Below are 63,689 nucleotides of genomic sequence, written 5' to 3'. Positions count from 1 at the left end.
TGACTGATCTTAAATGGTTAATATGCTCTATATATCTAGGTTATAGATGAAAAATAATTGGCTATATTTTAAAGTTATATTCAAATTCTTGTTTAAAAATATATATGCATATACGTTTATAAGGTCTGTAAACACATATGTTTAAAAAACTATCATATGATATGACTTTGTCATCTTTGCCACATGGTATGGGTTAAAGAAAGAAAAAAAATTATAAAGCCTCTTAGTTAACATAAATTTTGTTTTCTTTTAGACTGAAAAGACAAGTCTCATTTTAAATTGGTATTGGTAAATTGTTTGCAGTGGTAAATTTTAAAGTCTGGTTTTGACTTTTAAAATTATAAATATGCTTTATAATTTCATTCCTAAAGAGAATGCTTTGTTTTGATATTGCAAAAACAGGTTTTGAAAAATATTTAAATGTTTAAGGCTATAAAACATTTTAAAATCCATCGATAATTTTAAAATAATAACCCCTGGGCAGTATAACAAAAAACTTAAAACAGTTTCCCTTTGGGGGAAATAAAAAAACCTTAGTATTTATTTTATTAAGTTATTAATTTGCCAAATGAAACCAAGCCATGCTATTTGAGCCAACTAAGAAAACTGCAGTTATTACAATGTATCATGTCAGGATGGTAAAGATCCATGAAATTATTTAGTATATTCTGGACTACTGAAAGAAACCACAAGAAGGATTTTATTGGAAGTTTTTATGTTGTCTGAAAAGCAAGAGAGAAGGCAAAAATGCTGGAATAATAAAGAGAAGGGATGCTAAAGAAAAGAATAGCTTGTCTAAAATAAGACTGTCTGGTTAAACCAGAAGAAAAAAGCTAGGAACCTGAAGGTATATAGAATGTTACAGAAGGTCAGTATATGTATAGAAAGCCAGAGGGCATTTATGATTTGAGAAAGAACTGTAAAATATGTTGTTCTTCATTTAAAAGGCTGGTGATTCTTCAATGTAAAATGTTTGCTTATGCTCTTTTAAAAGGGAAAGAGGTGTATAGACTTCAGCATGTTTATCCTATCTTATATGTCTGTATAAGTGAGTATATACCATGTGTGTCTTTCTGCTTTTGGGATACCTCACTTAGGATGCTCTTTTCAAGTTCCCACCATTTACCTGCAAATTTCATGATTTCCTTGTTTTTAATTGCTGAGTAGTATTCCATTGTGTAAAAGTACTACAATTTCTGTATCCGTTTCTCAACTGAGGGACATCTGGGTTGTTTCCAGGTTCTAGCTATTACGAATAAAGCTGTAACAAACATGGTTGAGCAAATGTCCTTATTGTGTACTTGAGCCTCTTTTGGATATATGCCTAGGAGTGGTATAGCTGGGTCTTGAGGAAGCACTATTCCTAATTGTCTGAGACAGTGCCAGATTGATTTCCAAAGTGGTTGTACAAGTTTGCATTCCCACCAGCAGTGGAGGAGTGTTCCCCTTTCTCTACAACCTCTCCAGCATGTGTTGTCACTTGAGGTTTTGATTTTAGCCATTCTGATGGGTGTCAGGTGAAATCTCAGGGTCGTTTTGATTTGCATCTCTCTGATGGCTAAGGATGTTGAGCATTTCTTTAAGTGTTTCTCTGCCATTCTGTATTCCTCTACTGAGAATTCTCTGTACCCCATTTTTTAATCGGATTGCTTGATTTGTTGCTTTTTAACTTTACCTAAAGAAGATGAACAAGAAAGAGGTCCTGGGGTAAGATGATCAATCCTCACTTAGAAAGACAAATGGTATGGACATTGGAAGTAGGAGAAAACAAGCAACAGGACAGGAGCCTACCACAGAGGGGTTCTGAAAGACTCTACCTAGCAGTGAATCAAAGCAGATGCTGAGACTCATAACTAAACCTTTGGCAGAGTGCAGGGAATCATAAGAAAGAAGGGGGAGTTAATATGACCTGGAGAGGACAGGAGCTCCACAAGGACCAAATATATCTGGGCACAGGGGTCTTTTATGAGACTGTTTCTCCAACCAAGGACCATGTATTGTTATAACCTAGAACTTCTACTCTGATGTAGCCCATGGTAGCTCAGTATCCAAGTGGGTTACCCTAGTAAGGGGAACAGGGACTATTTCTGACATGAACTCAATGGCAGGCTCTTTGACCTCACTCCCCCACCCCCACTGAGGGAGGAGCAGCCCTACTAGGCCACAGAGGAGGACTTTGCAGCCAGTCCTGAAGATACATGATAAACCAGGGTCAGATGAAAGGGAAGGAGGTCATCCCCTATCAGTGGACTTGGAAAAGGGAGGGAGGAGATGAGGGAGGGAGGGTAGGATTGGGAGGGAATGAGGGATGGGATACAAAGTTAAATAGATAGATAGATAGATAGATAGATAGATAGATAGATAGATAGATAGGAGGGAAAAAGGACTGCAGTTCCATGTTAGCCCAGGGTTATACAGGGTTATAGTCAAATCATTGTTAACCATTATATAAAATATATGCCTGGCTGCCACTGCCTAAATAAATAAAATAATGCTATTTCTTTCTGGCCTATTGCTTTGGTATGGCCAGAACAGTCTATCTTTACTGAGGGCTACAGGCTAAGTTTAGTTCTCTGTTTAACGCTAAATGAAACTTTTGTCCATTAATTTTTTTGTTGTTACGTCTTAATGCAAATTAATAAGGTTAATAAGATTTGCTAGCCCCTTTATGAACTGTGTCTGATTAAATGTTTTGCTTTGATTTTAGTTCAAAAAGAGCAGATTTAAAGTTATGCTACCAGAATTAGAGATTATAGCATCTTGTTTTATAGAATGCAGTTTAGAGCAGATGTTAAGAATAGACAAAGAGTAACTCAGATATGCTGGCCCTCAGACTTGTCAGAAATCTGGTAAATATGGCATATTAACATATGTAAGCTTAGTATGACAGAGTCCAACCTATTGAGGTACAAAGAAACAATGGAACTAAAGGGCTAAGGTATTTTTAATGCGGGTCCCTAAACAACCTGCATCATATTCAGATAAAATTAACTAAAAATCTAATGATCCTGTATGGGTTGATAAATGACCCTTTAATTCTAAAAAATTACAGGCTGCACATGATTTGGTTAAAGAACAGCTCCAAGCAGGGAATATAGTTCCCTTTAACTCACCGTGGAACATGCCTATTTTTGTAATTAAAAAGAAATCTGACAAATTTAGATTATTACAGGATTTAAAAAAGGTAAATAAGACTATAATAATTATGGGAGCATTGGAACCAGGACTCCCATTAACTAGTGGGATTCCTCAAAACACTTACAAGATTATTTTAGATTTAAAAGATTGTTGGTTTTTTTTTTTCCATTCCTTTGTATCCTGAGGATTGCCATAGATTTGCTTTTAGTCTCCCTTCTATTAATTTCAAAGAACCTCTGAAACATTATCATTGGAGGGTGCTGGCACAGGGCATGGCAAATAGTACTATGTTATGTCAACAATTTGTAGCTAATGCTATTAGTCCAATATGGAAAAAAATGGCCTTATATTTATATCATTCATTAGGTTTTAATTTATTTCCTCTGGCTATTAAATATCAAAAAGTACAAATTAAAAAAGATAATTTAAAGACCCTTAATGACTTTCAAAAATTATTGGGAGATATAAATTGGCTTAGGCCATATCTAAAATTAACCATTGGACAATTTATGCCATTGTTTAAAGGGGATGCCGCTCCAACCCCCCCTTGAAAATTAACACCAGAGGTTCGAGATGCATTATTGTTAATAAAAAGGCTTTAGAAAATCAATTTATAACATATTGGGATCCAGAGACTCCTCTCCTATTGTATTTCAAACACAGTCAATTCCTACTGGATTGTTATGGCAATCTAACCCTCTCTTGTGGATCCGCTTGTCAACTTGTCCCAATAAAGTGATTTTGCCTTACTATGAGGATATTGCCCAAGTCATTGTGGCGGGATACACCCAGGCAAGGGCTTACTTTGGAACTGAGCCTTCCAAGATTATTATACCGTATAGTAAGGCTCAAATTAATTGGTTTTATGCCAATTCAGATAAATGGTTGCTTTCTTTGGTTGGATTAACAGGACAACTAGATAATCATTACCCTTCCAATAAGATTATTCAATTTTTTACTTTACATAGTGTTGTTTTTCCTACCATAATTAAAATTAAAATTTTAAAAAAATGCTTGCTCTGTTTTTTCTAATGGTAACGTAAAGGAAAAGCTGGTTATACTGTTAATGGACAAAAAGTTATTTTTCAAGTTCCAGGGTTATCTGCTCGACTTGCAGATTAAAATTAAAATTTATTCATGTAATTATTAATACCTGTACAGGATGTATTTTTGCTACCTTGCATTCTGGAAAAGCTGCATGCCACATCATAGATCATTGTTTGGCTGCCTTCTCTCTTCTTGGCGTGTCACACCAAATTAAAACTGACAATGGGCCAGCTTATACCAGCAAGCCCTTTCAAATTTTTTATAAAAAATTAAATATTAAGCATGTAACAGGTATTCCTTATAGTCCTATAGGCCAAGGCATGGTTGAACATGCCCTTGCCACCATTAAAATGCATTTACAAAAGACAAAAAAGGGGGAATTATGTCCTCATTTATCCAGAGCTCAATCAAATCATGTACTTTTTATTTTGAATTTTAACTCTGGACAAACATGGCAAATCTACAGCTGAACATTTTTGGCACCCTAAAACATTTTTGGTTAAATGGAGGGACCCCTTGAATAATATATGGCATGAACCCCAATGCATTTTAATTTGGGGACGGGGATATGTTTGTGGTTATTTGCAGGTTGAAGATGCTGCTTGTTGGCTGCCAGAGAGACTGGTGCAAAAAGTGGATTACATCAAGGAACAAGATCATTCCCTGAGTGACAATATTGCTGATCATGTTGCAGCTGATTCATCCAGTGAAGGCTGAATTACATCTTTGGGCCTTAGTACCCATCCTCTTGTTGCTGGTCTGGTACTATTCATCTTTGTAATTGCCAGATGTGTCCACTTAGCTTGACAGCACCAGGCTAAATTTAATGACTGTTGAACAGCGGCATGCTGTGACTCCCTCGCCCCAGGTAGTGGCTTGGCTTGCCCAGCTCAAACATCAGCTTTAACCTCTCCTTTCCTGTGTGATGGGCCAGTTAGTCAATGACGGATAAATGGGCGACTGGATAAATGTCAACCTAAGACAAGGAAGTCCCCCTAGAAGTGGGATTCTCCCATAATGGGTTAGCTATTTATTGGGAATTGCCCCGACCTAAGCCAGGCACCTTCCCTTTGTTTTAATTTGAAAGAGAGGAATTGTGACAGCCTATTTGTAGTTAATGGCAAATTGGAATGTGCATCTGAGCAGTGGAATTGCTTCTTAGTCTTGGCTATAATGTAAAGCTTGGTGTCTCAGAAATTGACCCTGGCAATTCTACAGCAGAGGGCTCTGGCCCTGAAAAGGAGACAATAAATTCCATGCAACCATGGTAACCAGACAGCAGGTTCTGTGTAACTTTGAGTGAGCCCTCATATGTTTTGGCTAAGTAAAATTTCCTCTGTGAAAAGCTGCTTGTACTTTTCTGCTATATAAGTGCTGGTTTTACTATTATGAAATTGACACCTTGATCAGAATGTAGACTCGGTGTTCTTCTTTGTGTCACCTTGCTCCCTCCCCCCCACCGCCCTCACTCAGGTATTATCCAGGTGTCACTACGGATCAGTGACATATGTGAACAAATTTACATGTGGGTCCAGGGCCACTATGCTGTGTAGAAAAGAGAATAAAAATGTTAGGAGGTGAGGAATGATTGAAAGCAGGTAATGAACATGGGGTGAAACAGGACATTACATGATTGTTTTTGTTTCTAATTCAGTCATGGATTTTGGGTTTTGGTGGTGTGTAAATGAATAAGTATATATCCAAAAGAGCATAGATACCAAGGTAAACTCCTCAGCTTCAGTTTTGAATGTCTGTCCTAACTGTGCAGAAGTTCATGAGTTACACAGTTTTGAGCTACTTTTGACATGTGTTTTTTTTAATTGTAATATTTTAAATAACAGGGTTTGAAATAAAAAAGAAAGAGCCAGACAGTAGTGGCATATACCTTTAACCCCAGCAATTTGGAGGCAGAAGCAAGGAGATCTCTGAGCTTTGAGACCACCCTGGCCTACACAGTGATATACAAGAGAGCCAGGACTACGCAGATACTATACCAAAAACAAACAAACAAACAAACAAAAAACCCCATACTATTCTGTTTGCTCCTGACAGGACATGTCTGAGATATACTATTCACTTTGAGCTATTCATATGAGCTGTTCCTAAACAGTCTATACCTCAGATAAACTGTTCCTTTGAAAAATTGTTCCTTGTAGAAAACATGTTTATCCATAAAGGGTGTATCCATTTGTAAGGAAATGTCCTTTCTGATACCAGGAATAAAATGTTAGCTACATCTCCAGAGACTCCAAACAGGAAGAAAACATTGGCCCAAATACAGAGCAATCTGGGTCTTTCTTCAAGGTGCCTTGCTGGCCACATACTAGCCATTTTTTTTTAAACAGAACCTTTTAACACACCAGCCTCGTTTTGATAATGATAGGATTTACGCTTGACGCTGAGGCTCTTTCTTTGCAATCTACTCTAGAAATTTATTCATTTCTTCATATATCATTAATACATACATGAGGTATACATGTTAATAAGCTTTGTTTTTAGTAAACTGACTATACAAGCTATGTGACATGTTATCTTTGTAGCTCCTTACTCACCAAGTTCATTTGACTGGTAGACTCCTTGTCTAACTTTAATAATGATGGATAACAAGGAACCAAAGCAGCTGTGACACGTGTGTCAGATATAGGAGGGAGGCCAGGGAGGATGAAGAGGACACTGCTCATCCTTCTTCTGTTGTACTGATAGTAAAGCCGAGTGGAAGATATAGGGTGAGGCTGGCTGCAGCTTGTCTCTGGGGAGCAATCTTATTTTTCTTCCTTGATGTCCCACTGATGCAGGACTCCTTAGTCCTCAGCATCTGAGCCATCTGGGAATCTTCTCTTGCTCCCTCATGATGAAGGCTTCCAGGAATGATGCTGGCCCTTTGTAAATTTTATGACACCAGAGTGCAGGAACCACTGCTAGAACAGGTCAAGTTTGGATATGTCCAAAACCAACAATATGTGTTTGTTTGGTTTTTGTCGTTGTTGTTTTGCCAGTACGTGATAACTTTATTTCCATTTGGCTGGTTCCTCTGTGGAAGAGATGGGTGCTGATGGCAGCTTGGACCCCATGCGCCCTCTGGTGGGCCTCAGGGGCAGTGGCCACAGTTGGCCACACAGAACATGGGTCAATAGTAATGCTCACTTAGGTCTGTACCCCAGACCCAATTTTAGGGAGCTGGGTTTGATGGAAGGAAGCCCTGAACCTCTGTTTTGGTGCCCGGTTTTGACACCCGCCATGTTCTGCCGAGCCTTCATCTGCCTCAAAGGGTCCTTCTCCACTTCCTGCTTGGTGAGGACGAAGAGGACAGGGGAAGCCGATGGCCCAGGCTACTCCCACAGCTTTCTTGGGGTTCTTGCCCCTCTTTCTGGGAATGTGCTCCAGCTCAGGGGAGACGGGCTCAGGCTGCTCCTTGCAGTCCTGTGAGCTGTGGCTCTGCACTGCTCTGTCCTTTTCTGAGAAGCCTTCGCTGTGGCTCCAGAGAGGATCCCCCTGAGTACTCGGGAATTCTCTGCTGTTGGGCGCTGCAGCAGCTACCACCCCGTCATGTTCAGGTGCCACGCCCCCCACCCCCCAATATATTTTAATTGATATCTTTGGAGTCTAATACCGTTTAGTATCTGAATTGTGCTTTATTCAACTCTCTCCCCATTTTACTGCACACCCTTAACACCACTCTTCCCTTCCAATTTTGTGGGTGTTTTCTTCTCTTTTTATGACACCAAGTGCACTCGCTGCCTCCTCTATGTTTAGAACAAGTGGCCGGAACGGGAAAGCCTCTCCAACTGTCTGTCTTCCCCGAAAGCCATGAGTTGATAATTCCTGCTCCACTGAAGGTTAGACACAATGAGACCCTCACACAATTAGGCATGTTGAATGCTGGTTTTAGCTTGTGCAAGTATTTCCTGAATAGTTGGCAGTCACAGTGTGGTCATGCATGCAACAGTCCTGACATTTCCAGCAAATAGTGCTTCAGCAGACATCCACCTCATCTGGCAACTGCAACCTTTCTACATTGTCTCCTGTGATCCCTGAGGCTAAGAGTTGCCACCCAGGTGTTCATTTGGACCAGTGCCTCACAGGCTATTATTCTCCACATTTTGATCTACTGTGAGTGTTTATCACTTCACTCCCATGGTACCATACGTAGAATGTACCACAACTGTGAATGCCCTCCAGTAGAGAGAGATGCCCTTCAGAATCTGTGAATGAAGTAACCCATGAGGAAAGGGACAAGTCACCATGATTATTGCCTCATTTAAGAGCAGCTGACCGAGCTTGGGCTGCTTCCTCACTAGGGCTCTTAGGAAGCAAAGGAAGGTAGAGTTTGCAAAGACAAAAAGCCACACATGATGCACACTGTGGAGTTAACTGTTTGTATTTTGTTTTTTATTGTGGGTCCAGGTCCTCCCCCAGCATGAATGGAGGAACTCCTTTTCAGAAGTCAGGAGATACCATTTACTTGCCTGAGAGGCATGAGGTACTGTGTCAGGATAACCTGATCTTGCCTTAATCTCTTCATTCTCCACTTCTTTTAGTCCCTTTCAAATCTTTGATTTTGAGGAAAGAAGAGGAACTGGCCCCTGGAGCCATTGAGCCCGAGGTGGCCTGTCAACTGAGTTTAACCACCAGTTAATTAAGCAGGGCCTGACCACTAGACCAGATGTGGTAGTTAGTAAGCCTTCAATTCGAGGCCAGTCCTAAGGAGCTGTTGTGATGAGCCCTGTAGGAAGCATTTCCCCCCAATACTGCCCTGTGCTGGAAGGACGAAGGGCAAGTGACCCCTATCTGCAGTTGCCCCATTCATTGCCTCAAGCTGCTGTCAGGTGCACACGTGGCCTCCAGGGTTGTGAGGAGGGCTGAAGAGCAGCTTCCATATTCTCTGGAAGGCGATTCTGAGCATTGGCTTTGATGGGCTTTCACAGTCTAGGTTTTCTCCCCCTCAGACAGTGCTGCTTTCTTAGCTGTGCGTGTTCATTCTGCTGGATAGCACCTACTGTTGTTTAAATGTGTGCCATTGTTCAGCCTGCTGTGCTTCCTGGACTTGTGGGTAAACCTCTCTCTGTTAGGTAAACTATTCCGAGTCTCCATACAGTATCATGCATTAACCTATCATCCTCGACTTGGCTTTGCTAGGAGGAGGAAAACTGAAAGTCAGGGTAAGCACATGGGCAATTCAGCTGTGGTACAGGTCCTGGCCCAGTTGGGTGGCATGTAAGATACAAAGATCTCCTATTCACAGCATCCTCATATTTCACCAAGGGAGCCTTTGAAAGCAGAATAATGTGTATGTGCTTGTCTGTATGCTGAGAAATTTAGGATGTCTGCCAGACTTCTCCATTGGGCAAGTGAATCCATCCCACTATCATGTGAGACATGAGGAGAAATTCACCTTCCCTTTGGATAAGGATGAAGTTCTCCTGGTCAGGCCTACAAGCAGGAGGGAGACAGGAGCAGCAGGTTTTCAGCAAGTCTTTTCTCCCAACACATCCTTATCCTTATCCTTTAATGTGTTTCATACTAAACTGTTTACTTTAAGCTTGTTTTGAGGTACATGTCAGGATATACTTTAATTACATATTTACAATACTACATAGAATGAGATATAAATTGGTTTCTCCTCTCAATATTGTCTCTGTAAATAAATTTCATTTGTACTACAAATAACCATGAATATATTTATGGGGGCACATTAGAGACATTTACCCACTTATGAAGTAACTGATTATTAAAAATGTTTTAATTGCCCTTGTTTTAACAGCTCACAATGTTAGTAAATTGAGTTTGATATGCCTTTTGGGCATATGCATCAATAGTAAAGTAAGAACCTCATATACAGTGCTTTATACCAGTTGATGAGGTATCTGACAATCATGTCCCTCCTCTCTGCTCACTGGGTGCATGTGGCTTTCTCGTCTTTACACTATGGGTCCTTGTTTTCTATGACAATGATGATGGCATTGATATAAAAACCCTGTTCTGAACATAAAGGGAAACAGATTTTTTATTCTGAAACCAAATGAGTGACACTGTTTTTTGCTTTTTTGAGGAAAGACACCCCCAGAGCTGTCACAAATCACTGACAGATTTGTCATGGAGAAAACATAATGAACAGTAAAAATAAAAAGGTAAATAAAAAAAATCAGGAAAAAATTAATGAACTAGAGATTTGAAGAACATCCATAATTATCCATTTGGTTCTTTAAATGGTTAAAAAATTTCTTCAACTAGTGCAACTACCAAAAGAGAAGAGACTCACACAGAGATGGAGAGTGTGATCATGAGAGTGAAAAGGTGCCAAGATAGACACATGGAGAGAACCTAAAACCAAAGTGAGCAAAACGGAGTTGTTACAGTAAACTCCAAGGATACTCCAGAATACCTTATGGAAATATTTTTGTAAATGTATAATCAAAGAAACTGGAAACTTTTTATGAAATGGGTATTCTTCTAAATATATACATGAGAGAACAAAAAAAACAGCAAAAAGTTAAAACAACACTGGACAGACCTATAACAGTAAGGAGATTAAATCAGTAATTAAAATACAAAGTAAAGATTTGGACCAGATGGGTTTAGTGCTAACTTTTAAAAAACATAAAAGGAAGATCTAATACCAACACTTTTCAATCTCTTCCACAAGACTGAAAGTGAAAGGTGATAACAATCCCTAATATCAAAGCTAGAGAAACACATACATACATATACCCCAACCCAATACTCCTAATGAAGTTTTAAATACTCCTAATAAAGATTTAAAGACTAGGCTGGCTTCTACAACACATAGAAATCAAGAAAATACAACAAACACAAGTTTATAAGAAAATAACAAATTGGATCTTTCAGATAGTGCTGGGCTGTGTGATGTGGACATCTACAGCTGATGAGGACATCTGTACCTGCAGGTTTCTCACCTACGGCAATTCTTTGGTGTTGATGAAGACTTGAAGTATAATTCAAGGCTCAGGCACGGCTCATATGTGTACAGAGTCCCTCTGCAGTATGAAGTCTCTGCAGATACCTAAGGTGTGAAGAACAGGTAGAGAGCTTGCCACCTTGATTGCTTTTGTAGGCCTCCTCATCAGGATGTATTCTCTGATGCTTACATAGACATGAGGCATAGCTCAACTCTGGTCCTTTTCTGCACAAGTAGGGTTTCTCTCAAGTGCAGATTACCGAGGTTGAACTAGGACTGAATGATAAATGAAAGCTTCACCACATCCTTCACATTACAGCTCTGATGTTCAGGATATAGACTTGTTATTTAAGATATGAGGAAACACTAAAACCCTGTCACTTCCTTCACATTTGACTGACTGGTAAAGCACTTGCCATTCTCCCCACATGCATGGCTTCTCTACTCCCTACATTCACTTGCGCTGTGTAAGATCAGCACAAGCTTTATCATATTGCACACACTTGTTGAGCTTCTATTCAGAATGAGTTCCTTGATGTCTTTTAGGTGCTGAAGAAGTACAAACTTTGTAGGAACTTCACAAAACTCTCTACAATATGAACTGCCTTGTGACATGAAGCAATGATTAACAGAAATTTGCCATATTTCATAGGCTTTTAGGCCTTCTCTTTAGAATGAATTATTTGATGTCTTTTAAGGAGTGAAGATGAGGAATAGCCTTTGCCACACTCCTCACACTTGTGCTGTTTCTCTCCAGTATGAACCAACTTGTGCTGGCTAAGTGTATACAGCATAGTAAAGGTTCTGTCACATTCCTCACACTTGTAGGGACTCTCTTTAGAGTGAATTATTTGATGTCTTCTAAGGAATGAAGAAGAGGAAAATCCTTTGCCACACGCTTCACACTTATAGGGTTTCTCTCCAGTGTGAGCTATCTTGTGTTTGGTGAGAACAGAAGGGTTAGTAAATCCTTTTCCACACAGGTCACATTTGTGTGGTTTCTCTCCAGTATGAACTAGCTTGTGTTGAGAAAGGTTATATTGATTAACAAAAACTTTGCCACATTCCCCACACTTGAAGGCCTTCTCTTCAGAATGAATTGTTTTATGTAACTTAAGATATGAAGGACTAGAAAATCCTTTGCCACACTCTTCACACTTGTATGGTGTCTCTCCAGTATGAACAAACTTGTGCTGAGTAAATACACGAAGTTTGGTAAAGGCTTTGCCACATTCCCCACACTTGTAGGGATTGTCTTCACAGTGAATTCTTTGATGTGCTTTATAGTCTGAAGCATAGGAAAACCTTTTGCCACACTCTTCACACTTGTAGGGTTTCTCTCCAGTATGAACTGTCTTGTGTCTCTTAAGGGTTGTACGTGTACTAAAAGTTTTGTGACACTCTTCACACTTGTATGGCTTCTCTCCAGTATGTGTTTTTTTGTGTTTTTTAAGGTCTGAAGTAGAGTAAAACATTTTGCCACACTCGTCACATTGATAGGATTTCTCCGCAGAATGACGTAATTTGTGCAGAGTAAGGTATGAGAGAATAGAAAATGTTTTTCCACATTCTTCACATTTGTGTGGTTTCTCACTCACATGAGTTCTCTTGTGTATAGTAAGTTTTGTGTGAGTACGAAAATCCTTGCCACATACTTCACATTTAAAGGGTTTCTCTTGACAATGAATTCTTTTATGTCTCTTCAGTTTTGAGGTACAGGCAAACATTTTGCCACACTCTTCACATTTGTGGCATTTCTCTCCAGTATGAACTATTTTGTGCTGAATCAGGGAAGAATTAGTAGAAAAGGTTTTTCCACAGACTTCACACTTGTACAGTTTTTCTTGACAGTTTAGTCTTCTATGTTTCTTCAGTTTTGAAGTAGAATAAAACATCTTCCCACATTCTTCACATCGATAAGACTTCACTCCATTATGACTTAATTTGTGCTGAATCAAGGAAGAATTATAAGAAAAGGCTTTCCCACATTCTCCACACTTGTAAGGTTTCTCTCTGGAATGGACAAGTTTGTGCTGACTAAGGGAATAAAGCATGGCAAAGGCTCTACCACATTCCTCACACTTGTAGGGTTTGTCTTCAGAATGGATTAATTGGTGTTTTCCATGTGCTGAAGAAGAAGAAAAACATCTGCCACACTGTTCACACTTACATGTTTTTTCTCGAGTGTGAGCTATTTTGTGCTCAGGAAGAACAGAGGGCTTAGTAAATCCTTTTCCACACATGTCACTCTTGTAGGGTTTCGCTTTAGAATGAATTCGGTTATGTTTCTTAAGGCTTAAAGCAGAGGAAAATACTTTGCCACATTCTTCACATTTGTATGATTTCAGTCTACAATAAATTCTTTGATGTCGCTTAAGGAATGAAGGATCATAAAAAGCTTTTCCACATCTTTCACACTTGTAGGGTTTGTCTCCAGAATGAATTCTTTGATGTTGCTTCAGCATTGAAGGATAGTAAAATGATCTGCCACAGTCTACACACTTGCAGGTTTTTTCACCAGTATGATTTTTCTGATGTACAAAGAGTGATGAGCTAGTACTAAAGGCCTTATGACATTCTTTACACTTGTAGGGTTTTTCTCCAGTATGAAGTCTCTGGTGTCTAGAGAGTGTTTTATGAGAACTAAGGGCCTTTCCACATTCTTCACATTTGTAGGGTTTCTCCCCTTTACGAATTCTCTGGCGTTGAATACATACAGAGTTAAAATGAATGGCTTTGCTGTGTTCATTACAATCATTATGTCTTGTTCCTGTTAGACAAAGGTTGAGATATGATCAAAAACTAAGCAATATTTCCATACTTCTAATGCTTATTTTGAAAATAAATACATTTACTCATATGTGCTTAACCATAAATAAGAAAGTCCAGTATATTTCAACAGTTATATACAGTGAACATAATTTACAAAATACAGTAGGTGGAAATAACCTATACATTTTCTCGAAGAGCAAAACCAAGTAGAACACAGACATCTTGGCATATAATTCAAAGTCAAATAGCTAAGGATGTTATAGCTTAATAATATATAGTTAATATGATATTATAACCACATTAACATTAATTAATATAGTTAAGTAAGTAAATAGCTAAGGGCATTTTATCAACAGATATAAGCCTATCAAACAATATAGATATTATATAGCTGGACTGAATAAAATTATGAAGTTGCCAAGCCTGGAAAACAAAGTTAATTTTGTGTGAGATAGTGTGAGATTGGACTAAAATAGAAATATACAGTTTTTATCCTACATAGTTTTATTTTATGACTTACAAAAGATATGCTGCATAATAAGCACTGTCCATAATAAGATTCAATAATATAGCTCAAGGATGCAGCATAGTATTTTATGGTTTATTTTGGTGACAACGAAATATATATCTGATAGGTATCTAGTGATGATTAAAAAAAAAAACTTTAGGTTACCTTTTTCTTTTTCTTTTTTTCTTTTTTGTTTTTGGTTACGTTGGTGGTTTTTGTTTCATTTTTTTGTTTTTTTGAGACAGGATTTCTCTGTGTAGCTGTTGTGGTTCTAGAACCAGCAGGCTAGACTTGACTCAGAAATCTGCCTGTCTCTGCCTCCTAAGTTCTAGGATTAATGCTGTGAGCTACCATACCTAGGTGAAAAATGACACACTTGTAAGATTTATTCATTTCTAAGATTTAACAACTATTGACCATTAAATGGAGACAATGAATCAGACATGAAAACTGGAGACTCCTATTTGTTCAGGAAGTCAAAATCACAGAAGCAGAGCTTATAGATATTTGGATCTTACAGTGTCTTCATGTATTTTATCAATGTGTTTTATCCATCCACTGAAATACACTGGGTATTTATAACAAATGATTATAGGCAACACAAATTTTCAAATAACAACAAAGAATATCAAATTGCAAAGTTAAAAAAAATCTTGAATCTACAATATTCTGAAAGCTTACTGATGAGCTATTAAATGCATTTTCCTAGTTGTGAACAGTTTTAATCTTTGAATATATATTCCAGAAGGGCATGGATTTTAAATCCTTATTACTGAGTATGTGATAAGAAAACATTTTAGAAGAAATCTTCATCATTCACAAAGAACCCTGATGGGATGACTTCTACTAACATGAGTGTAACAAGATTTGAAAGTTCATGTGTGAAGTTACTGTTTTTTTTTTTTACAATAGTTTCACATCTTCATCTTTAGAAAGCTGTTCAATTTTCTGAGGTGTAGAAACAATAGAATGACTGTTACTGAAATGCCCAATGTGACTCCATTTTCCCCAAATTTTATCCAACTGCTCCCTCAGCTAACCAATCCTGCTGAGAAAATGTGTTGGGGGTTGGTCTGGTGCTATGTATTCAAATGCTAAATACTAGCCCCTAAGATCTGGTTGCTATCCTGGCACCAAGCGATGTATAAACCGTGCTTCCCAATTTAAAGTTGGTTGGTTAATAAAATAGCTAAGAGCCTGTAACTGGGCAGAAGAAAAGTAGGCAAAGCTTAGGTTCCCGGGCTTGGGGTCAGATAGAGGCCATAGGGAGTCGGGTATGGTGGGAGGAAGAAGCAGAAGAGGAAGCCTGAGAATAGGAAGTCGCCAGGGGTAGTATGGACAATGAGCATGCGGATGTGATGGGCTGGCCTGATGGAACAGAAGCAGCCCAGACAGAAACAATTATGGCAACTAACTTGGGGTGTGTAGCTGGAAAATAGCAAAATAGCTCAGAGGGTTGATGTCTGCCCAGTTATTGTGCCTTAAAGCTTTTATAAAACTAAAAAGTCTCTGTCTCAATTATTTGAGAACTAGGTGGGGTAGAGAAGCCCTCTAGAGTCTAATTATCCCTCCACAACAAAAATGCTCTCATTTAGCCTTGGAAGATCCACAGTTTTGCAACATAAATCAACTGATGAAACTGATGGAACTGAAACTTTTGAAATTTTAGGCCTGGGCATGCCTCTGGTATTATGTAATTGTGGGTTTGGCTCTATAAATCCATTCAAATCAGGGCCAGAAAGTACCGAAACATCCAGTGTGTTTCCTGACACCAAAACCCAACTGGTTGTCCAAAGAAGTAGATGAAGATATTCTTCTGTTAAGTGGAGAAATTCCTGAAAGGGACACTTTCCCTAGGTCTCCTAAGAGTAAACACATTGATGTATAAACATATTGATGTATAAAAAATTTCAGTTAAATCCTTGTCTTATACCATTTCTGTGGATGCTGAATGAATAAATGAATAATACATTTAATGTGTGCTGTCTCAGCATTTACCCTGTTCTTTCTATATCTTTGCCTGGCTTTCATCATGGAACAGAGGTTTAGGCTACTCTCTGAGCTCACTTTGGCTTCAAGGTGACTGGAAGTTCTGTCTTCTTGCCTATGGTCCATCAGCGGTGTCAACCTTCTTTTTTGAGGTTATATTAGTGGGTCTGAGAAACTCTACATCTATTCCTCTTCAACTCCCACATCCCAGGCACTGAGATGGTCTTGTGACAAGACCCCGTTATGGTCTTCTCAAGAGCCCAAACCTAGTCAACTCCCAGCCACACCCCTCCAAGGGGCCCTTAAGGCCAAGGAGATTGGCAATCAACTCACTGACTCACCATACACAATAAGGACCCAACAGAGGCAGAAACTCCTCTAGTGCAAACTCAAGGTGGCTGCAAGATTTACAGAACCAGGGACTGTGGTGTTGGCAGGAGCAGGGCCTCCAGGCATTCATGGGCTTAGCTAGCCTGTGGGTCCAGGACTCAAAGTGGCCAAGGAATTGTAGCAGGTGTTTCCATGGGAGTCCCTTAGCTGCACTGCTTGTGTAGGAGACTGCAGACAGAAGTTATGTTGAACCCTTTCTAGTATCCCCCCAAGTCTGCTCCCTCTGAGACAGGACATTCCATCAATTCTTGGAACTCATTTGTACAAAGTTTGAGATAGGTCTTTGATCTGCTCCATCAAGCCTGGAATTTTTGCTTTCATTTCCAGCACTTTCTGGGTTCCTTAGATGTCTCATTTTTAAGATTTTTCTTTAATTGTTCCTAGATAACAGGTTTTATGTGTTTAAAACTTAGAGGTCTGACCTACAACGGGGCAATAGATCCTAACCTCATAGAATAGTTATCCTAGACACTGATATCTGTATGAGACAGAAAATGGATACTGACCTTTTAAGATTTTCTGCCCCTGTCTGCAGACACACAAACCAGTTGTGAATGCGTACATCACTGGGTTCAGCCTTACAAATGCCTTTTGAATACAGATAACTTTTATAAATTGTTGTGGGCTGTCTTAGCCCACTGAAAAGATGGCCTGGAGATAGGATTTGTTCTACCCACTTCAAAACCAAGCCAATTTGCCTCAAAGGTTTTGCCAAAGCCCCTGTCCAGGGTTTGTGAGTTCAAGGCCAGCCTGTTCTATAGAGTGAGTTCCAGGACAGTCAGGACTATACAGGAAAACCCTATCTTAAAAATCAAAAACAAACAAACAAACAAAAATCTCTTAATACTAACTGCAAAATCATGGTCAACTGAAATCTGTTAGATGCAGTTAACATCAATGCATTGATGATCATGATAAGTCTACATGCTATCTAAGTCATAAAGACTGTCTTCTGTTTTCTATATTGTTTACTTGAATACTTTCAGAGCATAATGGTCCAAGAGTATGCGTACAGTAACGTCAATGCAGTGTACTTTGCCTTCAGCCTTTTATTTAGCTGATGTTCTAAGCTGAACAACTACCATCTCCAAAACTCTAGCTGTGTCTGCTAACAGCTGGGCTTGTTAAACGTTAACATTCCTTCAAAAAAGGATTTAGGCAAGGTCCCTGAACCCTCACCTGAGTATCCAGTTACCCCTCCCAGATAAGTGCATGGAATGAGGCATTAATTGCATGAAGTTTTGAGATTTTCTGCAAACACCTGGTATATAAGCCAGAAGAACTAAACCTGGGTGAGGAAAGCCCACCCCTACAGTTATGAGAAAGCTGTTATACATAGTGATGTTTTGCTTATGTGTGAGGATGTCTGCTCCTTTGAAGTGAGAGAGTTGGGAGTTACTATGTCGCTGCTGGGTATTGAACCTGGCTTCTTAGGAAGAACGGCCCATGGTCTTAACCACTAAACCATGTATCAGTGCTTTGGGAGGCAGAGGCAGTAGGATCGCTGAGTTCCAGGGCAGCCTAGTCTACAGTGTGTTGTGTGTAGTGGGTACAGACCTCACTGATGTAGATATTGTCTAATGTACCTTCTGTTTAGGAAATTTTCTTATAACAAAAGGTAAATTTACTTCTTAATGCTATTACGTCTCATTTGAAATTGCTTAATGAAGAGGTTCTGCTGCTTGGTCCAAAGGGAGTGAGGTGTCTCAACTAATTCTTCTGTCAGTTACAGACTGAACTTCTGTTCTACTCTCCCAAATCTTGATTGTTCACAAAAACTGTTCTCCCATTCAAGTTTACTGACCTTTCTAAACTTTTTGCTGACATGTAAATATTCTCTGTATGGATCAGTGAAATCATTTAAAAAGATACAAAAGATATATACTTGACAATATATCTGTAATAAAAGGATTTAATTATTTAAGATAGATAAATTATATAATTAAAGAGGCAAGAAAAATCTTAAATGCTTAAGGTAAGCAATAGTAATTCTTCTTGTGTTATACAGGCCTTATGGAGGATGAGACTTAAAGATCATATACTTAATTGTCAAAATTGTTAAAGTTCCTCAGGTTCTGAAGGTCTACTCATGGTAACAAAAACTGCCCTACTCTCTGCCCAAGGTTTGGTTATAAGTCTGAGCATCTGCTTTGATACACTGCTAGGTAGAGTCTTTCAGAGGCCCTCTATGGTAGTCTCCTGTCCTGTTTCTTGTTTTCTCCTACTTCCAATGTCCATCCATTTGTCTTTCTAAGTGAGGACTGATCATCTTACTCTGGGTTCTCTTTCTGTTTAGCTTCTTTAGGTGTACAGATTTTAGTATGTTTATCCTATCTTTTAGGTCTACTATCCACTTATAAGTGAGTATATACCGTGTGTGTCTTTCTGCTTCTGGGATCTTTTCTAGATCCCACCATTTGCCTGCAAATTTCACGATTTCCTTGCACCATATAAAGAAGGGGGAGTTAGTCCTGGAGAGGACAGGAGCTCCACAAAGACCACAAATATATCTGGGCACAGGGGTCATTTCTGAGACCGATTTTCCAACCAAGGGCCATGTTTAGTTATAACCTAGAACCTCTGCTCAGACGTAGCCCATGGCAGCTCAGTATCCAAGTGGATTCCCTAGTAAGGGGAGCGGAGACTGTCTCTGACATGAACTCAGTGGCTGGCTCCTTGACCCCCCCCAGGGGGGGGAGGAACAGCCTTGCTAGGCCACAGAGGAGGACATTGCAGCCAGTCCTGATGAAACCTGATAAACTAGGGTCAGATGGAAGGGAAGTAGGACCTCCTCTATCAATGGACTTAGAAAGGGGCAGAGAGGAAAGGAGGGAGGGAAGGTGGGATTGGAAGGGAATGAGGGAGGGGGCTACAGCTGGGATACAAAGTAAATTAACTGTAATTAATATAAAAAAATTAAAAAAAACTGCCCTAAATACATCTATTTAGTCACTGATGTCTTTGCTAACTTTGTGAAACTTTAGCTATTTGGAGAAACTGAGTCATGACAAGAACTATGATGATAATTAATTGTACACCTTTTCATTCTTCTAGGTGTCTCTTTAACCTCACTAGTCTCTCCTCTGTATCCTTTCTGATGAAACAAGCTACTTAGTGTAGAAGATCTGTAGGACTGATTTAGATTTTATAAAAATGCACTAAGGAGATGAGATGAGTGATGTTCCCAGTTCTTGCACAGACTGTATTTACGTTTAATGATTATTTTGAAATGAAAGAACTTCAGTTTCAAAACTGAACTTTTAACAAGCATAAAGCATTTTCATTTATTAAGTCACAAACTTATTGGGGGTTGGTCTGATGCTTGTATTTGATGCTAATTACTGGCCCTCAAGATCTGGTTACTGCTTGGATACACCTATCCTTGTGTAAAGCTACCTAAGACATTATTTCTCATTGGTTGATTAAAAGGCCTAAAACCTGGGCAGGGCAGAATGGAGTAGGCCAGGGTAGGGTTCCCAGGCTTTGGGGACAGGAGGATCATGGGAAAAACAGAGGAGACAGGTGGGAAGAGAGAAGGAAGAAGGAGAGCACAAAGAGTTAGGGTGGAGTTGCAGTGGAGAAGGAACCACATAGGCCAGGAGAAAGGACTCCAAGGATGGTGTGGATGGACAAAATACCAAGATGGAAAATATAAGTATTTACAAGACTATCGATGAAAGGTAGCCCAGATAAGAATGGTTAAGCTGGATGGCATTAGATGGGGGCTTGGAGTTGGATGATAAGGTTATTGAGATAGCATAGGTGTAAATATCTGCCCAGCCCAAGGTAAATAGGGCAATTATAAAATCTAACCAGGGGCTGGAGAGATGGCTCAGCTGTGAAAGGCTAGGCTCACAAGAAAAATAAGATCTAACAAGGAAAATAAAGTCTAACCGGTATCTGTGTCTTAATGAGATAGCAGGTTCAATAATACTGCTGTAACAATTATAGGGCTGATAATAAACATTCCTGAGCTCAATACCATTTTTATTTCCAGCAACACAAACTTATGACTAATTTGTTGTATTTGTGACAACAAAATTAAGACATAATAGTTAATGATGAGTCACAATATTAATGACTAAATATATCTACTGTGCCAAATATTGTATTTGTAATCATGCTAAATACAAATGTAATTCATTTACAAAGACAATGTTAGAGGGAAAGACTATATTATCCATTATACAGTCCTCTGTGCATCTTATTATCCTTAACCATAAAGCAGAAAACTCAAATTTTAGGACAACTTAAAGTTTCCTTAATATGGAAACGTTCCTTAATCTGAAATATTAAAACTCAGGTGAACTTAAAAAACTGGTTACTGAAAAAGAAAGCTTGAGTAAAAAGGATTAAAAGCTACACTACAGTTTCATGGCAGGACACACCTAGGATCAAATAGCACACATTGGAGGGTAGCCCCAATGGGACACAGACCTATCAGGGTAACTGCCATGCTAGCTCATCATAGGATAAGGAAGCAGGGGAACAGGACTTGCTAGCATCTACTGCTTCTGTCTTTCTAGCTTGTAAGACAAACTAGGAACTCCTAGTCCTTAACTTTAGGAAAAAAACGAATTACTCCTCATGTCTCTCAAGGCAGAGGGGTGGATTCTCTCTGCTGAGGAGGATCTTACACTCTGCACACACAGCCTAAATGTCTCAAGCAATTGCAATCACTCTATATTCCACGACCCCTGAACTTACAGCTGTGGATGATGCAAACAGGGGAACCTTGTACCTGAGCCTGCCACCCAAATGGTACAGGAACTACATGCTAGTTCAAATGGCCATGCCTGTCCACTGGCTTTGACTTCTCCTCCTCTTAACAATGCTAATCCCTGAGCTGAGATGTCAAAGCCTGATTCTCTAAGCAGTCCTCAGCAAAGTGTGAGACCCTGTCACAGGACCAGTCAGCATAGCAGGCTGAACTATGAGCACTCATTTCAACTAAGCTGCACGTGCCACCTGTGGACCCACCACAGCCAGGAACAGAAAGCAATAAAGCCTGGGGAGGAGATGTCGACTATGAAAGGTCACTGAGCGCAGTCTTTCTGAGTCTACTTCCAAGGACAACAGGGATGTTCTTCAGCCTGGTTCCCATTACAAACCAGGAAGCCAATGAACCTTGACACACATGGAGGAAGTTTGCAGAATTCAACAGGAGACCTTGAGAAGAAGGGACCATGAGATCTCTTCCTCCCACTGGACTCATGTAATATAGCGTGAATGTTTCCTATGGGGCTAGCCGAACTGGCTACCCATGACTAGATTTCCTTAAGAAAGATGAAGAGCCTTTGTGAAATTTGTCTACTTAATGGCCCAATACATACCTTTATAACATAAGTGAATGTTTTGATTCCTTGTTAAAACCAATAAGAAATCAACTTCCCAAATTGACTCTGGTTTGTCTCACTTTTATCCAACTGCTCCCCACTGCTAATCTTCTAATCAACAGAACAGAAACTTCTGCTCCTGTCTGCCTCTGTGTGATGGAATTGTGGGTTTGGCTTTATAAACCCAGTCATGTGCACCTCGCTGTACAGATCTTTCTGGCATGAGCTGAACCTGCTCTCAACTCCAACAAATAAATGACTCTCAAGTCTGACCAGCACTGAGTTGCATTTCCCTGAGTCTTCCTTTACAATGGAGACCCAATAAACAGAAAAACAAAACCATCAAACCTTGGAAGTCACTGAATATAACTACAGTTCACCACTTAGAAAATACGAAGCCTAAGAGACTTAAATGATCATAAAAGTCTGAGAGACTCTTTTGCTTCTTTGACAATATAGACAAGATGCAGAGACCTGAAGAATGACAACATCATGTTTCAATGCATGTGGGAAAGCCTGCTTTTCTGTTTGGACTTCAACTCTGTCCTCTGACCTCCTCTTTCCTACCCACCCGGATGCACGGTAGCTGCTGCTTGTCTCTTCACATCCAGAGGCCCTTGTCTTTGCTCCAGAAATGTCACGAGGTGTGGCTTAGAGGCAGCAAGACCTGTTTGTAGGAAAAGAGAACAAGACTGTTCACGGGTTCTTCTTCTGGGAATTGACATGTCCCTTCCAGTACAATATGTATATGGAAAAAGATAATGCAATAAATGATTGCAGACAATTAGTTCCTGACATGTTTTCTGACCAGAATATTATAACATGTGAAGAAATTTATATGGTCCAGATTCTGAGTTTCAATTACAGGGACAAAAACATTAAAACAGAATTGTGAAAATTATTCATTAACATGCGAGCTCCATGCCTCATGCCGTTGAATTGCTAACAGTCCCACAAGAGTGAAAGATTCATGCGCCCAACAGACAGGGTAAACTCACAAACTAAGGAACAATGAAATGCTTTTTAGCTATACAGCAACCTGCCTCATTTTTTCTAAAATGAAGAATATGAAGCTCGTTGTTGAAAGCACAATCTCTGATGAGATATTGTAGAACGTGGGGAAGCTACATGTTTAGGGTGAAATAAAACTTCACTATAGAATCAGTCCTCACCCAGGAACACAAGGTTGCTGTAGTTCTCCAACATCACGTCCCTGTACAAATTCCACTGAGCAGGCTCCAGGCATTCCTTCTCTTCTGGAGAGAAATCAATGGCCACATCCCAGAAGGACAGCACTTCCTGAAATAAACACTAGTGAATGAAATCACACTTTTAGTTAATTTAACGACTAATAATCACAGAAATACCAAGAAGCACTGGGCTTTATATTTCTCCTGTCAACTTGACACTAGCTAGGGTCATTTGAGAAGAGAGAAGCAAATTGATAAAATGTCTCCAGGAGACTGTCCTGTAGTTAAGCCTGCGGGGCATTTTCTAAATTAGTGACTGATATAAGATATTACAGTATATTATGGGTGGTGCCGGCCCTAGACAGGTGGTTCTATGTGGTATAGGATAGAAGGCTGAGCAAGCCATGGAAAGCAAGCCAGTACGAAGTGTTCCTCTGTGGCCCCTGCCCTGTTCCTGCCTCCATGTTGCTGCCTTGACTACCTCAGAGATGAACTGTTACCTCAAGTTGCCAGCTGAAATGAACCCTTTCTCCTCCAAGTTGCCTTTCCTCATGGTCTGTATCACAGCAGAAGGAACCCTAACACAGGCAACATTTGGTTGTGGATACAAATCTAGATTTGCCAGCATGAAAGAGAGCTAGAAGTGTTTCTGACATCAGTGAGTAATATTTCTCAGACAAATGAAAGGAGCTCACACAATCTCACACTGGACCCATCTTCAAGGAAGACAAGGAAAAAGTTCCTATACCACCATGTGGACACTATACATTGAGACAGATGAAATGTAAAATGAACACATCCACAGAGGAATACACATTTAATGCTATATGCTTGTATTACACACCAAGCATATGCACATTTCTCACAGGACAAAGTCATCATGAGGGACAAGGTACCTGTCCACACTTAATGTGCACAATCATAAGTGAGAAGTGAACTGAAATACAGATTCTGATGCAGTGGCTCTGGCTGTCATCTGGGTTTCTAGATTTGTACAGAGGTCAGTAGTGACACAAAGGACAGTGACAAGGGACAGCAGATGAAACAGGCAAGGAGTACAACAATTATGGAAGAACTCACAGAGAAAATATCATTTAAGTATCTAAACAAATCAAAAACTCAGCAAATAAAGTACTAACAACAATGTTTTATTTAAATTTAAACGCTGTAATTTAAAATACAAAATACAACAGCCATTAGCTCTGGTCTTTTTATCATTTCCATATTTCATGCTTCCTCTGACCTATTTATTGAAACTTGGATACTCCTAAAGCATGTTTTACACATATGACACTCAAGTAATGGCCTGAATGCTTCAAGGCAGCAAGTAGAATATAGTTTACCAGGAAATGGAAAAAAACAAGAACAAAATACCCAATTCACTCTTTTTTCCTATGAGATTGTCAACAGCAGGAGAAATGTGGAAAATGGCAAGAGCCCAGTGCAGAGTGAAGATGGAAAGATTATTCTGAGAGAACCTGACAGAAGTAGCCATAGGTAATTCAGGACATCACAGAGAGAGTGGGGATTGAGAAATCACAGGTTAAAAGAAAGAGACAGAAAACTTAGGATACTTTCGCAAAGACTATCAGTCAGTACTGAAAGCACCAAGTTTAATCCATAGGTCCTTTTTAAAGACAAAGCAAAACAATTCACCTTGGTACAAGGACGGTCAAACTTGTCTGCAAAGACCACAGTCCTGTATGGCAGACATGGCCCAAGGTCTCACAGACAAGTTAAAGAAACTTGGCAAATTTCTGTCTCAGGGTAAAGGCTAAAACATGTTTTTCACTGAATACTCTATAACAAAGCACCTTGCCCAGCAAGCAACTGTTCACAAGCTTGAGAAAGAACTTTTGTTCCCCACAAGAATTAGGGCAGGTCAACAATGGAGAATTAACTGCAAGAATTGCTCTCTGTGTTGCCAAGCACAGGGTACCACTGCTCGGCATGGGGAAGTGAGTCTACTCTCTTGGGGTCAATCTCCTTGAGATGCTGTGGGTGGTGGGTGGTAGGTCTGTGAACAGAGTATCCTCTGGTAGGGACTTAAGCCAATACAATTACTGGAAAACATTTCATGGGAACCTGAGACTAGACAATTGACTTTCTATGGAGAAGAAATGCAAATAAGCTCGTCGTGAGGCAGGCAAAGTGCCACTCATTAGTAATTGGCACATATGCTTATTGTAATTGGGAGGTGGATATCTGTACTTGACAAGAATGGAGGCTGGTCCCAGAGGCAAGCCTAGAGCAACAGAATGGACAGGAAAGAAGTTAAAAGACATCTTGCATCTTCTGTCAGTGTCCCTCAGGGATATCTTTTCAAAGTGTCAGACAAAATTGAAAGTTAGCAGGCGATTGGTGTGCATCAAAGCACCCAAAGTGAAGTGTGTGCAAAAAAATCTCATCCATCTGATTTAATTGTTTTATAGATACAGGAAAGAAGAAAAAAATGGAAGGTAGATTTTGAACAGCTGGCCAAGCAACAAGATACACCTTTCAACAAAAAATGTTACCTTATTTGAGTAACTATGGAGGAAACTCTTATAACCTGAAATGACAATGTAATGAGAATCTGTGCTGCTCAGGTTTATTCCTTGCATATGTGTTTGACTACTGATCAAGTCTTTTGAATTTCCCTGTATGGCCTGTGACATACTCACAAACATCAGCAGGAATTGAATGTCATCACCCCGCTCACCCCCTCTCCAGAGTTCAAGATCAAACATGGCTAACCTTGCAAGGATCATGCCTGAGACGTAAAGACAAGTAACTGCTCCCCTTATATTAACACTAGAATTCAATGAAGAAGCTGGGAGCAAAGAGAGGACCATATACCACAGGGAACTGGACACACACCTGTGCAAGAGGAAGGAATCCCACACTAGCAGTTTGCTTTACTGAGTGGAGATGGCAGTACCATGTGAGAAACAGTGGGGGAAGTGGTTTTGTCCTGGCAAAGGGTAAGAATCGTCTGCTCACAGCTGAACAGGGACAGGGAAGGCATCCCAAATGCAGCTGCAAACAGACACACCAAGTATGTGGACCACAGTGGCCTGCACTAGTCTGCAGAAAGGGAATGAAGAAATAATAGAGATAGTTCTTAGATATGAAAGGAGCAAACTGGAAGAATTCAGTGAAGACCAAAAGAAAGCATCATGAGGTCATGAAAAGAATAATACGTATGACTATTCAAAAGTAATGAATATTCGGTTGAAGTACTTCACGCAAGGGAAAGAGAATTCTTCCTCATACAGCAATCCAAACAAGTATCTAATAAACAGAATTTAATGTCTTAACACAGCATGTTAATGTTTAAATTACACAAGGAATGGGACAACAAAAGTTAAGAACACATAGATTATAAGTCAGCAAATTACTGATAGCATGAAATTGTCTTATGCTCACTATAAGAAACATGAAATGACCCACAGAAAGTATTTCTCATGTCCATCAAGTATGTTCAAGTGTTTTCTGACACAGACTCTGGTAGCCTCAGATGCCCTTCAATTGCTGTGAGGCAGGGAAGGACCAGGTGGTCCAGTCTCCCCCTCACAAATTCAGAGATAACAGAGATGTTCCTCAGAGTAGGCTGCAGTTTCTATCACAGCTCGGGTTACATTAAATCACGTGACCACACACAGGCCTGTGAGCTTCTCCTCATCCTGCTGACCTGACACAAAAGCCCCGCACCCTCAAAAATACCATGTGAGCACTTCACCTGCTCCTAGGGCCCTGCTCACGGACCAGCTCAACAATTTCAAGGCCAGATCAAGACCAAATGACACTCCTTGGGTGGTGCATGCCTCCAATTCCTGCACTGGGGAGGCAGAGGCAGGAGCTTCTCTGTGAGTTCCAGGCCAGCCCTGTCTACCAAGCAAGTTCCAGGACAGCAAAGAGAAATCCTGTGTCCAAAAAACATAAAAAGAAAAATATATGCTGACACACCTAAAGGGCACCAACCAGACATTCTTCTTTACAATTACTCAACTCTAAATTAAGGAGAGAGGCCTTTTCTAAGGTGAAGCTGGGTTCACATTCCCCAGCAGAGGGCCTCGGTGTGTATGGGCTCCAAGTATGTTGTCCCCTAACACAGCAGTTAAGTGAGCTCCCAGCCCCTCCTCAGGAGCAGGCAGTCATGTGACCGTCATTAGCTGGCAATCCCGGACCTGGCACTGTTATCTACTCCTGCACTACCAGGCAGCTCTGCTGTCCAGAAGCCCAAGGCGGGCTCGAGCTGCCCGCGGCGTCAGAGGAAACGGTCACTCAGGGAACAATCCCAACCGCCCGGTTCCCAGCCCTGACCTGCCCTCTCAGGTGTCCAAGTCAGTTCAGCCCAGCACCCCAGCAGCTTCTTCCGCCCGCCCACCCGGCCCAGGTCCGCTCCCTCCAAGACCGACCCCGCACCCCGCACAGTGCCTCAGGCTGCGCTGCTCCCTGGACCGACCTCCATGTCAGAGACGCGACGGGAAAGTACAGCAGCACAGGACTACAGGACTCTTGTCCAACTTTCGGGAAGACGCACGTGTGTAGACCGAAGCCGGATAGGGATTTCCTGGACAACTGTGACGTCACAATAGCCCGACTACATTTCCCAGAAGTCAGTGCGAAGAAATTCTCCTAACCCTGAGGGAGTTCCATTGTTCCGGGATTTGACCCTGGCAACAGGCTGTAGATTCTGGCAGGAGTAAACCTAGGCTGCAGGAATCACCATGGGGAGTCAGACTGCTTTTTACCTCCACATCCACAACAGCAGATGAAGGAGTATGAGTCGACACCCTGAAAGAAATATTAGGCTGACGAGTAATTTCTGGTCCCTATGTTGTGATGTTATCTTACTTCAGCCCGAAAAAGGACGCTGACTCACTTGTCCTTTAAGGAATAATCCACTGATGTGGGAATGAAAATTATCTTAAGATTCATTAATGTCTTCCATGTCCCAGTGTCTCTTGATGCCTCCTTGCTCCTCGTGCTCACTCAGAATGTCCTTCTTGAGGTGGCATCAAAACCTTGACACAATCACAAAATATTTGTCCAGCACCATAGCTAGCGGCCTTTCAACTTTAGCACACTTGACAACGTTTTGAAATCATTGTCCATCTGTCATCCCAACAACAGCTCCGATTGTTGAGGAACACCCAGTATGTTCTGGTTTCTCTCACTTGTACTGAGGAGGTCACGAGGATTTGCTGGGTGTTTCCTAAGTGTCCAGTTACCTTAAAGAACCCAGTGCAAGGTGAGCACACTGGAAGTGTGCTGCTTTCTTGGGCTCACATCCTGAGGTAAGGGAGGCAGGACATGTGTCCATGTCCTGTTTTGGCTGCAAGAGCCTCCTGAGCAAGACCCTCAGGGTTGGCAAGAGCAGAGCTTCCAGCCTGCACTTGTTTGCCTTTCTGAGACCTCAGACACCAGGAAACCTAATCAGCTATGGAGGCCAGGGCCCAGCCTCACTGTGGTCAGAGGGTGTGAGTCCACATTTTCCTCCTTAGAGGCCCTTACCAGTGTGACTGTCAAGTTACAGAAGCTTTACTGGGTCCTAGTGCCTGCTCTCTCTGTTAGGTATCTAGGCCTGTTTCCTGTATGATAGAACATTCTCTCTGTCCCTGAGATTCCTTTGCCTTTTATGATCTGCCTTATTTCTGCTCCAACAAGCCTGTATACAGGTTAAATGGCATGTATGTAAGGGTGCTAATTTATTAAATTACCCTCCATGTGTAATTTGGATTCAACCATCTTTTAGCATAATGCTTTATAATATCTTCATCACAAAACAAGTGCCATCTTCAAACTCCAGCCGTGTCCACTCATATGTTCACAGCAGAACTTGCCTAATGTTAACATGCCATCAGTAAAGATGGACACAGTCATTGGATGGCCACCAGTGTATCCATTCACTCCTCCAGCTAGGATTATTAAGTTCAGACCTAACTGCATGAGTCTGACTATATCCAGAGGCTGTGGGACCATGTTTTCCCCATTTTAGGGCACTATTGTAAATAACAAAAAGAGAGTGTGGGGCTATTATTTGTGGTGGTATTATTTAACCTGCTATCACAATCACAAGACAAGACACCTGTTAGATTTTATAATTGTCTTATTACCTTGGCCGGGCAGATAGTTCTATCTCTGCTGTCTCCATAATACCCCCATCCATTTCTCCCAGCCCCCATCCAATATCATCTGCCTTAACTGTCCTCATCTGGTTTGTCTTTCTTAATCCCAAGATATTTGCTTATATTTTTCATCTTGGTGTTTTCTCATCCCAGCCCATGTGGTTTCTTCTTCATGCTAAGCCATCCTGGCATTCTTCTGCCTCTCCGTCAGTCTTCTCCCAGTGATTCTTCTGTCCTCAAAAGCCCTGGAACCTTAGCCACCCCTACCCCATTCTGCCCTGCCCAGGTATAGGCTGTTTAATCAACCAGTCAGGTAGGTTTATACAAGGATAGGTGTGCCCAGATGTTGAGGGCCAGTGACAAGCATGTGACAACCTCCAACAGGGCACCTTACCTGTGTGGCTTTCAAGCTAGAGAAACTTTACTGGGTCCTAATGCCTACTCTCTCTCTCTGTATGTATATATGTAAATGAAACATTCCCAATGTTCATCTCAACATAGTATTTCAATAAACATAAAAAATTAAGATGAATGTTACCAAATGAAACGGATTTTTTTTAAAGGAGATATAATAACAAATGAATGTGTATCCTAGTATGTTCACTCTGGTACCAGTAATTTAAAACGAATTCCAGGAAACTATTAAATAATATTAAACACTATTAGAAGCACATAATTAGTAAAATAAACCTTACCTCATGTACTTTTATAACCAATGTATTATGTGATGCATGACTAACAATAATATTAGAATTAGCATCAAATGATTGAAAAGCAACCATTTATTAGAGAAATGAGCCCTAAATGTGTGTGTTAGGATGTTTTGTTGACCGATTGATAATGATACGTCAATTATTTTGAAATTACCTTCTATTTCAGCAATCCCCTTTTATTCTCAAATTTCTTCTGAAAACATGTTGCAAGAATTCTTTCAGAGATAAAGTTCATGATATACTTCAGCCAATGTCAATGACTACCAAAGTGTGTGCACTATAAGGCTGTAGAGTTTCTGTAGGAAATTATTGTTAGAATTTGACATAAAATAAAAAACTCAAAAGGGCATAACTTTATTTCTATAAAACAGAAGATATAAAAGTAAAAATGATAAGTAGATGAATAATTATGAAACATAAAAGATAATATATTATAAATTACCTGAAGCACGTTAACATTAGGACAGACTAACTATCCCACTAATCCCCAACAGTGTATAATTAAAATGTTAGCTAGATCCTTTGTGGTCTGGTTTGATTCTCTGTTGCTTTGATAAACCCCATGACCAAAAATCAACGTGGGGAAGAAAGAGTGTATTTCATCTTACACATTATACCCCACCACTGAAGGAATCCAAGGCAGGAACTGAAGGCAGGAACCTGAGCAATGTCATGGAGGCTTGCTGTTTACTGGCTTATTCCCAGTCTCATTTCCAGTTACCTTCTTATATGGTCCTGGGCCACAGCCTAGGGATGGTACTGTCCACAGGGGCCTGGACACTTCTACATTAATTTTTCTAAAAAATATGTAACCGTCATATTTTCTAGGCCAATCTGATAGAGCTGATTCTTCAGGTGAGGTTCCCTCTTCCTAGATGTGTCAGATGGACAGCGAAGATTAGCCTCCACACCTTACTAAGGTAGATATTTTAATGTCTGTGGCAGAACTTAATTATATACAGAGCAGTGACAAAGCATTAAGAACTGCTTATTGTTATTTACAAAAGTCACTAAACTTCATATTCCAATAATGTATTCTATGGTCTCTGGAAAAAAATAGACTCTGACATCTCAGGACACACTCCCTGTTCTTCTGATGAAATCATTAGTAGTTGTATTCTTTTCACTTTTCAAAATTAAACTTATGTTCTAATTTCAATTTATAACGTATTGATGTTTTCACAGACTTGAGTTATCTGCATGATTCCAAAGTCTGTAATGATTTTCTTCTCTCACACCAAACAGTATGCTATGAATTATAAGCATCATTTGATGCTTTGCTAAATAGTGTACTGTTCATGGAACTTGTCTCATGATAATTCCCTTATGTCTCTTAAGGTCTACATGACAAGCAAAGACTTGCCACACCAATTACAGAGTGCTTTTTACTATAACAGATTACTTTTCTCTGTTTTATATGTGGCAGAGTCATCGTGTCTGTATAAAGTTCAATTGGAATTCACTCATGATTAAAAAGGATCTCTCACATTACTTGCATTTGTACAGTTTCTCTAAAATGCACAAATTTTTGATGTTGTACAAGTATAGGCTGCTGAACACAGTCATCTTTTTCACCATTATTAGACCTCTCGAGTATGTAATGGTGGATGTTGGATAAGGGTTGAACTGTTATTAAAGATCTTCCCTATTCCTTTCATTTCTAAGGTTTCTCTCACATATGAATTCCTTAGTGTTTAATTATCAAAAAACAATTATTACAGACTTCGTAACTTTGTCTGTACTAATCTGGATTTTCTCTAGTATGAATTCTGTAGTGTCTAGTAAAGCCTGAACAATTTTTAAAGGCTTTGCCACATTGTTCACATTTGTATGGCTTCTCTCCAGTATGGAGTCTCCAATGATGTTTAAGATTTGAAGAAGAATTAAAGGCCTTGCCGCATTCTTCACATTTGTAGGGTTTCTCTCCAGTGTGAATTCTTTCATGTTGAGCAAGACTTGAAGTATAATTGAAGGCTTTGCCACAGTCTTTGCATTTGTAGGGTTTTTCTCCAGTATGAATTCTTTGGTGTTGAATTAGATTATAACAATTATTAAAGGCTTTTTCACATTCTTTGCATTTATAGGGTTTTTCTCCACTATGTATTCGCTGGTGTTTCATAAATGTTGAGCAAATGCTAAAGGCTTTCCCACACTCATCACACTTATATGGTTTCTCTCCAGTATGAATTCTCTGGTGGTAAATAAGGTTTACAGAACAGTAAAAGGCCTTGCCACATTCCTTGCATTTGTAGGGTTTCATGCCAGTATGGATTCGCCGATGCTTATACAGATAAGAAGAACAGCTAAAGGCCTGCCCACAGTCATCGCATTTATAGAGTTTCTCTCCTCTATGAATTTGTTGATGTTGATGAAGGCTGGAAGAACAGTTAAAAGCTTTGCCACATTCTTTGCATTTGTAGGGTTTCTCTCCAGTGTGGATCCTCTGGTGCTTAGAAAGAATGCAGCGGACATTAAAGGCCATGCCGCATTCTTCACACTTGTACGGTTTCTCTCCAGTGTGGATTCTCTGGTGTTTAGAGAGTGTTGAGTGAACATTAAAAGTCTTTCCACATTCATCACATTTGTATGGTTTCTCTCCAGTATGGATTCTTTGATGTTTAGAGAGTGTTGTACGGACAGTAAAGGCCTTGCCACATACTTCACATTTGTAGGGTTTCTCTCCAGTATGAACTCTCCGGTGAACAATAAGGCCTGAACAATTAGTAAAAGGTTTGCCACACTCTTCACATCTGTAGCGCTTCTCCCCAGTATGGATTCTTTGGTGCTTACCCAGATAGGAAGAACAGTTAAAAGCTTTGCCACACATTTCACATTTGTAGGGTTTCTCTCCAGTGTGAATTCTTTGGTGCTGTTTAAGGCTGGAAGAATAGTTAAAAGATTTGCCACATTCTTCACATGCATAGGGTCTCTCTCCAGTATGAATTCTTTGATGTTGAATAAGGACTGAGTTCCTATCAAAGGCCTTCCCACAGTCTTTACATTTATGGGGTTTTGATCCTGTTGAAAAAGCATTGAAGCAAAGAACTATACTTTATACTGCTCATTTTAAATATGAATACTTAAAAATCGTGACTAGATGTTGACACATCAATGAGCATCAATCACGTAAATGTGAAACTATAGACATTTGCACACGAACTTTCCCAGAGTCTCATTCAGGGAACACAGGTATAAACAACATAACCCACTGAGAGTATAAAGACAGTGGACAAATAATGGAAAGCTACTAACGTCAAATGGCTAAACGTGATATGTAACACCTAATTTAAAAATTCTGAAAGAGCATTGTAGTAAATGAAATAAGCTCATTATTTAAAGATTGGATTGCTGGGCTTACAGGAAAACTCAAAGTTGGAAAACATGTCAAACATGGAGCAAATGGTGATTATGATACATTGGGTGGAGGTAGAAACACAAAATTTTTTTGAGTATAAAGTTTCAGTTTTCAAAGCTATAAAATTTTGTAAAGACATGCTATATAACACTTTTAAAGAGTATACATGAAACCTTTTAAGACAGTGTTATGTTTTACCAACAATAATACCTTAAAAAATCAAATTATACAACTTTCTAGTTTACCTAGAAGTGGAATAAGTTCTAAAGGGAACATCTCTGTTAGTAAACAGAAGTTACACAATTTCCAGGAACACACATTTAGAAGGTTACAACTACTGAGTAACCAATGAAAAAGAAAATACACATGGCTTTAAATTAGAAATAATATTTTTATAGGCAAATGATATCACTACCAATAGATTTATGGTATAGATATCTTAATGTCTTACATTGTCCTTAAAGAATACAGTAATTAATAGTGTCACCTAGAAAAATATATTGGGTACAGCTAAGCATATTATCATAAATATAAGAGTCAGCTGAGTGTGGTGGTATACACCTGTAATCCCAGTACTCAGGCGGATCTTTGTGAGTTCAAGGCCAACCTGGCCTACAAAGTGAGTCCAGGACAGTCAAGTCTACACACAGAAATTCCTGTCTCAAACAAACATATATATATATATATATATATATAGAGAGAGAGAGAGAGAGAGAGTCTAGACTTAAAAAAAACATCAAATATAGAAAACAAGGTTGCAAAATAAGAAAAGAGAGACATGAATTTGGGACCCATAAAATTTTAAAAGACTATTGAAGATCTACTAAACAAAACTTATCAATATGTGTTGGGGCAACTTTTTTTTTACATTGTCTGAAGGAATATCTCTGTATTTTCAGTTAATTCTGTACCAGCAGAGAGCTAAGTGCTGGCAGTATTTTGATTATAGCCCATCACTGGCTTTAAGTTTGTAAATATTTGTTCTTCCATGCATGCTCAAATACTTGAAAGTCAGGCGGCTTCTCACTGATTGGTTGTAATAAAGAGCTGATGGCCAGTAGCTAGTGCAGGAAGTAGAAGGTAAACCTTTTGGGAGAGAAAGGACTAATGGGAAAAGAAAGCAATCCCAGGAGATTCTGAGGCAGACAAGGGAAGGGGACACAGGAGAGAGATGTAAAAGAGCTAGCCAAGTGACAGGTCACAGATAGAGCAGTCGGGTAAAGTGTAGATGGTAAGTGGGAATCATCCCAGCTAAAGGCCTAAGCTTTAAATTATATAAGAGTCTCTGTATCATTATTTAAACTGCTGGCAGGTCTGAGAAAGTCTCGCTATGAAGATGTGTAGTTTTCAGCTATGACTACACACTTATAAAAGCATAGGATTTTGAATTACTTGTGTGTGACAAGAAAATAAAAATAAACCCAGTCCTCATAAGAATACATTATAGGGCCAGCAAGATGCCTCAGAAGGTAAGGGGCATTGACCCTAAGCCTGACCATCTCCTCTGCATCCCTCGACCGACATGGTAGAAGGAGAAAATCAACCCTTGAATTTTGCCATCTGCTCTCAAAAGGAGCAGTGTCATGTGCACACAATGAGAGCTCTGATGAAACTGGGTCAGCTATTGAGCATATAAATGCAATTAGAGGTGCTCATCTGTGGGGTACTGTGTCCCTAAGGCTGTTAGAAATATGTACATGTTTTCTAAGTCATAGAAAGTAAAGACAAGTCTGTTATAATCTAGACCCTCCCAGGAAAAATAAAAGGACTGGGACCAGGGAGACAGCTCAGCAGTTAACATGCCTGCCACACAAGAATGAGGACTGGAGTTTGGATACCCAGAACCTTTGTAAATGCAGTGTGAGCATGGTAGCTAGCTTATCATCCCCAGCTTGGAAGACAGGGAAATCACTAGAGCATACTGGCTGAGGAGACTAGCTCTGAGACCCTGAGTGAGACCCTGACCCTGCCTCAATGAATAAGGGAGAAGAGCCATCAAGGAAGATTTGCAACATCAATATCAGTCCTCCATAAGCACATACATACATGTGAACTTGTATGCACACATGCACCCATACACAGGCAAACATACATGTGCAAATATGAATAGAGACAAGAACAGTGTATATACAGATACAAGAAAACAAGCTAACTAAAAGACTTTGGAAGTCACTGTAAACACACACAAAGCTCTCTGGAGAGAAAGGAAGAGGATTATCATGGTAAATATCATGGAGGAAAAGCCATTTAATAGGAATTTCCACCAAAACATAAATATCAACATTTTACAAATTTACTCGTCATTTGTGACCTCTGCTCATTCATTCCTACACACCTGAATGGATAGCAGCTGCTGCTTTTCTCTTCACACTCCAAGGCTCTGCACTTTGCTCCAGAAATGTGACCAAGTATGGCTTAGAGAGAGCAAGACCTGTTTGGAAAAGGGAACAAGATGCTTGGCTGTTTTCTCCTGGAAATTAACATTTGAACCCATTTCTGTGCTTAGAAGAAAAGATAAAAAAGATGATAAATGATTCTGGAAAATTCTGTCTCTAAATATTTCCTGAACGACAAGATGTTTAGGAGTCATTTACAACCTGTAGATCCTGAGCCTCATTACAAAGAAAAGTATTAAAGCTAATGATATTTTCTTTAAAACACATGTTCTGTGCCTCATGCCACGGAGCTTCTGACATTGTCACTACAGGACAAATACTTTGAAAACAAATCTGTTAAAAACACAAAAGAAAAAGTGATTCTTGAGTATATCAACATTTCCCCTAAGTTTCCCTTTAAAAATAGGCATATAAAACTAATCAGTCAGCTGGGCAGTGCAGTGGTGGTACATGTCCTTAATTCCAGAACTTGGGAGGCAGAAGGCAGGCAGATCTCTGAGGTTGAGGCCAGCCTGGTCTACAGATCATGTTCCAGGACAACCAGTGCTACACAAAGAAACCTTGTCTGGAAAACAAATAACAACAAAAGCAAAACAAACAAAAAAATTAAGAGAAAGAATCACAATCAAAAGCACAAGCTCCCATAGGATATTCTATATAGGCAGGGAGGGAGTCACATATTGACTGTGAAATAAGAGCTCATGACAGAAGTGATCCTCACCCAGGAACACAAGGTTATTGTAATTCTCCAGCATCACTTCCTTATACAAGTTCCACTGAGCAGAGTCCAAGCATTCACACTCATCTGCAGAGAAATCAATGGCTACATCTGTGAATGACAGAAGTTCCTGAAATAAAATAAATGAATAGCAAAAAATAATTAAACAGGACAATTAATAATATAAATACCAAAATCAGCAAGTTTTTGTCACAATTCTAAATTTTGCCAAAGGTGAAGCGAGAGCTTGAAATGCTTCTGAAATTGGTATGTAATGTTAATTAGATTCTTCAAAATGAAGTCTTACTATCTCTACTTAAAAGAGAATGACATGAGGGCTAATGAAGATATGAATGTAATTTTATGAAATATAAAGTGTAAACTTTAGGCTTCTACAAATAAATACATTTTCTGTGGTATGCTTCCATTATACGCCAGACATTATGACATTCTCACAGGGGAAAGACCCGGTAATAAGGAACCTGTCAACACTTGGTCCACACTACCCTGAAGGTGAAATGTAGTGAATGCAGGCCTTGATGCAGCAGCTCCAGGCTGACGTTTCTGAGTACACAATCACTTCACTGGGAAGCAAGGATAAGTGCACCAAGGGACATGGCTTTGAGCAGACAAGCAGAGAACAAAGGAAGAATTCAGAGATAAAATGCAAGTGCAAGAATTTTACACATTTACACATTTTAAAAAGAGCAAAAAAATAGCATTTTGAACATCTCAACACTAAATGTGAGTCTAACCTCGGTGGCAGTGGAGACCCCATGAGCCATGGAAGCCCAATTCAAGAAAACGTCAATAAGATAATATACCATGACCAGGCTGCTTTTATCCTGGAAATTTAGGGTTGTTGCAATCTTATATTTGACAAAGAGGCAAAGAACATACACTGGAGAAACAATAATACTTTCGTAAATGATATGTGGAAAACTAGATGGCCACATGCAGAAGAATGAAACTAGAACTGTATCACCCAGCACAAAGTTAGATCCAAACGGATCAAAACCCTCAATCTGAAATCTGAAACACTAAACTGGTGGCAGAAAATATAAGCAATACCCTTCCAAACTGGGTGGAAGAAAGGACTTTTTAAATAGGACTCCATTTGCCCCAAAATTAAAGCCAACAATTAACAGATGGGACTTCACAAAACTAACAACTTTGGTACAGCTAAGGAGAAAAACCACGGGATGGGAGAGAACCTTTGCCATCTACACATTAATGTAGTGGATTAATACCTAAAATATACCAAGAACTCAAAAAATAAACATTCAAGGAAACAAATGAAACATAAAAAATGAGCTAGAGATTTAAAGAAAGTTCTCAATAGAAGAAACAAAAATGGCTAAGAAATACCTCAAAAAGTGTTCATCATCCTTTGCTATTAGGGAAATCAAAACAAAAACAACTTTGAGATTTCATCTTACCACAGTTAGAAAGGCTAAGATCAACAAAACTATGGACTAAAGATGCTGGTAAGGAATGGAGATAAAGGAACCCTCATTCACTGTTGGTAGGATTGCAAACTGGTATAGCAACTCTGGACATCAGTACAGTGAATCCACAAAAGAGCTAAAAACAAATCTACCATACGATTCAACATACACTCAAAGGATTCTACACCTACCCACAAATACTAGCTCAACCATATTCTATTCACAATAACTAGGAAAAAGAAACAATCTAAATTTCCTTTAACCAAGAAATGAATAATGAAAATATCATACATTAAGGATATTATTCAACTGTAAATAAAAAGGACAAATGATCTTTGCAAATAAATTTGTGGACTTAGAAAAGACTATGTTGACCCAGAATGACAAACGCCACATGTTCTCTTTCATCTGTGCTCCAAATCTTCAGATGTGAGTAACAATAGAAGCTGGGAAAGTATGATGAGACCGTTGAGAAGTGTGAGAGAGAGGAATAGCAGAACACAGGTGCTCTGAAGTGGGAAAGGGAAAACCTGGAGGGAGCTTCAACTCCGGAGAGGGCGGGCAATAGAGATGAAGAAGGGAGGGATAAGGACAAACAACAGCAAGGTTACTCGATAAGACCTCACAAAGTCATATTTTAAACCAAAATTTATACAGTGTACATTATATGCGTACATAGACACAGCCACAATGCTCCAGGCCTCATGACATTTATTTTTAAAGTTATTTATTTATTTGTTTGTTTGTGCATAAGTGTTTCCCAGTATGTGGATGTTCCTAGAGGCCAGAAGAAAGTACTGGTTCCCCTGCAATTACAGACAATTGTGAGCCACCATGTATGTGCTGAGGACTGAACAATGTTCCTCTGCTAGAGAAACAAGTGCCTTTTTTTGTTTGCTTGTTTTTGTTTTTAATTTTTTTTGATAACCTCATGTAGCACACCTGGTCTTGAATTTGCTATGAACCACTGATCTCCTCCTCCACCTCCAAAATACAGAAATGACAGGATACAGCACAGAACACACTGGCATTTTCTTTCTAATCATAGGTTTTTTGATAAATATATTAAGTATTATGTGTGCATGTATATATATTAAATGTACATGTGTCTGACCTATAATATAAGTGAGCATTTCTGTGTCACCTCTACATTGGAAGAAGCAAGATTTGAGGTAAAAGAAAATGTACTTTTCACACCTTCAACGGTGTAGAATGGCATATTATTAATTTCCTGCAGACAGTGACATTAACTAGGAATTGTCTGCGTTGTTTTAATTAAAGTTAGATAAGACATAGAAAATATTGATATTTATGATAATGTGGGTTGAAGCCATGCTTCTTAGGAGTGCACTTCAATGCTCTAAGTCAGCCAGCACACAAATCAATTTGACTGAAGTATGACAACATATAGCTCAGCACTAAGTGCAGGGTGAGCAGCCCACGGTACCCGTCCCAGGACCCTGGGTGAGCCACAGCTCTTCACCCGCATCTTTCCATCCCTCTGGCACCAATAAATACTTGGACACTCTGTCCTTCCCCACAATAACTGTACAAGGGACAGCGGGGAGCCCAGCAAGTTTCCAGATACTGGAAGGATGGAAGAAAAGTTTGTGATTACAGAGCAGTGTAGAGAGCCTGTCAGGAATGCAAGACTCCCTCCTCCCTTCCAGTAACAATCCTCACACTAATCTCTCCTTTCAGAAAAAGAGCCCAAATTTCTGACATCGCAGTCTCTGGTGGAATAGGGTGTGGTAGTATTTTCTAGTATGTTTCACTCTGAGTGTAGGATGGCTCGGGTGATGCACAGTTTAGAGTGTCCGCATTATGAGATTTTTCTGCCTCACGTGCGTGTGTGGGTATGAAGATTCCGGTCACAGCGAGTATACATGAGAGCTGTGAGCCGCCCTGAAAATCAACAATTTATTCCAAGAAAAAAAAAATGGGACTAATATCCCATACACCAAACTTCCCCGCAGGACGGTCAGTCCTGGAAACTGCGTGCTACATGAACTCAAAACCAGAGTCCTAGGCCGGCCCCGGAGTACAGGAGGAACCAAGAAAACCCATTTGCTCTAGACGTCCTGAGAAATCTGATGACAGCAGTGTGAGAGCTGATAACAGCAAGCTTCCCCAGCCAGGGTGGAGTGTGAGCTCCCATCACCGCCCGGGCTCAGTCAGCCCAGCCAACCTGCTCTAACAATCCCAGACCCTCCCCGCTCGCCATCCATTCTCGCACTAGCAGGCCAGCTCTCCAGTCCCTGAAAACAAGACTGTCTCAGTCAGCCGCCAGATCCTAACGGAGCATTCACGCCCCGCCATCAGCACGCCTTCTCCCCAGCCCAAAGGGAGTCGCAGCACTTAGGCTAAGCCTAGTTCAAGCACTGCACGCCCTGGTCGGCTTCTCCCCGCCTCCCGCCCGCCCCTCCTCCGCTCCCTCCAGGACGGCCGGTCCACCCCGCACACTCCCTGAGCCCTGCAAGGCTGGGCTGCACCCTGACCCACCTCCATGTCGAGCGCGGAGCACAAGCCACACCGTGGCAACTTACAGAAAGCCGCAGTTTGGAAAAACACAAACGCTAAATGGACCCGGAAGCATATACCGGAGTCCTGTCTAGTGACGTCATGACGAAAAAGAGACTACATTTCCCACAAATCCAGCCTTAAACACCAGTGTGTATTAGGCTTACTTCTTACTATGATCAATATGCTGTGACTTAAAAAGCTCAGGTTTTGTTTTTGTTTTTGTTTTGGTTTTTTTTTTTTTTTGTTGTTGTTGTTTTTAATAAGTAGCCCCCTGGTTCCAGTGCTCTGTTGAATACAGGCACTTGATCCTTGGTGTCAGCTTTGTATCACGAGCGGAATGACCTGATTTCTAGGCCTTGGGCTTGAATTGGCCCCAAATAGGGTCCCTGGCAAGTGGAGTGAAGGCTTTTTGTCTAAAGATGACAAGGGTCAGCTCAGGGGTTGGGGAGGAGACGCTTTCATCTTCCCCATTGTCATTTGAGGTTTTGAACTCTGGGTAAAGAGGCTGTTTATCTTTGTAAACACAAAACATTTTTGCTATCTCTGGCTTTATGTTAATGGTGAAAGAATGGAAACGAATAAAGTTTTGCTGACTTTTTTTTTGGGGGGGGAAGCTCAGGTATACCTCGAATCTTAATGGCAGGAGGAAAAATTCACACTAACTCAATTTTACTTTAAAATAATGGAGTAAGAAGCTATATTGGGACACACCACAAACTCTAGGATTGTTTTTGAAATGACATTTCCTGGAAATTTTCTGAAATCTCAGCTACTCCGGGGTTTGAGACAGAAGAATAAATCCATGTCCCTGTTAGATTATAAAAAGATGAGGCTGTCAACCGATCTTATATGCAGGAGGTTTACTAGGTGGATATTAAGAGAAGGGGAGAGAGAGAGAGAAAGGGGTAGGGGGGTGCCGAGAGAGAGAGAGAAAGGGGTAGGGGGGTGCCGAGAGAGAGAGAGAGAGAGAGAGAGCGCCCACGTCGTGTTGGGTCGTCCCTTTAAGGAGCAAGGTAACCATGCCTTCCAGGTGTGGCCAACTGGCTGGCCACACATGATGGCATCATAAATTGCTAGGTAACCCAGAAGCAGGTTTTGTTCCAAAATACTAACAGTCCCAAAATACAAAGTACCAGAAGAGATTGGGGCTACTCCCCGGCCAAGCACCTGCATGAAGTGGAGTAGGCCTCGCTCGGTTTAATTACCATTATTCCAAATAATCAATGAGGGAAAAAGCGAGCAGTTTAAATGTGGACAAAGGAATCCACCGTTTGGGGCATGGGCAAGGGACACAGATGTCTCTTATTACCTGTAGATAAGCCCTAGAATTCCTTTGATACTCATGTATCCACAGTCCCTTGTCCACACTTTCATCCATTAATCTGCGTAAACAATTTAATTTTGTGAGAGCTGTTACAGGGCCTCACCCACTTCTCTCTGGTTGCTCACAAACTCAGGCAAGGATTCGCCACCAGGTGTTCTCTGAGTTCCCTGCTCCTCTCCCAAAGGGAGGAAAACTGGCCTTGGGATCAGTATAGCATGGTGTGTGCACTGACTCCCAACACACCATTCATCATAGGATTTGACTTCATATTAGGTCGGACCTGCCCTATTCAACTTCTCTACCTTTTTCTACTCCTGGCATTCCTCCTGTGTGGCAGTTTTAAAGGGTATGTTTTTACTTGAGCTTCACTGCCCCATCTCAGAACACAGAAATTATTCTTCCTTTGATACAAAGGCATCAAAATGTTTCTGTTAATATAAAATGAGCTCATTGCAATAAAGAGGCTAGATTAACACCATGGAGTAACGGGACTCCCCATCTCAGGTGTGCTTATTCCTGTACTGGTAATGTCTGAGACCCAACTACAAACCCCAGAAGAGGAGAGAGTTCATTTTCATGCCGTCGACACTGATCCACAATGAAATTATTTCTAGGCTGAGCCAGCAGAAGGGCATGATTGTTTTATCCCTAGAAAAAAAACTCACTGTGCTGGGTTTCATGTCAGCTTGACGCAAGCTAAAGTCCGCGGAGAGAAGTTTGCCTCAAGTGAGAAAATGCCTCCATAAGATGGGCATGTAGGCAAGCCTGTAGGACTTAGTTATTTTCTCAATGACTAATTAATGTGGAATGGCCCACGACCTTGTGGGTGGTGATACCCCTGGGATGGTGTTACTGGGTTCTCTCAAGAAAGCTGCTCCAAGTAAGCAGCACCCCTCCATGGCCCCTGCATCAGCTCCTGCTTCCGGGTTCCCACCCTTTTTAATTACTGCCTTCTGTAAAGGGACTTTCTTTGGAGAGCCAGATCCTTAATAATAACATGGAGACTTTTATTAATTAGGAGAGCTTGGCCTTACCTTCGGCTTGTTTCTGAAGTTAAGGTTTTAACTTAACCCGTTTATACTAATCTACATTCTGCCTCGTGGCTTGTTACCTCTCCTCAGTCTCTTAGTACCGGCATCTGTTTTTTCCTCCATATCTGGCTGGCGAATTTCTTGTGCCTCAAAACCTTTCCCAGGGTTCCTTTCTCTGTCAGAAGTCCTGTCTACCCTCTCCTGTCTCAGCTTTTGGCTGTTCAGCTCTTTATTAACTAGTCAAAATGAAAGACTCCCAGGAGCCTATCTAGACGGGGAGACCCCGCTTCCCGAGGAACAGCGAGACCAGCCTTCGGATGCAAGCCGCAAGAGGTTTATTTTGATACACGGGTACCCGGGGCGACCAAGCCTATCGGAGGACTTGCGCGCCTCTTGGTTGGGGTGACGGGTTTTTAGGGCTCGGGAGCAGGAGGCGTGGTTACAGAAGCGAGAAGCATAGTTACAGGGATCTGATTGGGTGGTTTGAACAAAGCCATAGTTAAGTCACGTACCCAGAACAGGGAAGGCGGGAAGGCAGATTGTGAGCCCAGTCACGTACCCACCCGGAACCGGAAGGCGGGAAAGAATGCAGCGAGGTAGCTCTTGCTATACCACGCCTACTCTACATAGTGTTAACAATCGCTGCTTATCTTTTGGTCTTTCATTTCCCCCTTTCCTATGATCATTTGAAGATCCAATCTTGGGTCTTCCAGATATGACCCCTTGTATCTTATAGATTTATTTTTTATAATGGGATCTAGGGTTCCTTCAGGGTGGATATAGGGGTAGTAAGCCAAGGAGAACTATTACAGGATCTCTCTAGGCTTTTAGCCCAGTTGCTGCAATATTAGTGTCCATTTCAGCTAAGCAGATGTCCAAGACAATAGCTAATGCCAGGGAGCCCCTTTTGACTTAGCATTTCAGCCTGCTAGGGGGGATTTGGGCGTAGATCCGTCTTTTGGAGCTTCTTCGAGCTGACCATTGGACCGTAGGCATCAGGGGCTAGGAAGGCTGAAATGCCAGTCAAAGGCTGGGCAATGGGGAAGTCCCAAGCATCTGGTTCGTTGATCCACCCGAAGAGGCAGGGAGCAATCATGTCAGTTTCCAGGAAGTCCAGATCTCAGCTTGCAGTCCACAGCTGATCCCCGACAGAGTTAAACAGGTGAAGATCTGCTGAGACAAATTCAGACTGGAGACAGAAGTTAAAATTTGTCTATTAAATGGGAAAGATCAGGGAAAATCTCATCTGCGATCCTTTTGAGCTATGCCAGATCCAGGTCACATCCCTGAAACTCATATGAAATTTTAGTACACAAAAGGAAATATACATAATTTTAAATACTCAGAAAAGTAACATATCAGCAAATCAAACATTTTGAGAGGAACAGGTAAAACTGCATCCCACTGAATGAGTATCAGTTAGCTGTTTGTTTTATAACCTTTATACACAACCTAAGTGTGTCCACAGTAACACATTTTTTTTTTTTTTGTGGGCATAGCTGTTTGTAATTAGTCACGAATGAAGCTTGGCCATTTTTATACACTCAGCATATACTTTTAGTTTTCACTTTTACTTTTATGTTTACACTGGAAAGTTAGGCAGAAATACATTACTGGCTTTTAGTGCTAAACCCTGGATGCTTGGACTTTCCTTAACAAAGCAACTAGAAGGAATAGGTTTAGGATATTTCTGTGTCAAAATCTACCCCAGAAATGGCAGATATTAAGAATACCATACTAAAAGCTATGACTTTTGGGTCAGATACACACATTAAACAGATGTTTTTAAAATAACGAGAAGCACCTTTAGTCTATCTTCAGAAGCCAACAAAGGAAATTAAAATCTTAACCTGGTGACTGAATAATAAGCAGTTATTGCTCCATCAACTTATCAGAACTCTATTGATCAATGTCAACACTCTGAACTTTTAAAATTTTATAACATAAGCACAACAGTAGCAAAGAGGGGGGAGAAATTTAAAATATTTCCCATTTTTAATCAGCTTTAAAATATTTTTTCTCCTTATAATTTATAATTATATACCTAAAAAAAACTAGACTCTCCAATCTTTTGTATTTATCAACCCTGAAACATTTTTTTTAAACTAAATAATAACACTCTAGATTTTTACAACCTAAACTCCTATATTCTCAGACCCTATATAAGCTCTACTTATTTATCTTAAGACATGAGTCCTGTGAGCAAGGCAAACCTGTCTTTTTTTTTTCTAAATAAGGTATCTAGTACTCTGTGGTTCTAACTAATGAGCTGATCAATGAGCTAATAGTCGATCTAATTGTCTTTTCTCTAGCTGCAAAGCTACCGTAAGCTTAGCATAGCCGTCAAGGTGTTCAGAGACCTGAGAAGGATAAATTATAAGCTAAATAAATACCAATCCATGTGCCAATCAAAATGACAGGGATGACTAGTTAGCCCATTACCTAGGCAGTGTCCCTGGCTCCTGTGTTTCAGCATCCTGAACAGACGCAGTTCTGCCAGGCACATAAGATGAGAGACTGTTTCTGTGGAGAAAGAAACGAGAGAATGGCCTCACCTCGCCCTTAGCAACGTGAAACATTGACTCCAGGTGTCCACAGTTTTGGCTGGGCCTTAGCAGTGGGCCAATTGAGGCAATATTGCCCAGTGGTTAGCATACCACAATCCAGAGTAGCATTCATCTGTCGTTGTGCCCAAATCTTCTCGGAGACCTTGGGGGACCTACTGCCAGGATTGCGGGACTTCCTGTCACAATAAGCTTACACATGTTAAAATGCCTAATTCAGATTTCTGACAAGCTTGAGGGCCAGCATATCCGAGTTACTCTGTTTTTATCATCTGCTCTAAACTGTGTCCTATAAAACAGAATGCTATGATCTCTGATTCTAGCATATTTTCGAGATGCATGTCCTAGAAGTATATATTTTAAGACAAATAGACAAGAGACTAGGTAAGGCTCAACTGCAGTATTTAGCATAACTTTAAATCTGTTCTTTCTGAACTAAAATCAAAGCAAACCTTTTAATCGGATACAGTTCATAGAGAGGCTAGCTAATCTTGCTGCTCCTACCACTTGCATTAAAATTGAACATTAAAAAGCTTTGCATTTAGCACTAATGACTAAACATATCTCCGGACCAGCATGGCGGCTGGCCACGTGTAACCGAACTGAGCTGGAATCCTTAAACAAACATGGCAGCCAAACTACAGCTTCACGCGCTCTCTATTGCTGAACCATCATGGCGGCTGGCCACGTGTAACTGAACTCAGCTGGAAGTCTTAAACAAATATGGCAGCCAAACTACAGCTTTACGAGCTCTCCATTGCTGAACCATCATGGCGGCTGGCCATGTGCTAGCATTAGCACAGGCTGTGACTGACAATACCAAACATGGCCATTAGGTGCTGATGATACAGCAAACACTTCGGAGCTTCCATAATCCCCCACAACCAAAAGTTCCCAGTAATCGAATAAGCTTTAGAACCAACTGCATAACAGAACAATTTTAAACTGTAATTATTTTAGCCATACCAAACCTATCAGCTAGAATTTTTTCCTTAAAAGAGCATAAAAAAACATTTTGTAATGAGGAATCACCAGCCTTTTAAATGAAGTATAACATTTTAAAATACAGTTTTTCTTTAAATCATATTAACTCTCTGGCTTTTTATAACACATCCACTAACCTTCTGCAACATGCTATATACATTCAGATTTCTAGCTTTTCTTTTCTGGCTTAACCAGACATGCTTACTTTTTTGCTCTCTTTCTTGCTTTTCAGACAACATAAAAACTCTCACTAAAATCCTTTCCATTCTGACATGATCCTGCTGAAGCCCAGAGTCTACGTACGATTTGCTTTTTATAGGCAAAGCAAAAGCAAGTTACATTACTATAAAGAGGAGTTCTGAAACTGCCAAATTTTTTTTTAATAACTTTCCTGCATCTGATAACATAAAGGTAACAACCAAACTCTAAGGAACTTAGAACAAGCTTTAAGGAACTTGGTGAAACTTCCCCTTTTCTTTGTCTCAAGATAAAGAAGAGGGTGTAAACATGTTTTTTATAAACAAAGCAGCTTATCAAACAAACAGCTCTCCATAAGATACATTTCAAAAACTGCAATTTTCTCAGTCATAGTCATACCCAAATGTCTGATAAACTTTTTTTTTAAAACCCATTTTTGCAATATTAAAACAAAGTACCCCTTTTGTAGAAGTCACAAGGCATAAACATAATCTTTAAAATTAAAACCAGATTTTAAAACCAGAATTTACCAGTGCAAGCAATTTAATTTTTAAAACCAATACCAATTTAAAATAAGCTATCCTTTTAACCTAGAAGGAAATGAGAATTATTTGACCAAGGTTTTTCTTTTTTTTTTTTTTTTTTTTTATCCATACCAAGATGGCGGTTACATTATAAAATCACATGGTGAAGTCAAGATGGCGGCGAGACACTGAGACACTTTAGACCACGTGGCAGCCTATACAATATGCGCTTATGGATCTAATAAAGCGCATAGGCACACATTTTAAGCAAATTTCGTGAGGCCTTTCAGAACAGAAAACAAAAGGTAGACAGACAAACAACACTCACTACACTTATGACAAAAATCAGGCAGACAGAAGACAACACAAACTGCGCGGTACGAGATCGGCGCCAAAGCGAACACAAGAATTCAGATGGAGACCGTGTCGGAGGTCCGGTTCCTCTGTCTCCCAGATGAAGCACGTAGCCTTCTCTCAGGGTCATCGCCCCAAAGAGTCCCACTCGGCTCGTGTTTCCAGACAGGAGGGAACCCAAGAAGGGTTACCTTTCAGACGGGGAAGCAAATGATTCCCCTACCAGGCACTCCTGAGACGTCTCCCAGGAGGCATGGAATAGAAGTACGAGCCCGTCGGCTCCTTCTAGTTTCCGTCTGATACAGATGACCTGGCCAAGTCCAGACCACAGGGGGACTCGAACCCCCTGGAAACGAACTCACACAAGGACCTCCAAATGAAAGACTCCCAGGAGCCTATCTAGACGGGGAGACCCCGCTTCCCGAGGAACAGCGAGACCAGCCTTCGGATGCAAGCCGCAAGAGGTTTATTTTGATACACGGGTACCCGGGGCGACCAAGCCTATCGGAGGACTTGCGCGCCTCTTGGTTGGGGTGACGGGTTTTTATAGGGCTCGGGAGCAGGAGGCGCGGTTACAGAAGCGAGAAGCATAGTTACAGGGGTCTGATTGGGTGGTTTGAACAAAGCCATAGTTAAGTCACGTACCCAGAACAGGGAAGGCGGGAAGGCAGATTGTGAGCCCAGTCACGTACCCACCCGGAACCGGAAGGCGGGAAAGAATGCAGCGAGGTAGCTCTTGCTATACCACGCCTACTCTACATAGTGTTAACAATCGCTGCTTATCTTTTGGTCTTTCAAAAAGGTGAGAGAGGAAGTATTTACAAAATATGACGCAGGTGCTAAACAGTTAGAAAAACAAAACCAAAGTCTGGACAATTCTCAGCTATCTGGTGGTACAGAATTAAAAACTGAATATACAAAGACAACCTTTGCACAGCGCACGAAACAATCACCGGAATGGCCTTGGCTTCCTCCAGTTGACATTACACCAGGATATGTAAAGCAAGTAAACCCCTTTGTCCTTGTGATTGCTATTCTTGGTACTTGATACCTCTAGAATTAACTGGAATCCAGAAATGGAGGGCACACCTGTGAGACATTTTTTGCTTGGTGTGAAGAGAGTGGATCCACTTCTACTCCAGACTTTTGAGGTAGAAAGTTTACACCTACCTTTGATCCCAATCTTGATACACCTTTAATCTGGACTGCACCTCCTACTAGAAGCCTATATAGCAGTAGTTTTCAACCTGTGGGTTGCAACTCCTTGGGGGTCGAACAACCCTTTCACAGCGGCTGCTTAAGACCATCTGCATATCACATATTTACAGTATGAGTCATAACATCAAAATTAGTTATGAACTAGCAACAAAAATAATTTTATGGTTGGGTCACCACAAAATGTGGAACTGTATTAACGAACTGCAGTATTAGGAAGATTGAGAACCACTGCCATATAAAGACATGAAAGATGAAGCTTTTGCTGTTGGCCTGCTTGGCCACCTTGCTGGCAAGGCCACTTGGCATTAGAGGTACAGCTTTGGGATTCCAGCATACATTCAGCCTTGTGGACTGAGCAGCTACTGGATTCCTGGATTTTCCATTCGCTGCTAGCAATCTTGAGATTAGCTGTACTGCAGTCTGTAAGTCTGTTTAAATAAATCCCCTTTCTATATATATAGAATCATGATGTAAATTGTTACTCTAGAGAATACCAATATGCTCCCAAACTTGCTTCTGATCATGACGTTTCATCATAGAAATAGTAATCCTAAGTAGGACAGAGGACTGTGAGGTACTGATCAGACAGACCTGACCGTGTTGCTTTGGGGAGGATTGTGGAAGACTTTGAAGATTTGGCCTAGAAAAGCCATTGAGTGTTCAAAATTTGGCATGCTGCTCTACAGGAGCCTGGAAGACAAGAATCTCAAAAGAAACGCAGAAGATGCAGGTGATGTTCAGGGGGAAGTTTGAGAGTCACCCAAGGATTCTATGGGGGCTGTTGCATATTTTGAGTTAAGAATCTGTGGCTCTTAGCTGGGGCTAAAGAATCTGCTGTGATTAACAAGACACCAGAAGCAATGAAGTGAAACCTTTGCCTTACTGGAATGATTGATGCTGGAGAGTGTTACAGAGTTCATGACCACACACATGCACACGCACACGGACACGCATACATGAGCATGTGCACACATACACAAGAAGACTCCCAGATTCAACTCAGATTATAATTAAAGTTTATTAAATTTAAGTTTATTAAAGCTGCTAGCAAGGACACAGTCTCTAATCCTAATGCACCCAGAGATAGGTGAAGGAAGAACTTTTAAAGGCAAAAGTCCACAAGAGCTGTTCTGCTTTGCCAAGACTGAATGGTCAAGGTGACCTTAAAATAGACTTTGAATAACTGCATAAGCAAGTTACAGAAATCAAATCAGCAGTTAGTCATGTCATTACAGTCATGGATGCATATTTCTGAGTGGAGATCAAGGGTTCTTAGAGTTGCTAAGAACTTATCTTCCAAAACTTGAATCAGAGACAAACTGCTCTTCAGTACCCAGATGGATACCTAGCACAAAATGGGTTTCTTTACTCATCATATCCCCAATGGCTCTAGATTATTTTAGCCAAATTATAGATTCACGAAGTACAGCTTGGTTCTGAGACTGTAGTGATAACATTGTAACAGAACTGATTTTTTTTTAATATTAAAAAATCCATTTTAGTAGGCATAAACTACTTTTTTTTCCTTTTTCTGATTTAAATTTATTTTTTTAATTTATTCACCTTACATCCTGATTGTAGCCTGATTGTTAGTAATCAACTTAAAATGGAATGCCAAGGGATAGTAAAAGAATAGGTTCAGATATGGCAGATAACAGGATGGTAAGCCATGGGGACCAAAATAAAAGACTGGTTACAATTAGAGTGGTGTTGGCTTGTCCCTGTAGGACAGCACCTGGTCCTAAACAGAATGTAAGGAGCAGCTCACTTTCTGCACTGAATTTAGTTAATATTTCTTTAATAATCCTGTTAGCTCTTTTTATCTGCCCTGAGACACAATGTAAGTTCCAATGTATTCCTAGAGTTTAAGCCTCTTTCTGGGATACTTTGGCAGTAAACATTGGGCCACTGTCAGACCCCAGAGAGTAGAGAAGACCAAATATGGAGCAATCTCCATCAGTAACTTCTTACTCACTGCATTAGACATTTCTGATCTGGTGGAAATAGCTTCCACCCATTCTAAAACATAGCTGTAAAAAGCTAGTAAATATCAGTAGCCAAACTTGTCAGAGTAACTTCAGTGAGTGATGTCCAGGTCCCAGTGTTTGCCAGTCAGCAGGGTCTGGTCATAGGTGTCTAGTGCACCCTTACCTTGATCATGGTTGGGATCCAGATTGATAAAGTTGAGGGCAATATACACTCAATCTATCTTTCTGCATCTACCCTGGTTACTCCGAGACCCACTACCAACTTCTTGGCTTCAGTCATGGTTTGATCCCTTAACTAAGGGAGGACTGAGATGTAGCACATGATCAGCCCAGGCTGAAAAGCAGTTCCCAACAGGCCTGAGGCTTCTCAGAGAAAAAAGCATCCTGGTTGTTCCAGATCGCTGGTCAAAAGAAGAATCATTAACTAGAAAAGAAAGTCTTGGCCTCTGCTCATCAGCCCCTTGCACTAATGGGGGCCCAGTAGGCTTGGGTGGGGCTGAGTTGATGCAGAGCATAATCCAGCCCACTTCTCTGTGAAGGTGAGGTAGGACAGGAGAGATTCGTGGGATTGTAGATGCTTGTTGATCCCTTTAGACACAGGTCCAGGACTGGTTCTATGTAAGAACTGTAAGGCAGGGGAATATACTCTTCTAGAGGGGCCAGAACAGAGAATCTAGGTATCTTTCTTAGGTTTTTATTCAGCCTCTGACTCACTGACTTGGTAACTAAAAAGAGGAACCTTGTTTAAGGCCACAGGATTTCAACCAAGTAGGGGGGTTGAAATGAGGGAGACCCAGCAGTCCAAACAGCCTGGTATCTACTGTGTTGGCTAGTGTTATGTGAACTTGACATGAGCTAGAGTCATCTGAAAGGAAGGAACCTTAATTGAGAAAATGCCTCCATAAGATCCAACTATAGAGCATGTTCTTAATTAGTGATTAATGGGGAGGGCCCAGCCCATCATACTTGGTGCCATTCCTGGGCTGCTGGTGGTCTTGGGTTCCATAAGAAACAGGAAGAGCAAGACATATTGAGCAAGCCAGTAAGCAGCACCCCTCCATGGTTTCTGCATCAGCTTCTGCCTCCAGGTTCCTGCCCTGTTTGAGTTCCTGCCCTGACTTCCTTTGATGAACAAATCATAGGAAATTATGAGCCTTTCTATAACACCTTTCTTCCCCAACTTGCTTTATGGTCATGGAATTTCATCACAGCAATGGTAACCCTAAGAGAGAGTTGGTACCAGGAGTGTGGTGTATTGCTGTGACAGACATGACTACATTGTTTGGGAGGAAGGACTGTGAAAGGGCTTTGGAAGTTTGGCCTAGAAGAGCCACTGAGTGTTCAGAGCTCAGTGGACTGTTCTGGGATTTAAAGATAAGAATGTTGAAAGCATTACATATGATAGAGGCATGGCTTGTGAAGGAATCAAACATTGTGAAGGAAGGAAACAACAATTCTACCATGAAGAACCTGAAGTGTCAGGTCAGCTGGAGCTGAAGAATCAGCTGTGATTAACAAAAAGTCCAGAACCGCTAAAGTGGAACCTTTCTTTTACTAAGACAATTAGTGACAGTCAGCTGGAGCTGAGAAATTAGCAGAGATTAAGAAGAGACCAGCATTAGTGAGGTGAAATCTTCTAGTTCTTCCTGAGTCAGCATTTATAAACTGTGGTCAGTTTGTAGCTCACGCTGGGAGCTGAACCCGGCAGTGTAAGAGTCACCCAAGGTGGTGCTGGTTTTGAAGGCATGAAGGCATGAAGGGGGCCTGGAGAGCATCTGAGGCTTAGCACTGTGAGAGGCAAGGAGAGCTGTGGCCTCAGTAGCTGTTGAAGCCTCAGACTGAAAGAGTCGTGGAGAGAAGTTGAGGCTTGAAATCATGAAGACAGCATAGATGCTATTGGTGAAAGCGCAGCCCAGCTGCAGCACCCCAGAAGTTTGGAGATGGCAGGACCATAGGATGACCACCAAAGACAGGAGTGGAGCTGTCTGAGCCTGGGAAACAAACTGTGTGTGTTGCAGAGTGTGAAGCGCGAGAAGTGACACAGGCCCTTTGGAAGAACCCAGAAGATTGTGAGTGAAACCAAGATAATTGGACATTGAGTTATTTACACTTTTGTAGTTTGGTTTTGCTTTGTTAAGACTGTGGCTGTGTCCTGGTTCTTCCCTCTTGATGGAAGAAAGCATTTAACTTGTTTTTTATTTTATAGGAGCCCATAGTTGAGTGAATAAATTTTAAAAAATTTTATTTTTATTTTTTGTGCACTCGTGTTTTGTATGTCTGCTTGAGGGTGTCGACCGCCTGAACCTGGAATTACAGATAGTGTGGGCTGCCATGTTGGTACTGGGAATATAACCCAGGCCCTCTGGAAGAGCAACCACTGCTCTTAACCGCAAGGCTATTGCTCCAACCCCTGACTATGAGACTTTTTAAATTTATAAAAATGTATCATATTGGACTGAAGAGATGGCTCAGAGGTTAAAAACACTTGCTGCTCTTCCACCAGTCCTGAGTTCAATTCCCAGCAACCACATGGTGGCTTGCAACTATCTATTGTGAGATCTGGTACCCTCTTCTGGCATGCAGGTGTACAGACAGAACTTTGTATACATAATAAATTAAAAAATGTTTCATATTATAATGTTGATGTTAATGTATGATCCTGGGAATGAACAAGAAAGAAATGGTTATGGCTTAACAGTGGTATGTTGACCAGAGGGCACTTGTCCTGGGTAGTTTTATGTTAACTTCACACAAGCTAGACTCATCTGAGTGGAGAGAATCGCAATTGAAAAAATGCCTCCATAATGCCCAGCTGTAGGGCTTTTCCTTAACCAGTGATTAATGGGAAAGGGCCCAGCCCCATGTGGGTAGTGATATCCCTGGGGTGGTGGTCCTAGGTTCTGAGCAAGCCATGATGCGTAGACCAGTAAACAGCACCCCTCCATGGCCTCTGCATCAGCTCCTGACTCCAGGTACTTGCCCTGTTTGAATTTCTGTCCTAGTTTCCTTCAGTGATGGACTACAGGGTATGCCTTTCCTTCACAACTTGCTTTATGGTCATCACAGCAACGGCAACTCTAACTAGGACACCAATCATATAACTCAGCTATACCAATTGTTAGTAAATGTCCAAAGGACTCTTAATCCTATTTCACAGATACTTGCTCAGCCATGTTCACTGCTGCTCTATTCACAATAGCTAATAAATGTTAACAACCAAAGTGCACTTCAACTGATAAATGGATAATGAAAATGTGGTACATATACATGATGGAATGGTATTCAGCAGAAAAGGAAATATAAATAATGAAATTTGTGGGTAACTAGACCTAGAAAAGATGGTATTGAGCGAGGTAACCTAGACCCAGAAAGACAAATATCATATGTCCTCTCTGTAGTTCCTAGTTCCAGATAGATGCTCAGATGTGAGGACTTAGTGCAGAAATCAGGAAAGTAAAAATGGACCATTCTCAGGGTTGAGGAGTAGCAGGAGACAACAGAGAGAAGAATAGCAGGATACAAGTATATGGTAGGAAAAATGGAGAAATGGACTATGGGGGGGGTGAGTAGATAAGTGCAAAAGGAAGGAGGTAGGTAAGATAATAGTAAGAGTGTCTGAAAAAGTCATAAAGCATCACATTATTAACTATCCACATTAAAATACCTATAATGCACTCACGGTGATGCATAAATCACATTTATAGTTTAAAGGACTTTTTCCATCTGGGTTAATACTATTTCCAAAAGCCAAAGATATCTCCAAAAACCCCTGCACACCAGGGATAGAAAGTCCTCTTTTGGCTTATTGGTCAGGGTTGTACAAGAGATCCTCAAACACTACAGGTTCTGATTGTTCCTGGTAAGGTAAGTCCCTATTGCAGAAGAAGACATGCACTGAAATTCACAAGGCCAAGAGGCCTCTGACATAGAACTGACCTGAATGCCTCCTCTCTTGGGATTAGCTTTCATGATAACAGAAGGCACAATGCAAGCTTCCAAAAAGGAGAAGCAACCAATAGTCATAGTAGGTACAATGTCTATGGACCACAGCAATGAACAGCAAGCAAAATAACCCTAAGTATGTAGTAGTGGCACTGACAATTTGGTGGTAATCAACAATTTCCCTAATTAGACTTAAAACTTCAACAGGAGGGAAATTGTGCCTGATAATGGTAATGTAGCCAACTATCCAAAGAAATCATGGATCTTGGAGGAGAACCTACAACCACCACTTTTCTAACCCACCCAATCTCTAACTACATTCTATGTATTTGTCCCTAGGTGCACAGGAGGTGGTCCTCGCCCTCATCAAGGAAACTTCTCTTTGCAACAGACAGAAAACCACTGACAATCAACATAGAATTGTGTATCTCAGTCCCAATGGTTATATTTTAAAAAACACTCCCATACCTAAGGCTATCATTACAGAAGAAATGGCAGAAAGATTTTTAAGAGCCAAAGGAACATGGACTTTGCTGTGAGACCCTGTGTCCTAGGTTTGTCTGATTCTATAGCACAAAGTCTCAACAACGTGACTGAACATGATTGGAACAAGGACATGGTAACATGGATAGAAAAACACTCAGGAGACCATAACCCTGCAGAAATAACTAAACGAAACTATGCAATGCTGAGAGGGAAAGGTATAGTCTTTCTCAGGGATGAATACACTAACTGGTTATCCAATACCAAATGGTGAGCCCTGAAAACAAAACACACAATAGCTTATATTCAATACATTTATATAGAATATATAAATACAAATATAAATAATATATGTAAGAAATAGAATACCAACTTAGAAGGTTGGATTATGTATTTAGGAATGTATGTATGTATGTATGCATGTATGAAAGAGTGGTCATCAGTTTGAAAGAAAACAAGGAGGGATATATGACAAGGTTTGGAAGGAGAAACAGGAGATAAGAAATACTATGATTACACTATTATCTCAAAAGATTAAAGAAATGCTATTTTTTAAGAGGAACATAGAAAAAAAATCCAGTTGTAATAGTGCTCATTGTTAGGTTATGCTAAAGAGATGGGAACACAAAGATCGGGAGTCAAGGCCAGCCTGGGCTACACATTTAAGAAGGTAGTGAGGTGGACCAGTGGTCAAGAGCACTGACTATTTTTCCAGAAGACCCAGGTTCTATTCTCAGCACTAACATGGTAGTTAACTCCAGTTCCTGTGGGTCCAAAGCCCACTCTTGTCTTCTACAGGCAATACATGTACATAATGCACAGACACATATGCAAGCAAAATAACCTTCCACATAACATTAAGATAAATCTTTAATAAAAAGTATAAACACACGACACCCCTATCACCTTATGTACAACTCCCTTAGGTAATTGCCAGTATAGTCCAATGTACATGTTGCACATAAACTCCTTTCTTTACATATAAATAAAGATACCATTCATGAGGGAGATCATATTCTATAGAGATTGGAGCTGCGAAAAGCTATGAGAAAACATACTCAATGCTGAGTAACTCAGTACATAATACTATTAACTGTTGAAAATTATAACCTACTTTCTGATCTGAGGCTGAGCATTACACTGCAGAAATTGACCTCATGTTCCCTGTGTAGCTGAAGAGGACCTCACTTCCAGCCCCTAGTCTTCTATGTCCTAAGTGCTGGGACTAAAAGCCAACTCCACCATCCCTAGCTACGAGAGAATTCTGCTGTTTGTGATGTTTCTTGTTGCTTTGATATCTGACAAGCCATAAACTGAAGAAGAGGTTTGAGGGTTCAGTCCACCATGACAGGAGATGCACAGGATGGGAATGAGGTGACACTGTGACTGAATGAAATAAGCAAGTAGAGAAACAGGAATGCCAGTGCTTGCCATACTGTTCTCTTGCTTTTCATTCAGTGTAGGGTCTAGTGCAACTAACCTTTCACTTTCACTTCTTCATGCAGTGATGACGTAGAGACATTTTAGTACCTCTGAACCTGTCATAAATGGCCTGGACAGATTAACTGTCTCTAACAGTGGTGCAAAGCTCTAACTTTTTCACTGCTGTACCTCCATTGCTCAGCATTGGCTGGTTGTTTTTATTGGCAACACAGAGAACAAATGGTGGCATGTTTACACTAACTTGAGGCAGATGATGCTTAGAATAAGCATCACAATGTAAGGCTCTGATTAAACCAGACAGTGGGGTAGAGAAATCAGTGTTTGAATGAACAACTGTAAATTGTATACATTCCACAACAGCAACCTTCAGAAAATGGAAAACAACACTCCGGCATGAGACTAGGGTTCCTAATATCTCTTTTTCAATACTGTACTCAAATTCTTAATTAAAGAATGAAAAAATATAAAGCTAGGCAAAGGAAAAAATTAGAAAAAAAGAAATTCAACTATGCTAGTTTACAGATGATATGAGGTATACTAAAAGACCTGTGTACTCTACAAAAAAGTTCTAAATATGATAGTTCTGCCTAGTTTTATGTCATCATGCCAAAAGCAAAATCTCATATAAGAAAATGCCTCTGGGCAAGCCTGTGAGGCATTTTCTTGACTGATGGCTCAGGCTGGAAAGTCCAATTCACTGTGAGCAGTGCCACAACTGGTTTGGAGGTCCTGGATGCCATAAGAAAGCATGCTGAGGGGCTAGAGAGAGGGCTCCACAGTAAAGGGCTGGCTGCTCTTCCAAAAGACCAGGGTTCAATTTCCAGGACCCACATGGCAGTTCACAACTGTCTATAACTCTAGTTCCAGGGATTTTGATATCCTCCCATAGACATATGTGCAGGCAAAACTCCAATGCACATAAAAAATTTTTTAAGAATAAGAATATTAAAAGAGAAAGAAAGGAGGGAAGGGAGGAAGAAAGGAGGAAAGGAAGGGAAGAAGGAAGGAAGGAAGGATGCTAAACAAGCCATGTGGAGGAAGGCAGTAAGCAGCATTCCTCCAAGGGCTCTCTACGGCTCCTGCCTCCAACTTCTGGCCCTTCCTGATTTCCTACCCCGAGTACACTAAGTGATGGATTGTTATCTGGAAGCATATAATAAAATGAATCATTTTCTTCCCAACTTGCTTTTGGTGATGTGTTTTCTACTGCAATAGAAACCCCAACTAAGACAATGATAAACTGTAAAGGAATTTTAATCTATCAACATGAATCAGATCCAAAGATCTATATGATCTGGATAGAATACACCCTTAGTAATCTTTTAATCCTACACAATGAAGATAAAGTTAGCTAACACAAGGAAGCCATGTTTAAAAGTGAAGTCTAATTGAGAGGCAGAAAAAGTGATTTGACAGAATGTGTCAGCAATGGGTTATGCCCAACTTTCATAAGAACAGAACAGGAAAGAGAGGCTACTTAAGAGCAGGGTAGGGTGAGAGAAGGGAGGTTTTTACCAGAGGGTTTTTTTTTTCCTGAGATAGTTTTACAGAGACAGGTTGCAGAGAGAACAAGCTAGACACAGGTGAAAAGAGAACAAGCCAGAGAATGAGAAGAAACCACAAGATTAAAACATGCTGCTAGAATGAGTTTGAGGCCTGAAAGAGCAATTGAGTCAGAAGCCAAGAGAAGCCAGTTTGAATCAGGCAGGTAGGAGAGGAGTTAAGGCAATAAAAGCAGAGTTGAACCAGCCAGTGAGAGTTCATAAAGAGCTAGAAAGGCTTGGGAATGGCATTCATCTCATCACTTCATCTGAGGAATAAAAACATTTACAATAAACACTGTCAACAAAAATAGCTGTTCTCAAAATCAATGTCAAATATCATTAGCCTTTATAAACATCAAAAAGATACTTGCAGGGAAAGTAATTATAGAAAATAGCACCTAGTCACCATAATCTTAAAAAAATTTTTTTAAAGGAGACATATCCAGGGATGGCCCTAATGAAAGGGGTGAAAGTCTTCTGTAAACATTTGAAAATATCAAAATGCATCACTTACAGGAAGACATTATAAGACAGAAAGGCATGTTCTGGGATTTGCAGAGCTCATTTTGTAATAAAAGCAAATCTATACATTCAATGCAATCCACAGCAAAATTTCAATGACAACGAACTAGGAAAAAACACACATCAAGGGTGTCAGGACAGCCTTTTCAATAAATACTGCTGGCTAAATAAGATGTATAGTTTCTCAACAAATTCTCCGATGTATGAAGAATAAACAACTTCTCTTAACATTTGGACTTGCAGGGTTTCTCTTATATACAAATTTAAAATGCTGTAGATTAGAACTGTTCAATACTTATCCAGTATCTTTAGTCTCACAAAGTTCCTCTCTAGTATGAGTTATTCAGTGTTTAATTAAGTGCAATTAAAAAACTTTTTGTCATATTCTTTGAATAAATTGGGCTATTCTCCAATGTGAATGCTCTGGTGTCCAGTGAAAATTTAACAAATCTCAAGGTTTTGTGTCCTTACGTCCCATATAGAGTCTGATGACAAGTATAAGGAAGAGTGTAAATCCTTCACACATTCAGTGCTGTCTTTGATTTCTGTTTCCATGACCCCAAATGCTATGGCCCCAAACAATTTAGAGGAAGGGGTCAACTTAGAGAAACTATATTAAGGGGACACAGCATTAGGAAAGTTGAGAACCACTACCGTAAAGGAAAGCTATGTATTTCTTTGCTTCCTCCATCGTACCTGAATATGCTCTATCACCAAGAATTCGAGTTTTTTTTTTAAATTATTTATTATGTATACAATGTTCTGTCTGCATGTATGCCTGCACACCAGAAGAGGGCACCAGATCTCATTGTAGATGGTTGGCAGCCACCATTTGGTTGCTGGGAATTGAACACAGGACCTCTGAAAGAACAGTTAGTGATCTTAACCTCTGAGCCATCTTTCCAGCCCCCAAGAATTCTTATATAACCCATGAACACTTGCCCTGGGATGGCATGCCTTACGCTTGGGTGGACTAATGTACATGACTTAGCAATCAAGAAAATCCCTCCTAAATATTTCTATAGACTAATCTGATGGAGTAAAAAACATAGTTGAGAGTCCATCACATAATATGGGGCTGTGTGATACGGACATCTAGAGCTGATGAGGACATCTGCACCTGCAGGTTTCTCACCTACGGCAATTCTTTGGTGTTGATGAAGACGAAGTGTTATTTAAGGCTGAGGCACAGCTTTTATGTGTAGAGAGTGCCTCTGCAGTATGAAGTCTTTGTAGATACCTAATGTGTGAAGAACAGGTAGAGAGCTTGCCACCTTGATTGCTTTTGTAGGCCTTCTCATCAGGATGTATTCTCTGATGCTTACATGGACATGAGGCATAGCTCAACCATGGTCCCTTTCTGCATGAGTAGGGTTTCTCTCAAGTGCAGATTACCGAGGTTGAACCAGAACTGAATGATTACTGAAACCTTGACCATATCCAGAGACTGTTGTTATTTAAAATATGAGGAAACACTAAAACCCTGTCACTTCCTTCACGTTTGACTGACTGGTAAAGCACTTGCCATTCTCCCCACATGCATGGCTTCTCTACTCCCTACATTCACTTGCGCTGTTTAAGATCTGAGTGATCAGCACAGGCTCTACCACATTGCACACACTTGTGGAGCTTCTATTCAGAATGAGTTCCTTGATGTCTTTTAAGTCCTGAGGATGTACAAACTTTTTTATGTCCTTTGTAGGATTTCTCTCCAATATGAACTGTCTTGTGTCGAGAAAGGGTATAATAATTAACAAAGGCTTTGCCACATTCCCCACACTTGAAGGCCTTCTCTTCAGAATGAATTGTTTTATGTACCTTAACATATGAAGAACACGAAAATCTTTTGCCACATTCTTCACACTTGTACGGTTTCTCTCCAGTATGAACAAGCTTGTGCTGAGTAAGTGTATAAAGCTTACTAAACGCTTTGCCACATTCCCCACACTTGTAAGGATTATCTTCAGAGTGAATTCTTTGATGTGTTTTAAAGTCTGAAGAATAGGAAAACCTTTTACCACACTCTTCACACTTGTAGGGTTTCTCTCCAGTGTGAGCTATCTTGTGCTCACTAAGCACAGAGGGCTTAATAAATCCCTTTCCACACAGGTCACACTTGTAGGGTTTCTCTCCAGTGTGAACTGTCTTGTGTCTCTTAAGGGTTGTACGTGTACTAAAAGTTTTGTGACACTCTTCACACTTGTATGGTTTCTCTCCAGTATGAATTTTTTGGTGTTTTTTAAGGTCTAAAGTAGAGTAAAACATTTTGCCACACTCGTCACATTGATAGGATTTCTCCCCAGTATGATGTAATTTGTGCAGAGTAAAGTATGAGAGAGTAGAAAAGGCTTTTCCACATTCTTCACATTTGTGTGGTTTCGCACTCATGTGAGTTCTCTTGTGTATAGAAAGTTCTGGGAAAGTACGAAAATCCTTGCCACATACTTCACATTTAAAGGGTTTCTCTTGACAATGAATTCTTTTATGTCTCTTCAGTTTTGAGGTACAGGCAAACATTTTGCCACACTCTTCACATCTGTGGCATTTCTCTCCAGTATGAACTATTTTGTGTTGAATCAGGGAAGAATTAGTAGAAAAGGCTTTTCCACAGACTTCACACTTGTACAGTTTCTCTTGACAATGAAGTCTTTTATGTTTCTTCAGTTTTGAAGTAGAATAAAACATCTTCCCACATTCTTCACATCGATAAGACTTCACTCCATTATGAATTAACTTGTGCTGAATCAAGGAAAAATTATAAGAAAAGGCTTTCCCACATTCTCCACACTTGTAAGGTTTCTCTCTAGAATGGACACGCTTGTGCTGAGTAAGAGAATAAAGTGTAGAAAAGGCTCTGCCACATTCCTCACACTTGTAGGGATTGTCTTCAGAATGGATTAATTGGTGTCTTTTAAGGGATGAAGAGGAGGAAAAACATCTGCCACACTGTTCACACTTATAGGGTTTCTCTCCAGTGTGAGCTATTTTGTGCTCAGTAAGAACAGAAGGCTTAGTAAATCCTTTTCCACACAGGTCACACTTGTAGGGTTTCTCTCCAGTGTGAGCTAGCTTGTGCTCAGTAAGTTCTGAGGTCTTAGTAAATCCTTTTCCACAAAGCTCACACTTGTAGGGTATCTTTCCATTATGAACTGCCCTGTGTCTTCTAAGGGCTGAGTGATTACGAAAAGCTTTGTGACATTCTTCACAGTTATATGGTTTTTCTCCAGTATGAATTTTTTTATGCTCCTGAAGGTGCGGAGAACTGTAAAACCTTTTTCCACAGTCGCCACAATTGTAGGGATTCTCTCCAGAATGAATTCTGTGATGTTGCTTAAGGAATGAAGGATAGCAAAAGGATTTGCCACATTCTTCACACTTGTACTTTTTCTCTCCAGAATGAATTCCTTTATGTTGGTTAAGGAGTAAAGCAGAGGAAAATGCTTTGCCACATTCTTCACACTTGTGTGGTTTCTTTCCACAATGAACTCTTTTATGTTGTTTAAGGAATGAGGGATCATAAAAAGCTTTGCCACATTCTTCACACTTGTAGGGTTTATCTCCAGAATGAATTCTTTGATGTTGCTTCAACATTGAAGGATAGTAAAATAATTTGCCACATTCCTCACACTTGTACGTTTTTTCATCAGTATGATTTTTCTGGTGTATAAAAAGTGATGAGCGACTACTAAAGGCCTTATGACATTCTTTACACTTGTAGGGTTTTTCTCCAGTATGACGTCTCTGGTGTATCGAAAGAGTTGAACGAGAACTAAGGGCTTTACCACATTCTTCACACTTGTAGGGTTTCTCCCCTTTATGAATTCTCTGGTGTTTAATAGGGAGTGAGTTGCTGTAAGCGTTACAATCATTGGGTGTTGTTCCTGTTGAGGAAAAATTGAGATATGATCAAAAAGTAAGTAATATTCTTTATACTTACAATGCTTTTTTTTTAATGGGGAGATTTACTCATACATATTTAACCACAAATCAGAAACTACGGTACATTTCAACACCTATTGTCACCAGGGCCAGTAAGTCTCAGAATGACCACTGTATTTCTTGACACCAAAACCAAGCTAGTCCTTCTGGTGCTTAAAGGGGATAGGTATAGATACTTTTATCTGCTCCTGCTTCTGGTAATAGGAATAAATCTTGACAGGAACTCCTTCCCTGGGTCTCCTAATAGTAAAGATGTTGATTGAAGACGTAATGGAGAAAACTATTGTGGCTGTAAACATGTTTTTTTGTTTGTTTGTTTTGTTCTAGGTGTAGGATATAGGACTGATTCAGATTGTCCACAGCAGCAGACTATTTGCCTCATTCAGACTGACTTTGCCTCATTCAGCTCTTTGCTAGCTGCAGAGAGTTTAAATCTGAGGACTCTGAAGAAAGAATAACTGCCAAAGCCCAGAGTATGGGAACGTGGAGAAAGAATAAGGCTCCTCCTGCTTCTTCCTTGCTGCTCCTGGTTGCTGTTGTAAGACAAGAAGTTGGAGATCTCCTGAAATGAGGACTGGACTGGCTCCAAGGAACCCCATGACCCTAACCAGCAGGAAGCAGCTAAGAGAACTCCACCCTCTCTCCCATTTCCCTTTCCTACCTGGTGTTGGTAGGAATTGGGGTGGAGTAGGGAGAAAAAGATCAAAGAAATATAAATAAAAGTTTTTAAAGTATGCCAACATGTTTCAGTTAAATCCGTGTTTTATGTCATTTCTGTGGATGCTGAATGAGTGACTGCATTGTCCACTTCATCTATGCTATCTCAGCTGTTGTCGTATGTCTCAATTTTTGTCCCTTTCCCTTACTCTCCTTATGGAACAGTCAGCTCACTGTCTGAACTCACTTTGGACTAGCCCACTGGAAGCAGCACAGGATCTTCTAACATGAACAACTACCATCTTCATAAATCTAGCTGTGCCTGCTAAAAATAATCACAGATGGGCTTGTTAAAGGTTAACATTCTAGCTGGGGTGGTGGCCCACACCTTTAATCCCACCACTCAGGAAGCAAAGGCAGAC

The 63,689-nt window shown here is 40.4% G+C and overlaps 2 protein-coding genes and 1 pseudogene across 2 annotated transcripts in view; all 3 read right to left on the bottom strand.

Annotated features, from left to right (window-relative positions):
- Positions 1-10,171: 10,171 nt before the first annotated feature.
- LOC132646071 (zinc finger protein 93-like) lies at positions 10,172-40,643 on the bottom strand (annotated as a pseudogene).
- Positions 13,743-30,102, bottom strand: LOC110557862 (zinc finger protein 58-like). Its single transcript, XM_060380383.1, has 5 exons — positions 27,734-30,102; positions 23,269-23,407; positions 22,668-22,763; positions 14,547-14,737; positions 13,743-13,871 (listed from the first exon to the last, which is right to left on the bottom strand). The coding sequence occupies exons 1-4, from the start codon at positions 27,737-27,739 to the stop codon at positions 14,703-14,705; spliced, it is 276 nt and encodes a 91-aa protein (XP_060236366.1). The 5' UTR covers positions 27,740-30,102; the 3' UTR covers positions 13,743-13,871; positions 14,547-14,702.
- A 15,967-nt stretch (positions 40,644-56,610) lies between the features above and the next one.
- Positions 56,611-63,689, bottom strand: part of LOC110557860 (zinc finger protein 58-like) — a 13,368-nt gene continuing 6,289 nt past the window's right edge. Inside the window, exon 4 of the mRNA XM_060380370.1 lies at positions 56,611-62,552. Coding sequence (XP_060236353.1) covers positions 60,304-62,552 — 2,249 coding nt within the window. The 3' untranslated portion in view covers positions 56,611-60,303. The remainder of the gene's footprint in view (positions 62,553-63,689) is intronic.

Source organism: Meriones unguiculatus, chromosome 3 (assembly GCF_030254825.1).
Source record: "Meriones unguiculatus strain TT.TT164.6M chromosome 3, Bangor_MerUng_6.1, whole genome shotgun sequence".
Taxonomy (NCBI): Eukaryota; Metazoa; Chordata; class Mammalia; order Rodentia; family Muridae; genus Meriones; species Meriones unguiculatus.
Note: the sequence above shows the minus strand (reverse complement) of the source record. Positions and strands in the feature narration are given on the sequence as shown.

What these genes read in the sequence shown, in the direction of transcription:
- LOC110557862 (XM_060380383.1), bottom strand. An exon ending in CAGCAACCTTGTGTTCCTGG is followed by an intron (nt 22,764 to 23,268) that starts GTGAGGACTGAT and finishes TCCTACAAACAG; the next exon opens with GTCTTGCTGCCTCTAAGCCA. An exon ending in AGCAGCTACCGTGCATCCGG is followed by an intron (nt 14,738 to 22,667) that starts GTGGGTAGGAAA and finishes TTTTTCACCTAG; the next exon opens with GTATGGTAGCTCACAGCATT.